The following is a 71602-nucleotide window of genomic DNA, read 5'->3' as shown; positions in this document are numbered from 1 at the left end:
GTGTAGTAAACTTCTTATAATCATCTCTTTGTTCATGTATTTTACTTACAGTGTTAATTTAATGCTTTATATATTGGAACTTAAATTTTCGAAGAGGATTGATAAAGTTGTGTCATTTAGAATTATTCAAAAGTAGTAAAAGACACCTGGAAATGGCGGTGCACACCTTTAATCCTGGCACTCAGGAGGCAGAAGCAGGCAGATAATTCTCTGTGAGTTCAAGGACAGCCTGGTTTACAAAGAGTTGCAGGACAGCCAGGGCTACATAGTGAGACACTTTCTCAAAACAAACAAACGTAGTAAAGGAAATATTGGAAGCAAGAATTAGTTCTTTGCTGTTTAAGTTTGACTTCCATAAATTCCAGTGAGGTACTGTTCTCGTTTCCTAATTACAACGAAGGATAGGCAACAAGTTTTTGTTTGTGTTTTTGTTAACTACAGAAAAGCTGTGTTTAATAGTAGTGATTAGCCCACTCTGGCAGTGACACTAGCATGGCGTCCAAGCATCACTTAAACATGGCTCTCATGTCAGCCTCTGTTGTGGCCAAACCATCTGGTGTGACCGCAGTACCAATAAACTTGGCTATTGCATCAGAGTTCCAGGAGACAAAACTGGTCTGAAACTCGGCCTGACCACTTGGCTAGGCGAGCTGCTGCCTATACTCTACTAGGCTGGAGGCGGACACAGGCCTAATTTGATCCCTGCACAGGATCAGTTAGAGAAATGAGAACCTTGGTGCGAGTTTTCAACCTCCTAACAAATTGTACAAAGCTGCCACCTGGTGGCCTGAAGTGGTCCTACCAGTACTGGAATTAAAGGGATACAGTTAAAAATCTTGGTGAGTGTGTGTGTGTGTGTGTGTGTGTGTGTGTGTGTGTGTGTGTAGGTGAATTCATGCACACACAAACAAGATGTGGATGTCAAATGCCTTACCCTATCATCTATATTATTTTAGGAGATAGAGACTTTCCTTGAATCTGGGGCCCACCAATTGGCTAGACCAGCTAGCCAGCAAGCTCTTGGGATTTCCTGTCTTTACCTCCAGTGCTGGGATTACACATGTGCACTGCTATTCTTAGCTTTTTTTTTTTTGGTTCTTTTTTTCGGAGCTGGGGACCGAACCCAGGGCCTTGCGCTTCCTAGGCAAGCGCTCTATCACTGAGCTAAATCCCCAACCCCTATTCTTAGCTTTTTAAGACATTTATTTGATGTGTCTTGGTGTTTTGCCTGCATGTGTGAGTGTTGGATTTCTTGGAACTGGAGACTGGTACTTTAATCCGTTGATCTCATAGGATGCAGGGGTTATTTCAATGTTCTCATATCTATTGAGACTTGCTTTATGACTGAGTATGTGGTCAATTTTGGAGAAAGTTCCATTATGATGCTTAGAAGAAGGTCTATTCTTTTGTGTTTGGGTGAAATAGTCTATAGCTATGTGTTAGGATCATTTGGTTGATAAGGTCTGTTAGCTCCAATATTTCTATGCTTAGATTTTGGCTAGATGACCTATCTGTTGGTAGAGTGGGGGTATTGAAGTTTCCCAATATCAATGTGTGAGGGTCAATGTGTGACTTCAGGTTTACTATTTTTTTTTAATAAACATGGGTGCTCTTGTATTTGAGGAATAGATATTAAGAACTGAAAAGTCTTGCGGGTAGATTTTTCCTTTAATAAGTATGAAGTGTTCTTTTCTGTGTCTTTTGATTAATTTTGTTTTGAGATCTATGTTGTTCAATATTAGAAAGGCTACAGCTTGCTTCTTTGGTCCATTTGCTTTGAAAATTTTTTTAACTCTCTACTCTGAGATAATGTCTATCTTTGATTTTGATATATATTCTTGTATGAAGCAGAAAGATAGATCCTGTTTTTGCATCGATTGTTTGTGTTTTTATTAGGGAATTGGGTCCACTAATTGAGAGATATCAGTGACCAATGATTGTTAATTCCTGCTTTTGTTTTTGTTGTTGGTGGATGTGTTTGTGAGTGTATCAGTGTGTGCTTCCCTTATTTTGGATTTGCTGGTGTGAGATTATTTATTTTCTGTGTTTTCATGGGTATAGTTAACCTCCTTGGGTTGGAGTTTCCCTTCTAGTAGCTTCTGTAGGGCTGGACTTGGGATTGATATTGTTTAAATTTGAACTTATCATGGAATATCTTGCATCTGTAGTTTCTTAGAGTCTGCAAGACATCTGTCTAGCTCTTCTGGCTTTTAGAGTCACCACTGAGGTACCAAGTGTCGTTCTAATAGTTCTGCCTTTATATGTTACTTGCTCTTTTTCCCATGAAGCTTTAAATATTCTTTTTCTGTATGTTTAGTGTTTTGATTATTATGTAGCAGGGACACTTCCTTTTCTGGGCTACTCTATTTGGTATTTTGTATGCTTCTTGCACCTTGATAGGCACCTCGATCTTTAGGTTAAGTAATTTTTCTTCTATGATTTTGTTGATAATATTTTCTGTGCCTTAGACCTGGATTTTCCCCCCTTTCTCTATTCCTATTAGATTAGGTCTTTTCATAGTGTTCCAGATTTTCTGGATGTTTTGTGCTAAGATTAGTTTAGATTCTTTGACCCAAGTACCTATCTCTCCTGAGATACTCTCTTCTATATCTTTGATTCTGTTGGTGACAATTGCATCTAAGGTTTCTTTTCCATTTCCTAATTTTTTAAGAAAGATCAATTTGTTATGTATACAGCATTCTGCCTTCATGCTTGCCTGCAGGCCAGAAGAATATAAATGATTGTGAGCCACTGTGTGGTTGCTGGGGATTGAACTCGGGACCTCTAGAAGAACAGTCAGCACTCTTAATAGGCCCCATTTTCTAAATTTTTAATTACTAGATTTCTCTCGCTTTGGGTTTTATTGCTTCTATTTCCACTTCCAGATCTTGAACCATTTTACTCATTTCCTCCCACTATTTATTAGCGTTTTCAAATTTTTCTTTAAGGATTTATTTATCTCCTCTTTAAGAACCTCTGTCATATTTATGAGGGTTATTTTGAGGTCTTTATTTTGTGCTTTAACTATGTTGCAATATCAGAGCCTACTGTCGTAGGACTGCTGGACCCTAATGTAGACACATTGTCCTGGCTGTTCTTGGTTGTGTTTTTATGCTGGCATCTAGGCATCTGGGTTTGGGATGATTGCAATTCTAGGTGCTGATATCTGGTCTTTGTTGGGTGGACATTTTATTCCTTTTGTTGTTGTTGTTGTTGTTGTTGTTGTTGTTGTTGTTGTTGCTGTTGCCCTCTTTAATATTTAGGAGAGTGTGGTTGGTGTAGGTTTTCTAGTAGAAAATTCTCCTGGGATCTGTGTGGCTATTGACTGTTTGTAAGATGTGTTTCTAGGTACAAGATGCGGACACTTGGGAATGGGGATGAACTAGAAGGGGGAACTGAGGGGAGTCAATAGGAGGGAGGAAAACAGAGTGTTCCACCAATATCTGCTTAGTCTCTTAGAAAATGGGTTTGAGGGGTTGGGGATTTAGCTCAGTGGTAGAGCGCTTGCCTAGCAAGCGCACAAGCGCAAGGCCCTGGGTTCGGTCCCCAGCTCCGGAAAAAAAAAAAAAAGAAAAAAAAAAAGAAAATGGGTTTGAGAAAGAGGAGAGGCCACAGCAGGTGGTCTACCTCAGAGCTCCGGATGAGACTGAGGCATTAGATAAGGAGGAATGGATCAGGAAGTAAGATTTGTAGTTAGTGTACTGGCTTTCCTGGTTGTTGTGTGATTCCTTTTATAACCACTGAAGGATAGTCCCAGGCACACTGGTAATTGCTCTGGTAGCTTACACATAGATATGGGTAAGTGCCAGTACTCGGCAAACTAAGGTCTCCTGATTTTGAGTTGTTGGGAATGTCATTTATCAGGCATGGGTTGGAGGGGTCACACTAGAATGAGATTGTGACAAGTTTATTCCAAGCAATCATACTTTTTTATATTTTTGTCAGAAACAGAATTCAATGGGGGTTGCCACAATCAATACACTTACAGTTGCTAGGATACATACAATGACATTTGTAAGTGTTACAGGATATACAAGATTAATATCTAAGACCAATTGTCCTGTCAAAGTAGCGTATGTTTTGTTGACTTCTAGGGAACACCGAGAAACAGAAGCAGCCTGAATGCCTCACTGTCTGTGGGACTCTAACCTGAAACGTCTATGATGCATGCCTCTAAAGGCAGCTAGGCCAGGCCAACTCCATGATTCCCTGCAGTTTCCCACTTTTTATTTTTTTAATTTCAGAGTTTGCAAATCATTCTTCAAAATACATATGGAGTAGCAAATTAATCTTTTTTAAATTTTTATTTATTTATTTTTACACTCCAGATTTTATTCCCCTCCCTGTCCACCCCGCCCCCACTGTTCCACAACCCATACCTCCTCCCCACCCCCTAGTCTCCACAAAGATGTCCCTACCCACCCTACCAGACTTCTAAACTTCCCGGGGCCTCCTGTCTCTTGAGGGTCAGGTGCATCTTCTGTGACTGAACCCAGACCCAGGAGTCCTCTGCTGTATATGTGTTGGGGGCCTCATCTCAGCTGGTGTCTGCTGCCTGGTTGGTAGCTCAGTGTCTGAGAGATCTTGGGGGTCCCGGTTAATTTAGACTGTTGGTCCTCCAACAGGGTCACCCTCCTCCTCAGCTTCCACCAGCTTTCCCTAGTTCAACCACAGGGGTCAGCAGCTTCTGTTAATTGGTCAGGTGCACATAATCTGCATCTGACTCTTTCAGCTGCTTGTTGGGTTTTTGGAGGGCAGTCATGATAGGTCCCTTTTTGTGAATGCCCCATAGCCTCAGTAATGGTGTCAGACCTTGGGACCTCCCCTTGAGCTGGGTCACACTTTGGGCCTGTCGCTGGACCTTCTTTTCCTCAGGCTCTTCTCCATTTCCATCCCTTCAATTCTTTCAGACAGGAACAATTATGGGTCAGGGTTTTGACTGTGGGATAGCAACCCCATCCCTCACTTGATGCCCTGTCTTTCTGTTGGAGGTGGGCTCAACAAGTTCCCTCTCCCCACTGTAGGGCCTTTCATCTAGGGTTCCCCCTTTGAGTCCTGAGAATCTCTCACTTCCCAGGTCTCTGGTACATTCTAGAGCGTCCTCCCAACCTCCTTCTTCCCAAGGTCACTGTTTCCATTCATTCTGCAAGCCCTCGGTGCTTCAGTCCTTTTCTTCCACCCAATACCAGATCATGTTCCTCTCTCCCCCAACTCCCGTCCCCTTTCCCTCCCCTGTTCCTCCCTCCCTCCCCGTTGTGGTTGCTTTCTTCTCCCTCCCAAGTGGGACTGAGGCATCCTTACTTGGGCCCTTTGACTTGTTGAATTTTTTGAGTTCTGTGGACTGTATCTTGGGTATTCTGTACTTTTTTTTTTGGCTAATATCCATTTATTAGTGTGAACATACCGTGCATGTCCTTTTGGGTCTGAGTTACCTTACTCAGGATGATATTTTCTAGTTCCATCCATTTGCCTGAGAAAACTCAAGATGTCCTTGTTCTTAATAGCTGAGTAGTATTCCATTGTGTAAATGAACCACACTTTCTGTATCCATTCCTCTGTTGAAGGGCATCTGGGTTCTTTCCAGCTTCTGGCTATCACAAATAAAGAAGCTATGAGCATAGTGGAACACGTGCCCCTGTGGCATGGTGGGGCATCATTTCGGTAAATTCCCAAGAGTGGTATTGCTGGGTATTCAGGTAGGTCTATTTCCAATTTTCTGAGGAACCTCCAAATTGATTTCCAGAGTGGTTGTATCAGTTTGCAATCCTACCAACAATGGAGGAGTGTTCCTCTTTCTCCATATCCTCACCAATATGTGTTGTCATATAAGGTTTTGATCTTTGCCATACTGACTGGTTTAAGGTGGAATCTCAGGGTTGTTTTGATTTGTATTTCTCTGATCAGTAAGGACTTTGAACATTTCTTTAGGTGCTTCTCAGCCATTCGAGATTCCTCTGTTGTGAATTCTTGGTTTAGTTCTATACTCCATTCTTTGATTGGGTTGTTTGGTTTTTTGGTGGTTAGCTTCTTGAGTTCTTTATATATTTTGGATATTAGTCCTCTATAGGATGTGGGGTTAGTGAAGATTTTTTCCCCAATCTGTAGAATGCTGACTTGTCTTATTGACTATGTCCTTTTCCTTATAGATGCTTTCCAGTTTCATGAGGTCCCATTTATCAATTCTTGATCTTAAAGTGTGAGCCATTGGAGTTCTGTTTAGGAAATTGACCCCTGTGCCAATGAGTTCAAGACTCTTTTCCACTTTCTCTTCTATTAGATTCAATGTATCTGGTTTTATGTTGAGGTCCTTGATCCACTTGGACTTGAGCTTTGTGTATGGTGACAAATATGTGTCTATTTTTATTTTTCTACATACAGTCAGTTAGACCAGCACCATTTATTGAAGATACTTTCTTTTTTCCATTGTATATTTTTGGATTCTTTGTCAAAGATCAAGACCTGATTTTATTTCTGGGTCTTCAATTCTATTCCATTGATCAATCCGTCTGTCTCTGTACCAATACCATGCCGTTTTTATCACTATTGCTCTGTAGTAGAGCTTGAGGTCAGGGATGATGATTCCCCCAGCTGTCCTTTTATTGTTAAGAATTGTTTTTGCTATTCTGGGTTTTTTGCCTTTCCAGATGAGTTTGAGAATTGCTCTTTCCATGTCTTTGAAAAATTGTGTTGGGATTTTGATGGGGGATTGCATTGAATCTGTAGATTGCCTTTGGTAGAATGTCATTTTTACTAGGTTAAGTATGCTAGTCCATGAGCATGAGATATCGCTCTATTTTTGTGATTGACTTCGATTTCTTAATTGAGAGACTTGAAGTTATTGTTGCACAGATCTTTCACTTGTTTGGTTAGCTACCCCAAGATATTTTATATTATTTGTGATTATTGTGAAGGGAGCTGTTTCCCTAATTTTTTTCTGAGCCAGTTTATCATTTATATAAAGGAAGGCTACTGATTTATTTGAGTTAATTTTATATCCGACCACTTTGCTGAAATTGTTTATCAGCTGGAGAAATTCTCTGGTAGAATTTTTGGCGTCACTTATGTATACTATCATATATATCATCTGCAAATAGTGATTCCTTTAATTCTTCCTTGCCAATTTGTATCCCCTTGATCTCTTTTTGTTGTCTTATTGTTCTAGCTAGCACTACGAGTACTATTATTGAACAGATACTGTGAGAGTGGGCATCCTTGTCTTGTCCCTGATTTTAGTGGGATTGCTTCAAGTATCTCTCCATTTAATTTGATATTGGCTGTTGGTTTGCAGTAAATTGCTTTTATTATGTTTAGGTATGGGCCTTGAACTCCTGATCTCTCCAATACTTTTAACATGAAGGGGTGTTATATTTTGTCAAATGCTTTTTATGCATCTAAGGAGATGATCATGTGATTTTTTTTTTGTCTTTGAGTTTGTTTATATGGTGGATTACATTAATGGATTTTCATATATTGAACCAACCTTGCATCCCTGGGATAAAGCCTATTTGATCATGGTGAATGATGGTTTTGATGTGTTCTTGGATTCGGTTTGCAAGAATTTTATTGAATATTTTTTGCATTGATATTCATAAGCGAGCTTGGTCTGAAGTTCTCCTTTTTGGTAGGGTCCTCATGTACTTTAGGTATCAGAGTAATTGTGGCTTCATAGAATGAATTAGGTAGTGCTCCTTCTGTTTCTGTTTTATGGAATAGTTTGAGGAATATTGGTATCAGGTCTTCTTTGAAGATCTGGTAGAATTCTAAACTAGATTCATCTGGTTTTGAGCTTTCTTTTTTCTTTTTGGTTGGGAGGTTTTCAACGATTTTTTCTATTTATGGGCCTGTTTAGAAGGTTTATCTGCTCTTGATTTAACTTTGATATGTGGTATCTGTCTAGAAAACCATCCGTTTCATCTAGATTTCCCAGTTTTGTTGAGGATAGGCTTTTGTAGTAGGACCTGATGGTTTTTTGAATTTCCTCTATTTCTGTTTTTATGTCTCCCTTTTCATTTCTGATTTTGTTAATTTGGATACTGCCTCTGGGCCCTTTAGTTAGTTTGCCTAGGGGTTTTTCTATCTTGTTGATTCTCTCAAAGAACCAGCTTTTGGTTTTGCTGATTCTTTGTATTGTTCTATTTGTTTCTATTTGGTTGATTTCAGCTCTGTGTTTGACTATTTTCCTGCTGTTGACTATTTGTTTCTTTTTGTTCTAGAGCTCTCAGGTGAGCTGTTAAGTTGCTAGTGTAAAGTCTTTCCAATTTCTTTGCCAGGGCACTTTAGTGCTATGAATTTTCCTCTTAGCACTGCTTTCATTGTGTTCCACAAGTTTGGGTATGATGTGTCAACATTTTCATTAAATTCTAGAAAGACTTTAATTTTTTTCTTTTTTTTTTCTCCCTGACCAAATTTTCATTGAGTAGAGTGTTGTTCAGTTTCCACATGTATGTGGGTTCTCTATTGCTTTTGCTGTTATTGAAGACCAGCTTTAGACTAGGGTGGTCTAAATAGGATGCATGGGATTATCTTCTTGTATCAGTTGAGGGTTGTTTTGTGAGATTTTGGAGAAGATACCATGAGATGCTGAAAAGAAGGTGTATTATTTTGTTTTAGGGTGAAATAGTCTGTAAATATCTGTTAAATTCATTTGGTTCATAACCTCTATTAGTTTCACTGTATCTGTGTTTAGTTTCTATTTCAATGATCTATCCATTTGTGAGAGTGGGGTGTTGAAGTCTCTCATTATTGTGGGGTACAATGTGTGTTTTGAGCTTTAGTAAAGTTTCTTTTATGAGTGTGAGTACCCTTGCATTTGGGGCAAAGGTGTTCAGAATTGAGACTTTCTCTTGGTAGATTTTCCCTTTGATGAATATGAAGTGTCCTTCCTCATCACTCTTGATAACTTTTGCTTGGAAGACCTTTTTCCGTCCTTTACTCTGAGATAGTGTCTGCCTTTGTTATTGAGGTGTGTTTCATGTATGCAGAAAAATGCTGGATCTTGTTTGCATATCTGTTAGCTTATGTCTTTTTATAGGTGAGTTGAGTTCATTAATATTGAGAGATATTAAAGACAAATGACTGTTGGTTCCTGTTATATTTGTTTTGTAGGTGGCTTTATGTGCTTGTGGTTCTCTCCTTTTGGCTTTGTTGTGAGATGCTTAATATCTTCTCTTTTCTTCAGTAGAGGTATCTTCCTTGTATTGGAGTTTTCCTTCTAGGATCATCTGTAAGGCTTGATTGGGAGATAGATACTATTTGTATTTCATTTTGTCCCAGAATATTTTGGTTTCTCTGTGTATGTTGATTGAGAGTTTTGTTGAGTACAGCAGCCTGGGCTGGCATTTGTGTTCTCTTAGGGTCTGCATGACCTTTGACCAGGCTCTTCTAGCTTTCATAGTCTCTGTTGAGAAGTCTGGTCTAATTCTGGTAGGTCTGCCTTTGTATGTTACTTGGCCCTTTTCCCTTGCAGCTTTTAATATTCCTTTTTTGTTCTGTGCATTTAGTGTTTTGACTATTATGTGATGAGAGGTTTTTCTTTTCTAGTCCCATTTGTTTCCTGTTCTGTAGGCTTCTTGTACCTTTATGGCCATCTCTTTCTTTAGGTTGGGGAAGTTTTCTGCTATGATTTTGTTGAAGACATTTTCAGGTTCTTTGAGATGGTAATCTTCATTCTCCTCTATTCCAATTATTCTTAGAGTTGATCTTTTCATTGTGTCCTAAATTTCCTGTATGTTTTGGGTTAGGAGTTTATTATGTTTTGAATTTTCCTTGACTGTTGTGTCAATCTCTTCTCCAATATTTTCTACACCTGAGGTTTTCTCTTCTATCTCTTGTATTCTCTTGGTGATCTGTAATTCCTGACCTCTTTCCTAGGTTTTCCATTTCCTGGTTTGCCTCCATTTGTGTTTTCTTTATTGTTTCTACTTCTACTTTTAGGTCTTGGACCACTTTATGCAATTCCTTCACCTGTTTGATTGTGCTTTCATGGATTTATTTGTTTCCTCTTTAAGGGGTTCTACCTGTTTACCTGTGTTTTCCTGTATTTCTTTCATTGAGTTATTTATATCCTCCTTAAAGGACTCTCTTTTCTTCATGAGATAGAATTTTAGGTCACACATTTTCAGGTGTGTTGGTGTATTCAGGGCTTGCTGTGGTGAAAGAACTGGGTTCTGAAGATGCCCATGTATATTGGCTTCTGTTGCTTATGGTCTTGCACTTGGCTTTTTTACATCTGGTTATCTTTGGTGTTTGCTGGTCTGGGTGACTCTGTTTGACGTCTGCCTCTTTTGTCCCTGGGTTTCAACAGGTCTCCTGGTAGGCCTGTGGCCCTGGCTGTAGCAGACCTCCTTTGGGGCCTTCCAACTTGAGGGTATTCAGAGTGGCAGAGAAGCTGCAGACTTGTTGTCCTGGCTGTAGTAGATCTCCTGGGAGGCCTTCAGATGGTTGGGTCTTCAGAGGAGCAGTCAAGCTGTTGTCCTGTGAGAAGCTGTTCTCCTGCAGTGGGGGTGGGTTCAATGGATTGTGGTTTCTGTTTCCTTGTGTGCAGCCACCCTCCAGGGAGGCTTTCATTCTTTTGAGTCGGTTGCCCTGTATGCCACAGAGTGCCTGGGAGGTCTTCAGACTATGGTGTCAATTGCCTAGTTGCCCTGTATACAGAGGAACTCCTGGGATACCTCCAAGCTGTGGTGTCCTGGGTGCAGTGAATCTCCTGGGATGTCTCCGGTTGTGGTATCAGATGCCCTGGGTGTAGCAGATCTCCTGAGATGCCTAAGAATGTGGCATCAAATGTTTTGAGTGCAGTGGTTCTTCTGGTATACTTCAAGATATGATGTCAAATGTTCTGCGTGCAGCAGATACTCTGGTAAACCTCAGGTTATAGTGTCTTCTGGGAAGCAGACTAGCTAGCAGTCTGTCCCAGAGGAAAGGACCAGGCAGAAGGGGGTTGGTATTCAGCAGGTGGGGGATTTGGGGAGATGGTGGGTCCCAAAGTCCAGTTGCTGTGGGACTTTGTGGGGGGGAGTTTCTTACCAAATGCTGAGTGTAGTGGATCCTCTGGTATGTCTCAGGATATTGCAAATTAATCTTAAGACTATAATGTTTCCCAGTATAACCGATGTGGTAGTTTGAATAAGCTTGGCTCAGGGAATGGGACTATTTGGAGGAGTGACCTTGTTGGAGTAGGTGTATCACTGTGGGTGTGGCTTTTAAGACCCTCATACTAACTACCTGGAAGTCAGTCTTTTCCTAGCTGCCTTTGGATTTCCAGTCAGTTAGTATGATGGTCTTAAAGCCCATGCCCACAGTGACACACCTAGTCCAACAAGGTCATGCCTCCAAATAATGCCACTACCTGGGCCAAGCATATTCAAACCATCACAGGGTCTTTTGAAGTTGGACTGAATGCATTTTGCATTCTGATATAGCCACAAGCTTATGGGACCCAGAGAATGGAATGTAGTGGTTTGAATAAAAATGGCTTCCATAGGTTCATAGGGTAGTATTGGTGGCACTATTAGGAGGTTTGACCTTGTTGGAGTAGGTATTGCATTGTTGGAGGAGTGTGTCACTGGATGGGCTCTGAGTTCTAAAATGCCCAAGACAGGCCTAGTGAGTGTGACTGTGTCTTCCTGTTTCCTGCTGATCTAGATGTAGAACTCTCAGCATTATGTCTGCCTGCATGCTCCCATGTTTCCCGCCATGATGACAATAGACTAAACCTCTGAACTGTAAGGCAGCCCCAATTACAATTAATTTTTTTCTTTATAAGAGTTGCATTGGTGGTGGTGTCTCTTCACAGCAATAAAACTCTAAAACAAATGTCAATTCCAATTTAGAAATCAGCCACTGTGTCTCCTGTATCACCATCACTTTGTGGGAAATATTAAGGGACAAGGCTAATGAAGAGAACTCTTTATTGTAATAATTTAACTTTTATTCATCAAGATGAACTCTAACTGTGCAACAGTCTAAACTGTATACCAGAGTCCTGTAATACAGAGCAAGTGCTTAGAAAGTTCACATGAAAGATCTGTGAGAATAACCGTGCTGTTGTTCCTCCCAACAGTAAATGACACTTCCCATTTAACAAACGTACTCTGTGATGGGAGTAGTGATCAGAGGTCAAGTCTGAATGAAGTCAAGGTCCCATTCTCACTGGTGGCAAAGCCAGATGTCACTCTCTAACTCAGCCTAGGGAAATATAATCCTATTGGGTTCTGTTTTGTAAAACTTCCTAGCAATATCTCATGGATTTGAGTTGGGCATTCTGACTAACAATTATACCTAATCCCACGAGTTTGACCACTGGGACCTTTATCATTCACTCAGTTGGGGAACATGGGTATTTGGAAGATGTCATGTTACAATTATCAGAGGCTATTTTCCAGAAAGAAGAGGTATTGTAAGTGGCAAACAAACAGACCTTGCCTCTGCATTCAGAAAAGTGGGGGCATTGACCCATGGACAACTCAGATTCCATCCAAATTAAGATATTCAAGCCCAGACCTTGTTGGCTTAAATTCCATCTCTATCCCAAGTAATGGTGGAGACATATTTCTGGAAGATCCATTCATTCTGCATTCCTTACCCATTTTTCTAACTCTGAAAATTCCTTCCTTTAGGCATTCTATGCTTTTCCTCTTTTCCTGAAATAATAGGCTGGCTTTGTTTTATCCCAGTTAGGGAGTCCTTTTCTTCTTCTTCTTCTTTTTTTTTTTTTGGTTCTTTTTTTTTGGAGCTGGGGACCGAACCCAGGGCCTTGCGCTTCCTAGGCAAGCGCTCTACCACTGAGCTAAATCCCCAGCCCCAGGGAGTCCTTTTCTAAGGAAATGTTTCAGTTCAAAGTGACACAAAGTAGTTACCCTGAAGTCTCTAGGCTCTTACTGATTTCCCTTAGTAGGTGCTTATTATAATAAGAGGCTACAATTGTGGGAGATCCTTAATCCTGTTTCCCTGAGCTACACCTGGGATACCAACCAGAGAAATGGGGTCTGCTGAAAATCTGTGACCTGAACGATGGATCTAGAACCTGGAAATATCTCATTGGAGGGTAAACATGGTAAGTACTTCTACCTGGTAAATAAAGCTCTGGGTGTGCCATAGAGGCTTCTAACCCTCACAGTAAGATTAACCATCCAATCCCTTTATATTCACAGCTCAATCCAGAGTACAAGGTGAGATTGGTTTAGGGAGATGGGTTGGCCCAGCAGGCCACACCCTGCAGTTGGATTCATCTATGAAGGTACTCTATTCCTATCTCTCAATACGGGGTATTGTTTTGGGTCAGTGCTGTATATTACAATGGACTTTACCTAGATAAGCAAGTTTATGAGCTCTATGCATGGGTATGCCTGATTGGGAATGGATCTTACAATCTGTTAACCATTCCTGGTCAAGGGGATTTATTTTCTTGATGTTAACATAAGCACAGAGCTGATCATTATGATTCCTAACACAAAAATTCATCAGGGGAGTACTGAAAGGAATGCCTTTTTCTAGGCTCAGGACATGATAAGAGAGCATAATAGAAAGGTCCTCCTTTTGTGCAGGTTCAGGGTACTTCCCATTTCATCTTACTCAGAAAATCCACGCCAGCTACCTTGATGGATGTACAAGTAGACAGGAAGACTAGAAAGACTAGGACCTACCCAGCTTGGCCTTAAAGAAGGTGTCTGCTTGAGGACTTTGACCAGAACCAGATCTCTGGGACTGAATGGGGGACAATCCATCTCTCTCCCTTCAAGGGTTCCCTGTCTAAGCCCTAAAAATGTGTTGGAACTGGCTGATCATGGGAGTTAACCAGTTGGTAGTGCAGTAGGTTTCTTTTTTTTCTTTTATGTTCAGACTTATTCTAATAACAATACATACGCCATCTTGTCACTATGGATGGAATGTAAGTTCAGGTTGGACAGGGGAATTTTACAGTGCACTTAATATTCTGCATATCCAAATATGTGTGTAAATATGTAAAAAACCAGCCCACCACCCACCATTTACCTCTCACTTTCGGTACTTTAATAGCCACCGTTCTTTTTTTTTTTTTTTTTTTTTTTTTATTAACTTGAGTATTTCTTATATACATTTCGAGTGTTATTCCCTTTCCCGGTATCCGGGCAAACATCCGCCTCCCCCCTCCCCTTCCTTATGGGTGTTCCCCTCCCAACCCTCCCCCCATTGCCGCCCTCCCCCCATAGTCTAGTTCACTGGGGGTTCAGTCTTAGCAGGACCCAGGGCTTCCCCTTCCACTGGTGCTCTTACTAGGATATTCATTGCTACCTATGAGGTCAGAGTCCAGGGTCAGTCCGTGTATAGTCTTTAGGTAGTGGCTTAGTCCCTGGAAACTCTGGTTGCTTGACATTGTTGTACATATGGGGTCTCGAGCCCCTTCAAGCTCTTCCAGTTCTTTCTCTGATTCCTTCAACGGGGGTCCTATTCTCAGTTCAGTGGTTTGCTGCTGGCATTCGCCTCTGTATTTGCTGTATTCTGGCTGTGTCTCTCAGGAGCGATCTACATCCGGCTCCTGTCGGCCTGCACTTTTTTGCTTCATCCATCTTTTCTAGTTTGGTGGCTGTATATGTATGGGACACATGTGGGGCAGGCTCTGAATGGGTGTTCCTTCTGTGTCTGTTTTAATCTTTGCCTCCCTATTCCCTGCCAAGGGTATTCTTGTTCCCCCTTTAAAGAAGGAGTGAAGCATTCACATTTTGATCATCCGTCTTGAGTTTCATGTGTTCTAGGCACCTAGGGTAATTCAAGCATTTGGGCTAATAGCCACTTATCAATGAGTGCATACCATGTGTGTTTTTCTGTGATTGGGTTACCTCACTCAGGATGATATTTTCCAGTTCCAACCATTTGCCTACAAATTTCATAAAGTCGTTGTTTTTGATAGCTGAATAATATTCCATTGTGTAGATGTACTACATTTTCTGTATCCATTCCTCTGTTGAAGGGCATCTGGGTTCTTTCCAGCTTCTGGCTATTATAAATAAGGCTGCGATGAACATAGTGGAGCACGTGTCTTTTTTATATGTTGGGGCATCTTTTGGGTATATGCCCAAGAGAGGTATAGCTGGATCCTCAGGGAGTTCAATGTCCAATTTTCTGAGGAACCTCCAGACTGATTTCCAGAATGGTTGTACCAGTCTGCAATCCCACCAACAATGGACGAGTGTTCCTCTTTCTCCGCATCCTCGCCAGCATCTGCTGTCACCTGAGTTTTTGATCTGAGCCATTCTCACTGGTGTGAGGTGAAATCTCAGGGTTGTTTTGATTTGCATTTCCCTTATGACTAAAGATGTTGAACATTTCTTTAGGTGTTTCTCAGCCATTCGGCATTCCTCAGCTGTGAATTCTTTGTTTAGCTCTGAACCCCATTTTTAATAGGGTTATTTGTCTCCCTGTGGTCTAACTTCTTGAGTTCTTTGTATATTTTGGATATAAGGCCTCTATCTGTTGTAGGATTGGTAAAGATCTTTTCCCAATCTGTTGGTTGCCGTTTTGTCCTAACCACAGTGTCCTTTGCCTTACAGAAGCTTTGCAGTTTTATGAGATCCCATAAGCCATTGGTGTTTTGTTCAGGAAATTTTTTCCAGTGCCCATGTGTTCGAGATGTTGCCCTAGTTTTTCTTCTATTAGTTTGAGTGTATCTGGTTTGATGTGGAGGTCCTTGATCCACTTGGACTTAAGCTTTGTACAGAATAGCCACCGTTCTTACAGACAGTGGCCACACTGCCTGCATAAGGCTATGTGTACATTAGGCCCTTTATCCTTGTATTACAACTTACAGTACCTACTTCTGCTGGCATTCAACTCAGTGTACAGCACTTGCTTAGCCTATGTGAGACCCTGCATTTAATGCCCAGCACCACAAAAAAGAAACAAAATACTTCTATTTTAAGATGGTGCTTAAGAATTATCCTATTACAAAGCAGCAAAAATATAACTTTACAATTATAAAAGAGCTAAACCAGAACCCACAATCAGTGTCTAAGTGTGAATCTAATAAACACTGCCTCTCTGCAGCTCTTACCAGCTTTCTGGGTTGTTAAACACGCACACACACACACACACACACACACACACACACACACACACATACTCACACTCCCTCCTACTGAGGTATAGGGGCTTTATAAGCTAGTTATATTTATATTTCACGGGCTCCTTGGAAAGTGTTTTCAGAAACCAACAAACCTTAAAACCTAAAGTTCTGAAGTCAGCCCACAGGCAGACAAAATAAATGAACCAGGACAACCAGGATTCTTTCCTGACACCCTCCCAAAGCATGGCCTATTTTGCACACAGTGTGTGTGCCTGGACTGCCAGCGGCCCTTCTTACAGTGACTTTCACCATAAGGGTGTAAGGAAAACACTGTGACCAACTACTTTCAGGTGACAGATTTCTTCTGTGTTACCCTGACTCCCCTTAGCGACCTAGTTAGTGAATCAGTCACTAACAACTTGGTCAACAGGCAAATCAAGTTGACCAGAAAGTAAACCAATATTCAATACTGTGTTTTGTCTAAACCTATGTTATTTATTGCAGACACTAACATGTAACCTCAATATGAGACATCTAACTAAAGCAAGCACTTCCCAGACCAAGGCAGCAGCTCTTTTTTTTTTTTTTTTTTTGGTTCTTTTTTTTCGGAGCTGGGGACAGAACCCAGGGCCTTGCGCTTCCTAGGTAAGCACTCTACCACTGAGCTAAATCCCCAGCCCTGGCAGCAGCTCTTCTAAGGCTTAAGCTTATCCCAGAATTCCTGATACATGAAATAGCCCATACCAAGAGTCATGCCCCCCACAACAAAGCCCTGGGCTGCTACACGCATGTGGATCAAGCGAATGGACATCTTCGTGTTTCCCCTGCTCTTCAGCTTGTACAGCCCGTATGCAACAATCGCTGTGAAGCCTGCCATTCCGATGGGGACAAACGGTTTCTCCTTAGCTTTCCGAATAAACTTAGACCCCTGACCTTCATCGTATGGAGATAGAGAAAGGTCTGTGTTGGTTGACATTGTGATTTCTTGAAGAGTCTTCGGAGAGGCGACGTCCCTTTCAGTCCAGCCGGCATCTGGCCTCCAACCCGGAGTGCTAGAATACCGGCTTAGCCCGCTGCGGCCACTGCTTGCCCCAGCCAATCAGAAGCCAGCAGCCGTGCAGTAGGTTTCTTGAAGGGAAAGGTTTGGCATACAATACCTCAAAAGAAGTTAGGCTAAAAGCAATAGTTTTGTCCAAGCAATTTGAACCACTTGGATTAACTGAGTGAACTGTGTTTTGAGTAGGCTATTCAGACTGGGGATACCAGGCACAGAAGAGGTTCTGTTGTATCTCTATTGTTCAAGAGACTCCAGGGGGTTGGGGATTTAGCTCAGTGGTAGAGTGCTTGCCTAGCAAGCGCAAAGCCCTGGGTTCGGTCCCCAGCTCCAAGAGAGAGAGAGAGAGAGAGAGAGAGAGAGAGAGAGAGAGAGAGAGAGAGAGAGAGAGACTCCTGTTGCCATTTATTCATGGTTACTCTATATGCTTCTTCGTATTGTGAACCTAAGAATTACTTCATTTAAGTCACACTTTGCCACCTTTACCTTTTCTGTTTGGCAAGGAAAGGCTTCAACTCATCCAGGGAAGGTGTCCACCCATGGGGCTGGAGAACTGGCTCAGAGGTTAAGAACATTGGCCGCTTCTCCAGAGGACCCAGATTCAATTCCCAGCACCCACATGGCAGCTCACAACTCTCTGTAACTCCTGTTTCAGGGGATCTCAACCCTCAAACAGACATACATGCAGACAAAACATCAATGTACATTAAATTTTAAAGAAAGTATTAAATAAAAGACAATGTCCACTCGTATTAGTTGAAGATGGGTTTTAGGTCCCCATGACAAACAGGTAAAATCTATTTGCCAATAGTTCCCTGGGTATTTTCCATGCCTATGCATGCCAGAGAGATAAGTCTTTTTTTAAAAGATTTTATTTAATTTATATAAGCACACTGTAGCTGTCATCAGACACACCAGAAGAAGGCATCAAATCCCATTACAGATGGTTGTGAGCCACCATGTGGTTGCTGGGATTTGAACTCAGGACCTCTGGAAGAGTAGTCAGTGCTCTTAACCTCTAAGCCACCTCTCCAGCTCCATAAGTCTTTTGACTTAACAGATGTAGTCAGCTGGGTCACAGCTTCTGATATTCCTCTCTATATAAACATCCCCTTCCTATGTAACACATTTGATGGAGGGCTTTAACATTTTTCTGATATAGGCACTAACATTGCCATAGACAATCATTTTTGGTGACCCACCATCTGTCAATGAGGGTGCTGGGTGTACCTGGAAGAGAATGGGGAACAAGAGACGCGAAGAAGGACGCCAAGACGAGTCTGATCAAGGCGCCAATTTTGTTTTTTCCCAAGGCTGAATTTAGACCATAGGGGTAACAGAGGGAGGGGGGAAGTATGCAGCATTTACACAGGCCAAGGACACAGTATTCATGTGGTCAGGGAATAGGTTAATGTTGACAGAATGTCAGAAAGGTCACAGGTTTGTCATATCTATTAGTCAGCAAGATGTTGGTTTTTCAGAAAGGTTACAGGTCATCACATTGGGCATCTTGACATCAGATGTATTTCTCAGCAAGGTCAGAACTTTATCATATTATTCTTCATCCTGACCACCAGATTTGTATTAGTCTTCTGCAGCTGGCTGGGGATTTTCCATGAACCCAGTCATACTTAACGCTAACCATAATAATAACATCAATAATGGAGGGTTTCAAGGGTGTCGCTCCCAACAACCATCCATGGTGGTCCAGACTACACCCTTGTCCTTAGGCCTCTTCTCTCTTGGAGAGAGTATAATGGGGCCTTTTCAGAGAGTAGAAGAGAGTTTTCCAACAAAGGCGACATATCCCTTCTATGTGCTGCAGCCTCGAAAGCAGCATCTGCTAGATGCAAGACTATTGGATCTTCTATCAGGTACCCTCGGCAGTGTATGATTGCAATATCTCGGGGAATCAGGACCATGTCTAGCAAGTCTGAGATCTCCTTAGAAGGTTCAATAGGTGTCTATAAGGTGGTCTGTAATCTTGCCTTTTTCTGGAAGGCAGCACGACCATGCAGCCTCCAGTACACATATTTGGAATTTGTATAAGCACTCATTTTCCTTTTCTAAGAGTCAAAGCCCTGTTTAGGATGATAGTCTTCCAGTTTAGCACCAGTGTTAGCTTGGACAGAGTTAGGCTCAGAAACCCCAAATTTGGTTACCACTATATAACTTTTTTAGTTCCATTCTTACAATTGAACATCCATCAGTTAAAAAATAAAGGACATTGGTATTTTTCAAGGGTTAGATTCTAAGAGCAGGTGTTGCACTAAAGATTTTTAGCAAGGTCTCATAACATAAGTGTTCAAGATTTGTCCCATCAGGACAAAGTAGCAGGGTTTGAGAGAGGGGCAGGTCTTTAGTGTCACTTCAGGCCCTTCTAATAGGAGAGCCTGATACCCTGTCACCTGGCTGACTGATGGTCAGAATTGTCCCGTGGAGGTAAGTATTCTCCAACTCTCATGGGAGAACACACGAGTCAGGGCCTTCCCCAGAGTTAATCAGACTCAGGAATGGGAAGTCTGAGGGCTGCATTGCTTACAAGCATTCCATTCTGACTCTTCCTTAACCATGAATGTAGTTCCTTGCTCAGGTATCCCACTGGAAGGATGTCTACTATTGTTTGAGGTAGAATTTTTGGAGAAATGCCTTATTTTCAATTACATAAAGAGCAATTCAGGGTTGAGTCAGTAGCCAGAAAATGTAGTTAGCACATCAGGAGGAAGTTAGGAAGCTTTGACTCAGCCCTCTAGAGACTCCTGGGAATTTGAAGACACATCTCTAACAGAGGTAAAATGGGCCATAGAGAATCTGGAGCATCTAGAATCAGAATAGGAGAATCTATGTAGAAGGGGAAGTGTCCTTGGCCTTTAAAGAAAAGACCTGAGTTTTTGATCTTAGCCATTCTGATTGGTTTAAGGTGGAATCTCAAGATCATTTTGATTTGCATTGCCCTGATGACTAAGAATGTTGAACATTTCTTTAAGTGCTTCTCGGCCATTGTAGATTACTCTGTTGAGAATTTTGTTTAATGTTGTACCCCATTTTTAATTGGGGTATTTATTTTTGGAGTCTAACTTCTTGAGTTCTTTATATATTTTGGATATTAGCTCTCTATCAGATGTAGATTTAGTGAAGTTTTTCCCCCCAATCTGTAGGCTGCCGTTTTGTCCTACTGACAGTGTCCTTTGCCTTACAGAAGGCTTTGTAGTTTCATGAGGCCCCATTTATCAATTGTTGATCTTAAAGCCTGAGCCACTGGAGTCGGTTCAGGAAAATTTCCCCTGGGCTACTGAGTTCGAGGCTATTTCCTACTTTCTTTTCTATTAGATTCAGTGTATTGTTTTATGTTGAGATCTTTGATCCACTTGGACTTGAACTTTGTATAAGGTGATAGATATGGTTCAATTTGCATTCTTCTACATGCAGATCAACAGTTAGACCAGCACCATTTGTTGAAGATGCTTTCATTTTTTTCCACTGTATGGATTGTTTTGGAATACTACTCAGCTATCAAAAGCAATAACTTTATGAAATTCATAGGCAAATGGTTGGAACTGGAAAATATCATCCTGAGTGAGGTAACCCAATCACAGAAAAACACACATGGTATGCACTCATTGATAAGTGGATATTAGCCCAAACGCTCTAATTACCCTAGATGCACAGAACACATGAAACTCAAGAAAGATGATCAAAATGTGGATGCTTCAGTCCTTCTTTAAAAGGGGAACAAGAATACACTCGGGAGGGGATAGGGAGGCAAAGTTTAGAACAGACACAGAAGGAACACCCATTCAGAGCCTGCCCCACATGTGACTGATACATATACAGCCATCCAATTAGACAAGATGGATGACGCAAAGAAGTGCAGACCGACAGGAACCAGATGTAGATCGCTCCTGAGAGACACAGCCAGAATACAGCAAATACATAGGTGAATGCCAGCAGCCAACCACTGTACTGAGAACGGGACCCCCGTTGAAGGATTCAGAAAAAGGACTGAAAGAGCTTGAGGGGGCTTGAGACCCCATATGAACAACAATGTCAACCAACCAGAGCTTCCAGGGACTAAGCCACTACCCAAAGACTATACATGGACTGACCCTGGACTCTGACCTCATAGGTAGCAATGAATAGCCTATTAAGGGCACCAGTGGAAGGGGAAGCCCCTCGTCCTGCCAATACTGAACCCCCAGTGAATGGGATTGTTGGGGGCGGTTATGGGGGAGGATGGGGAAGGGAACACCCATATAGAAGGTGAGGGGGAGGCTTTAGGGGGATGTTGGCCTGGAAACGGGAAAAAGAATAACAATTGTAATGTAAATAAGAAATACCCAATTTACTAAAGATGGAGAAAAAAACTTAAAAAAAACTTAATCAAGTTTTGATGAAAAAAAAATTAGATTCAAGGACTGGAGAGATGGTTCAGTGGTTAAGAGCACTGAATGTTCTTCCGGAAGTCTTGAGTTCATTTACCAGGAACTACATGGTGACTCACAACCGTCTGTATTAGGATCTGTTGCCCTCTTCTGGCGTATCTGAATACAGGAACAGTGTTCTTATATATAATAAGTAAATCTTTAAAACAATTAGATTCAAGACCCTCAGAATTCCATTTGTACTTCAATATTATAATTCAATAATTTTCAATAGTTGGGTGGAGTTCTTGAGAGGTAGAGGATCCAAAATAGAGGAAGAAAAATATAAAAAGCTCAATCTACGGCTGTGTCAATTGTGTGATACATTAATCCCAGAAAATCCTATACCACCATCTAGTGGTCACCTAGTTCAGAATCAAGAAACCAACACAGTTTCACACTATCTCTCTTGTTACTGTCCTCAGAGAGAGCCTTAAATTCCTAGGTGACAAACTTTCCCCAGGGCCATGTCTAATCTGGAAAGTAAAACACCATTGAAAGAGAGAATGTCCCTCTTTCATCTGTGAGGGAAGGCCAGTCTCCATTCATTCAAGGACTTAATCTTTGGTTAAACGTAAGAAAAAGAAAAAAATGCCCTTAACGTTGTTTTTGGACTGTGAGGAGCTTAGTGAGTCAAGAAACCTTTTCTCTTTGAGGACTGGTGAGGCCACAGGAAAAGCTCTTGTATTCACTACTTCTGTGGATAAGCTTTGGGTAACTCTCAATGTGGCTGGGATCAAAATTACTTTCTTTACTGACATGGGAGAGATTATTTCTTCCTTGATGATCTTCTCTTGATCACACAGTTTCTAGGCCTCTTTACTGTTACTAATGGCAAGCTCTAACAAGCTTACTTAACATTGATCTTAACCTGTATGATAAACATCATCTTTGCACTCATTCCTTTTTGAACCTACATAGTTGTTTCTTTGTCCTCTGTCTTATGCTGTTCTATTGCTCTGCAGCGACACCATGACAAAGCAACCTATTAAGAGAAAACATTTAATTGGAGCTGGCTCACAGTTTTAGGGGGCTAGTTCACAATCACCATAGCAGGAAGCAGACAGACATGGCAGTGAAACAGTAGCTGAGAACTTTGCATCCTGATCTTCAGGCAGGAGGTAGAGACTGAGACTGGTGTGCTGTGGGGTTTTTAAACCTCAAAGTCCACCTTCAATGATACACCTCTTTCCACAAGGTCACACTTACTCCAAGGACATACCTTCTAATCCTTCAAAACAGTTCTACTAGCTGAGGACCAAGCCTTCAAACGTACAGACTTATGGGACATTCTTAGGTAATATTTGTCCTTCTCGGGTCTCTGATGAGGTTGAAGACTAGATAGTTATAGTCTCACATATATACTTACGTTGTTTAGAATTTAAGAAAATGTTTTAAGGTCTAAAAAGATGTTTATAGTTTGGTATGTTAATGTTATGATAGAAAATGATTTAGTTATAGAACTTTGAATTCATCAAGATAGGATAGATAGTTGAGTACTTTCTTCAGAGTTGTAAAATGCAAATGGACAAGCTGTTGTGAATATAATTCTTACCTGAGAGTTCTAATAATGTTTTTGTTTATATAGTTTGTGATCTTAGAGAAAAAGCCATTTATCGGACTAAAAGGGGAAGATATTGGGATGACATTTTTGTACACTGTATGGAGGCGTGTCTCTGTTCCCTCCTTACCTGCCTAAAGCATTCTCTGACTGCCTTAGCACACAGTGGTAGTCAATAGCTGAGGCTTTCATGAGTAGATATATGTGTCTGTGTCATTATTCGGAAGCTGGTGGGTCAGAGACAGTCTAGCAATAGATTCATCCATATTATATCCTTTGCCTCTTACTTTCGTTCCATCCCCATCTTCCATGTCCCCGGCACCTTGGTGAAGAGTGTTGATCTAGATGTCCTACCTACGGATGAGCATTTACAGTTGAGTATTTTCAGTGCTTTGGACAGTTATATGTCTCAGCATCAGCCATTATAAACTGAAATAAGAAGCTTCTGTGACTCAGGTTGACAGCTGCACCAATCTATGGATATAAGTACTTAGAAGGCAGTTTGATAGCATGAGAATTTAGAAAACATTAATAGATTCTCTCCTTTGGCTTATGACTTCCCTAGCCATGGGTTTTGATCATATTTACAATACCAGGCATGAATTCCCTCCTGCTGAGACAGCCTCCAATCCAATCAAGAGAGCAGCTGGCTAACCCCCTAGACAGCGTTGCCACCACTGCACCAATGGGTGCATTTTCTAGGGCATACCTCATAAGCAGTGCCATAGGCTGGAGAACAAAGTCTTAAACACATGAGCTTTTAGGGGACATTTTAGATCTAGACTGTAGTATTCTCCATGTATCATATACATATGAAAACCAATTATTTAGATTGAATTTATAATCAAGATGGAAACAGAAAGTAAAGACTTGGAAATTTCTCAGCCTTATCCCATGTAAAGAATAAAGCATGTGTTGAGAGAATAAAACCAGGGCCGTGGCCAAAGGATCTCTTGTTAAGGAGATCAGAATGAATAAAAGAAATGCTTTTCATTATGACAATGGAGAGTGCCACATTTTTTGCAGGTCCAGAGTCCCAGGGCCTTGAGGAAAAAAATGGTTTAAAAGGAATATTCCAGACCACTAGAAAATGGTGGGGAAGCAGGACACCTTCATGTTTTTTGAATTACTGTCCAAGGCTACTTCACGTCTCTATTTAACTACATTGGGTAGCATTCTTTGGCTATTCTACCTGTGGTTTTAAAAGGCCAGAGGGCAGCTTAAACTATTACTCTGGAAGGCATAGGTCATAAACTTTGACAGCATCCATGTGGTTTTCACTCTGCAGGCACACAGCATGCATAAGCTGTTAGGTACTGCACTTTCATCTAGATTTCTGAGAATGTCTTAGAGGCCCATAGGAATCAGGAACAGGACACTATAGGAATAAGACTACTCCAGGAATGAGAACTCCCAGAAGAACAATCCAAGAGGGGATCCTGTATTAAGGCCACTATATAGTGTCCAGATAAAGGACTGGTGGAGTCATGGAAATAGATCCATCTCCAAGAAAACAGAAAAATGAAACAGTATTGGGTATGATATCCCCAAGTCTGTGAGACACGTGGCATAAGGTCTTCATAACTTGAAAACTTGAAGGAGTAAAGCCTCCTGGAGGTGTGGGAATCTAATTCCACTCCCATGTGTTTAAAAGGAAGGCCTGGACTCAAAGCAGATTGCTTTCAAGCCTGAAGAGTGCATTGCATTGCACATAATTGTTTGATTTCACAGGCTCACACGGTAGGAGAATTTGTCTTAATATTGCAACCACAATCCTATGTTAAAGCACTGGTAGGAAAAGGAGAGATTCTAAAGAATGATATTCATGCCTGTCCCTTTGAATATCAGACTGTCACCACTATTTTTAAACTTGTGAAATAATTGTTCTTACCTGGAATGAAATAGTTGGAGTATCTAGAGCTGATCTCTACAGAAAGATACATAAACCTTCCATTCTACATACCTATCAAGGGCACAGACATAAGGAAAAAGATTTCTCTGCCAGACCAGGACTGGGTGAGAGTCTTAAACATCACAAAAAAACCCTTTTATTTTTCAAAATGAAGAATCATTAAGACTCCCATTTTCCTTGGCTAGGACAAATAAAAAAACTGTCTCTGTAATTAAAAAAACTGAAACGAACAGGCCTATATTCTCTTTCACTGAGGAGAGAACTGGGTAACCTACCTTAAACTTGAGTTTACATATTTTCTTTTTCTTTTTTTTATGTCTCTGTGGTCTATTTTAATTTGGAACATTTTATTGAATATTTATTGTTTGCTAATCCTGACAGATGTTCTTTTTTTTTTAAATTAACTTGAGTATTTCTTATTTACATTTCGAATGTTATTCCCTTTCCCGGTTTCCGGGCCTACCCCTTGTTCCATGACTTTCTAGAAATTATAAGACGGTCAAAGGCATGCTGGGAAAGAAATTATTAGGTTTTTTACTCCCCTAGTTTTTGACTAGACTATAAGTAAATCCATTTTCCTTTACCAATTTCTGTTTCACATTAAAAAAAATACAATGAAACCAAGATAGCAGATTAGGTTCTTAAACATTTGGCAAGGACAAGCAAATCAACATAAAAATCTAAAAGAAAGAAGTGAAGATCGTCTTCAGAAAGTACTTGCTTATTCAATGAGTAACTGAAGCTGAGCTACACAGAGATACCATAGTACCACAATCATTTGTTCTGTGAAGCAGAGAAATTAGCTTCTCACAACAGGCTAGGGCAAATATCAGCTTTTTTTTTTTCTGACCAGATAAAGCATTTAAAAAATAGAGTTTAGAAAATAAAATAATGCTTGATTTTAAACTATGCTGTTGTTCCTAGTTCTCTAACTTAAGCAGTCCTAAGGAAGCTGCAAGAGGAAGAATGAGTCTTACAGTAGGTGTTATGATGTCAGACATTCTATAACCTCTGAACTCTGCCTCTAGACTATAAGAGCTGCTGTTGCCTTGGGATTTCTACAACATACTTCTTGCCAGTTGAGTCAGAATGAAGGCTCTACTTTGGCTTTACCATGTTTTGTGCTTTCTTTGCTACTGCCGTGCTGGTAAGTCATAGATAAGTGGACATCCTTATGTATTTTTCTTTCCTTTCTATGTCCAAAGACCATTCTTCTATTCTTTCCATCCCTATTTTACTTATCGCTTTCTGAATTAGTTCAGTCTCCTTCTCCACCTCCTCTCTTTCTTTTCTCTGTCTGCTACATTTATACATCCACTTCCCTTCCTTTCACTTCCTTCTTCTCTTTCCCAGGACTTTCTGCTCCACCTTTTTAATTTCTCTGCGTCAGATGTGACACCTTTGTCTATCTTTCCTTACACAAACCTTGTTTTCATTTAGTTGAAATGTTCAGAGATAAAGAGATGTAGCATCACATTGTTGTCCTGATGGCAATTCATATCTACTCACATAGGAAATCAATCACACATGCAAAAGAAGTTAGGCCACATTGAATATGAACAGGAACTTTCTAGAAGAATCTGAATATATTAACTAAAAACTCAGAAAGATCTTCAGTGTTGAAAATGTTTTTAATGTTATGTTCATCATCCCTATTCCTATCATAATCCCTTTTCAGTGCCCCAAATGTCGAGACTGAGTGCGAGTTCAAGCCCATTGACTGGAAATATGTCACCAATATATAGCTACTTTGATATACCATGGCTGGCATCTATACCTGGAAATTGCCAGGGTATTGTCCTGACTCCATGGCTGATTCTTTCTACAGCTAACTGTCTGAAGAAATTGTGAGTATGGAGGAAAAAGAATGTTATTGTGTCTACTTGGACATGGTTAAGTGAATTTTCCTTTTCAGGACTCAGGCTAGTGAATTATTCCAGAGAAACTGAAGAAGATGCTGATAAGAATCACTTTCTGGTACTCAAATCGTGCAATGGACTTTTTCCTATTACACAACCAACATTGTTTCTGTCATCTCACACTTTATTTTCCTTCTCCCTCAGTCATTCTATTGAATATCCATCATTGTCATGCTGAAAACTAATTTCTGAGCAGTCAGAGAAAAATGAATTCGTAGTTAAATTGTGCCCGTAATCAAGCCTGATGACCTGAGTTTGATTCCTGGAAAGAGAATGAACTCCTGCAAGTTGTTCTGTGGTTTGGGTCTGAAAATCACTGAAGGAAGGCCTCAGACTCAGCTAGCATGCAAAAACTGAAAGCATTTATTCTGCAGAAGCAACTAGCATACTGGGGGTCAACCCTTCTCTAAAATGGTGATCCTAAACAAAGGCACGCAGGCCTTCTTATAGGGAACCAGGGAACACTGTAGAAGGATTAGGTAATCTAAAACTTCCTTGGTGGGTGCTAGGGTGGTCAGGGGTCTGCATTCCTATGTCATGAACATTCAACCATGTGATGAAATAGGGCCCAGTGCAGATGGCTCATCCTGAGTTAAGCTATTTCCCCATTTTTGTGATTATCCCCAGGCTTTTCTTTGGGGGGATCTTTTTTCTGGATTTTATGGTCTATTCCTGAAGCTGGTGCCTTATGGCCTTTTTTAAAAAAAAAAAACCAAAAACAACTCACTCCCGGTCTTTAAAATGGAGAAAAATGAGATTTATATTTGTCCTTTCAGTATATACAGTCATATATAAAAAAATAAATGAATTTATAATACAAAATGAGATTATTTTAAAGGAAAGATACAATCTCTATTTTTAAAGACATGTTAGTCTTTTATCAAAAATAAAGGGAGACCTTTTGTGTCATCTGAAGAAATTGGATTTTATCACAAATGTTTTTTGTTTTTGTTTTTGTTTTTGTTTTTGTTTTTTCGGAACTGGGGACCGAACCCGGGGCCCTGCGCTTGCTAGGCAAGCGCTCTACCACTGAGCTAAATCCCCAACCCCAGATTTTATCACAAATGTAACGAAACAGGAATCTTAGTTTTGGGAATGGCAGTATTACCAAGGTTAAAACCAGAATCTGTTTATAATTATTTAATCTTGTATTAATTTAGTTACAAAATCTTGTTCAGTCTTTTCTCTCTAATGTTATATCATTAACTCCTTTGTCTTCATTCCCTATGGCCACTGTTTTAATTCAGATAATCATGATATTGATTCTGGAATACTTCTATAACTGTTCTTTAGGCTATCATCTATATTCTTTTTGTCTTTTAAGAACTCTTGGAGGGGGGGACCAGGAATGGGAGCAATATTTGGATGTAAATAAATAAAATAATTAAAAATAATACTTTAATTTTTTAGGAATTTGCATAAAATATATTTTGATCATATTACCCCACCTACTCCCAAGTCCACTCCTACTTCTCTACCCATCCAAATTTATGTGCTTTCTCTCTCTTTAAGATTCATGAAGTTTAAAATGTGTTGTTCCATTACTCCTGGGTGTGGGGCTTGTCCCTTGATGTGGTCATCCTAGTACTTAAAAAAAAACCAAGTCTTTTTCCAGCAACTAACAAATGTCAATGGCTCCTCAGCTAGGGGTGAGACTTCATGCCAACCTTTCTCCTTCTATGCTAGGCCTTTGTTTTTTTCTTGGTTTGAGTTCACACAGGTCTTATGCATGCTGTCACAAGACCTGCGTTTCTGAGTTTATATAGGCAAATTTGCTCTTGTACCTGGAAAACACTGTTTCCTTGAACTTATCCACCACCCTGGCTCTTATGATCTTTTTACTTCCTCTTCTGTGAAGATCCCTAGCCCTTGAGATAGAGGTATGAATTAGATGTCATACTAAGTGTTAAGCTTTCTGAAGTCTCTTATTCTCCACATGCTGACCAGTTGTGGGTCTCTGTTAAATGCCATCTTCCACAAGAAGAAGCTTCTCTGATGACAGTTGACACACTGATGTTTGGGTATAGCAATAAGTTATTAGGGGTAGTTTTAATACTATGTCCATTTTAGCAGAATAATTGTCATAGGTTCTTGTGGGTCTCCCTGCCCTCATGGATTGTCAGCTTATTTGGTCCATAAGGGCAAAAGGAGCAGAGATATCAAACAGGGGGTTCAGAAGCCCCGTGAGTACACGTGGTGAGTAAACCACATGGGGACCTACAGTCAGTAGTCAGGGTTTGTTTGCTGAGGCTGTGTGATGGGATGAGATGGCCAGTAGGCAAGCAGGTGGGCAGTTTATGTCTCAGGGTTCCTATTTGGAGTTCCAGATTGGGCTGTATGTGGTCCCAGATTGTTGCAGTGTGAGGTGAGTTGCAGTGTGAGGTGGGTTGTTGTAGGAGGTAGCAGAGACTAATGAGTAGCCAGGCAGGTGAAATGGCTTTGGTTCCTATCTCTGTACTCTATATTCTTTAGTAGCAAATTAACTTCTCATAAAATTGTATGTTGCTACCCATTAAATTTATACATGAATAATAGTTATTTTTTCCATGGAAATTTGTATTTACTTTTACTAAGGGAATACCAAACATTCACAAGTGGAAAGAAAAGTAAAATTAAATCTCATAACTCCTACTGTATTTCAGTAACAATTACCATGCCATTCTTTCCATTGTCCTTCCCCATATAATTTGATTTCAATCCCTTAAATAAGTGGGCTTTTGTTGAAAATAATTTTTATTCAATATATTCCGATCATGGTTTCTCCTCCCAGATTTTTACTTCCCCAATCACCCAACTCCATGCTTTCCTTCTTTCTCTTTTTAGAAAACAAAATGGCAACCCCCCAAAAAGAACAAAAGAAAAGAAACAAAGAAAAAGCACATGAAACACACACACACACACACACACACACACACACACACACCCTACATAAAACACCAAATTGGAAACTGTATAAGAAAAACAATACGAGACAAAAAGTCCAAAAAAATACAATACAACTGTAGTTTTTGTTGGCTGTCTACTGCTGGTGAAACTCCATTGAAGAAAACTAAGTTTTCCTTTGAACAGGTTGTCAGTTGGATAACTTCTTGGTTAGAGATCAGAGGTTGTGTCTACTTTCCTTTCTCAGCACTGGGACTCCATCTGGCTTGAACTTGTGGAGGCCCTATGTATGCCAACACAGTCTCTGTGGGTTTCTGTTTTTACCTTGTTGTATCTGGAAGACACTGTTTCCTTGGTGTGATTCATTGCCGAATCATCCCACCTTTTTTTCCACATAGTTTTCTGACCGCCGAGGGGAGGGGTTTGATGGAAATATACCATTTAAGACTGAGTGTGAACGAAAAGTAGACATGGCCACTCCAAGGTAAGGTTGAGAAGAAGTTTTTATTGTAGATATGAGGGAGAGTGGCATCAGTGGCATCAGGGAGAGTCAGTGGCATCTGGAAGAGTCCAGAGCAGGCAGAAAAAGAAGTAGACTGAACCTGGCCAGTAGACTAAAGTGGGTCATGGGAGGAGAGAGAGGGGGGAGGAGAGAGAGGGAGGAAGAGAAAGGAGCAAAGGAGGACAAAGCAAAGAGAATTGAAAGCCAAGCCCAGAGAGCACAAAATGGCGGTTTTTAAAAAGTAAGAATTAGAAGCTGGGGGAAGGGGAGACCCTGGGCTGGAGGGATTTAGGATGGGAGGCTAGGTGAAAAGATGGTGGGGAGCAATAGGTAGGCACCCCAGGTAGCCTTTTGTTCTGAAGATCTGACATTCCAGCTTTTTTTTTAACATGATAAAGGCAACCTAATCTCTTGTAACTGCGTCTTAGCTGAAATTAGTGAGTCACAGTCAAGGCTGAGAAACCTGGTTGAGGCCAGGAAGGGAGAGAGGAGGATGGAGGGTAACTGTTTTGTCTAATGCCTAGGTCTTATGGGACCATCTGGGGCTAGCCTCTTTGGAGCAGTCTGAGAAGCAGGTTCCTAAGAAACACTTGGAGCTGACACAAAGGAAGCATCTAGTTTACATCCGCTTTCAGCAATTCCAGGGAACGTTGGTTTTGATTTGGAGCAGTTTGAAGTCTGCAGTTCACTGGAAATCTGATGGGACTTGCCAAGTCGAATTCCTGAACTCCCAATTTGAAGCAGCGTAACCTGCTCAAACTCTTAAACTTTTCAAGTCTTAGTATAAAAGTCGCAGAGCAAAAGGGAAAGCAATCTGAAATGTTCCTCATTTTTTCACTTATTATTTAAATCACTTATACATTTAAAACCTTCTTTTTTTAAAAAAATATTTTATTTATTTATTTATTATATATGAGTACACTGTAGCTGTCTTCAGATACACCACAGGAGGGCATCAGATCTCATTACAGATGGTTGTGAGCCACGATGTGGTTGCTGGGATTTGAACTCAGGACCTTAACCTCAGGTTAAGAGCAGTCAGTGCTCAACCACTGAGCCATATCTCCAGCCCCTTAAAACCTTCTTTTACACAGTTTAAATTACTTTCTTACACCCTCACAACTTAAGATTTCACATCCTTAGACCTTTACAACTTGCAATTACATACATAAAATTACCTTTTTAAATCTCCATGATGTAAATAAACTTCAAACCTTTTCTTTCTGCCCATTTACCTTGAGACACATGTTGCTGATTTCTGAGAGCAGTCATTGCAAAACAAATTCCTTTAAATAAAGGAATAGTAAAAAAGTTACATTGCAACCAAATTTGTGAATTTGTTTTTCAATATGAAGTCTGCCAGCAAGATAAAATGAGTCTTCTTTCTCAGCATGAAACCTAGTAGCTCTAGAAAAATGAGACCTGATTTTACATATGAAATGGTTGACCAGGCAGCTGCCACTTGGGGGGTGGGGGTGAGGAGGAGCTGAGTGCCTACTGCTGCAAAACTGATAAAGCTGTAGCTAGCCATCAGATCTGAGAAAGATAAATTGTAGCAGGAAATACCCAATTGTTTTCTGTATCAATTGAAATGGCAGCCACTTCACTACCTGGACAGTTACCCTAGGTTCTCTCATGATCTTGATAGTTTTGTTGTGGGCAGAAGTAGTTGGTGTTTGGCTGTCACACAGCATTCCATTTTCAGCTGCCAAACAAGACATCTTCGGCTTCCTGCTGTCAGACCCAGAATGTCTGAGAGATTTTCCTGTGAAGGAGGAAGTTGCGAAAACTTACCCCAGTGAGGTAGACAGATTAGGGCAGCCAACCTAACAGTGGACAGGGCTCTGGCACTGGGTGAGGCATAGAACAGTTTTTCCAAGTGGTTAGCATTACCATAATCATAAACACATAAACATCTGTGTTTCAGTATCATCTTTGGAGACCTTAGGGCTGCTTCTAGGCATTTCTGTCTATCACAGGAAGCTTTACATAAACACTTCAAATGCCACATTCAGCAGATCTCTGAGGAGTTGAAGACTGTCTATTAAATATTACTTGTTTTTAGTTACTCTTTTTAGGTTTAATCATGAAAACATGTACAAAAGGCTTATGCCTATAAAATGAATTACCATGGTTGTGAGCATAGTTCTGAGCACATTAAAGAATTTGATTATGAAGTGACTGATCACTAACTTACGTGTCTTACCCATATTTAACAGTTTACAAGTTGGTAGCATTTATAAGATTAATATTTTATAGCTTTATCCCTGTTAAAAATTTCAGTTGAAGATTTAATTGAAGATCTGTCAGCATCAAAATAAAACTTTAAACTGTAAGTGCAGTCTAAAGAGAAATAGAACTTTATAAAACATAAATGTAGCCCACATCAAGACTACCTTATAGTTCTGATCCTTTTATAGTGTATCCTTATAGACTATCACAGACTTTGTATGATTCAGGTTGTCTAAATAACTAAATGTTAACAAAGTTAGCAGAAACACAGTGGCTGGACATATCTTCAAGTCAGTTACTGTTAAATTGAGTAGATCTTAGGAGTTAATAAATCTTACTTATCAAACACTTATCAAACATGTTGCTTCTTCAAAATTTCTAAAAGTCTGGTGTTGAACAGTTAGCAAAGATACAAATAGTTAGACATATATCTCTTGGGTTTTTTAGATTTTTAAAATTATTTTTAATTTTTTTTGACATACTTTAAGAGCTTTATTCTACCAAACTGGGGGAAGGAAACCTAAAATAATAAATACATTTCTTGATACATCAGACTTACCAAAGAAAAATCAGTATCAGGTAAGTAAATTTAATATGTAATCACTAGGAAGATCAAAGCAGTAATTTAAATTATCTCAACCACAAAATCAGTTCAGAATGCTACCAGGCTTTCTTATATACATTTCTTTCTTTTTTTTTTTTTATTAACTTGAGTATTTCTTATATACATTTCAAGTGTTATTCCCTTTCCCGGTTTCCGGGCAAACATCCCCCTCCCCCCTCCCCTTCCTTATGGGTGTCCCCCTCCCAACCCTCCCCCCATTGCCGCCCTCCCCCCATAGTCTAGTTCACTGGGGGTTCAGTCTTAGCAGGACCCAGGGCTTCCCCTTCCACTGGTGCTCTTACTAGGATATTCATTGCTACCTATGGGGTCAGAGTCCAGGGTCAGTCCATGTATAGTATTTATGTAGTGGCTTAGTCCCTGGAAGCTCTGGTTGCTTGACATTGTTGTACTTTTGGGGTCTCGAGCCCCTTCAAGCTCTTCCAGTTCTTTCTCTGATTCCTTCAACGGGGGACCTATTCTCAGTTCAGTGGTTTGCTGCTGGCATTCGCCTCTGTATTTGCTGTATTCTGGCTGTGTCTCTCAGGAGCGATCTACATCCGGCTCCTGTCGGTCTGCACTTCTTTGCTTCATCCATCTTGTCCAATTGGGTGGCTGTATATGTATGGGCCACCTGTGGGGCAGGCTCTGAATGGGTGTTCCTTCAGTCTCTGTTTTAATCTTTGCCTCTCCCTTCCCAGCCAAGGGTATTCTTTTTCCTCATTTAAAGAAGGAGTGAAGCATTCACATTTTGATCATCCGTCTTGAGTTTCGTTTGTTCTAGGGATCTAGGGTAATTCAAGCATTTGGGCTAATAGCCACTTATCAATGAGTGCATACCATGTATGTCTTTCTGTGATTGGGTTACCTCACTCAGGATGATATTTTATAGTTCCCTCCATTTGCCTATGAATTTCATAAAGTCATTTTTTTGATAGCTGAGTAATATTCCATTGTGTAGATGTACCACATTTTCTGTATCCATTCCTCTGTTGAAGGGCATCTGGGTTCTTTCCATTTTCTGGCTATTATAAATAAGGCTGCGATGAACATAGTGGAGCACGTGTCTCTTTTATATGTTGAGGCATCTTTTGGGTATATGCCCAAGAGAGGTATAGCTGGATCCTCAGGCAGTTCAACGTCCAATTTTCTGAGGAACCTCCAGACTGATTTCCAGAATGGTTGTACCAGTCTGCAATCCCACCAACAATGGAGGAGTGTTCCTCTTTCTCCACATCCTCGCCAGCATCTGCTGTCACCTGAGTTTTTGATCTTAGCCATTCTCACTGGTGTGAGGTGAAATCTCAGGGTTGTTTTGATTTGCATTTCCCTTATGACTAAAGATGTTGAACATTTCTTTAGGTGTTTCTCAGCCATTCGGCATTCCTCAGCTGTGAATTCTTTGTTTAGCTCTGAACCCCATTTTTAATAGGGTTATTTGTTTCCCTGCGGTCTAACTTCTTGAGTTCTTTGTATATTTTGGATATAAGGCCTCTATCTGTTGTAGGATTGGTAAAGATCTTTTCCCAATCTGTTGGTTGCCGTTTTGTCCTAACCACAGTGTCCTTTGCCTTACAGAAGCTTTGCAGTTTTATGAGATCCCATTTGTCGATTCTTGATCTTAGAGCATAAGCCATTGGTGTTTTGTTCAGGAAATTTTTTCCAGTGCCCATGTGTTCCAGATGCTTCCCTAGTTTTTCTTCTATTAGTTTGAGTGTGTCTGGTTTTATGTGGAGGTCCTTGATCCACTTGGACTTAAGCTTTGTACAGGGTGATAAGGATGGATCGATCTGCATTCTTCTACATGTTGCCCTCCAGTTGAACCAGCACCATTTGCTGAAAATGCTATCTTTTTTCCATTGGATGGTTTTGGCTACTTTGTCAAAAATCAAGTGACCATAGGTGTGTGGGTTCATTTCTGGGTCTTCAATTCTATTCCATTGGTCTATCTGTCTGTCTCTGTACCAATACCATGCAGTTTTTATCACTATTACTCTGTAATACTGCTTGAGTTCAGGGATAGTGATTCCCCCTGAAGTCCTTTTATTGTTGAGGATAGCTTTAGCTATCCTGGGTTTTTTGTTATTCCAGATGAATTTGCAAATTGTTCTGTCTAACTCTTTGAAGAATTGGATTGGTATTTTGATGGGGATTGCATTGAATCTGTAGATTGCTTTTGGTAAAATGGCCATTTTTACTATATTCATCCTGCCAATCCATGAGCATGGGAGATCTTTCCATCTTCTGAGGTCTTCTTCAATTTCCTTCTTCAGTGTCTTGAAGTTCTTATTGTACAGATCTTTTACTTGCTTGGTTAAAGTCACACCGAGGTACTTTATATTATTTGGGTCTATTATGAAGGGTGTCGTTTCCCTAATTTCTTTCTCGGCTTGTTTCTCTTTTGTGTAGAGGAAGGCTACTGATTTATTTGAGTTAATTTTATACCGAGCCACTTTGCTGAAGTTGTTTATCAGCTTTAGTAGTTCTCTGGTGGAACTTTTGGGATCACTTAAATATACTATCATATCATCTGCAAACAGTGATATTTTGACTTCTTCTTTTCCTATCTGTATCCCCTTGACCTCCTTTTGTTGTCTGATTGTTCTGGCTAGAACTTCAAGAACTATATTGAATAAGTAGGGAGAGAGTGGGCAGCCTTGTCTAGTCCCTGATTTTAGTGGGATTGCTTCAAGTTTCTCTCCATTTAGTTCAATGTTAGCAACTGGTTTGCTGTATATGGCTTTTACTATGTTCAGGTATGGGCCTTGAATTCCTATTCTTTCCAGGACTTTTATCATGAAGGGGTGTTGAATTTTGTCGAATGCTTTCTCAGCGTCTAATGAAATGATCATGTGGTTTTGTTCTTTCAGTTTGTTTATATAATGGATCACGTTGATTGTTTTCCGTATATTAAACCATCCCTGCATGCCTGGGATGAAGCCTACTTGATCATGGTGGATGATTGTTTTGATGTGCTCTTGGATTCGGTTTGCCAGAATTTTGTTGAGTATTTTTGTGTCGATATTCATAAGGGAAATTGGTCTGAAGTTCTCTTTCTTTGTTGTGTCTTTGTGTGGTTTAGGTATAAGAGTAATTGTGGCTTCGTAGAAGGTATTCGGTAGTGCTCCATCTGTTTCAATTTTGTGGAATAGTTTGGATAATATTGGTATGAGGTCTTCTATGAAGGCTTGATAGAATTCTGCACTAAACCCGTCTGGACCTGGGCTCTTTTTGGTTGGGAGACCTTTAATGACTGCTTCTATTTCCTTAGGAGTTATGGGGTTGTTTAACTGGTTTATCTGTTCCTGATTTAACTTCGATACCTGGTATCTGTCTAGGAAATTGTCCATTTCCTGAAGATTTTCAAGTTTTGTTGAATATAGGTTTTTATAGTAAGATCTGATGATTTTTTGAATTTCCTCTGAATCTGTAGTTATGTCTCCCCTTTCATTTCTGATTTTGTTAATTTGGACGCACTCTCTGTGTCCTCTCGTTAGTCTGGCTAAGGGTTTATCTATCTTGTTGATTTTCTCAAAGAACCAACTTTTGGTTCTGTTGATTCTTTCTATGGTCCTTTTTGTTTCTACTTGGTTGATTTCAGCTCTGAGTTTGATTATTTCCTGCCTTCTACTCCTCCTGGGTGTATTTGCTTCTTTTTGTTCTAGAGCTTTTAGGTGTGCTGTCAAGCTGCTGACATATGCTCTTTCCTGTTTCTTTCTGCAGGCACTCAGCGCTATGAGTTTTCCTCTTAGCACAGCTTTCATTGTGTCCCATAAGTTTGGGTATGTTGTACCTTCATTTTCATTAAATTCTAAAAACTTTTTAATTTCTTTCTTTATTTCTTCCTTGACCAGGTTATCATTGAGTAGAGCATTGTTCAATTTCCACGTATATGTGGGCATTCTTCCCTTATTGTTATTGAAGACCAGTTTTAGGCCGTGGTGGTCCGATAGCACGCATGGGATTATTTCTATCTTTCTGTACCTGTTGAGGCCCGTTTTTTGACCAATTATATGGTCAATTTTGGAGAAAGTACCATGAGGAGCTGAGAAGAAGGTATATCCTTTTGCTTTAGGATAGAATGTTCTATAAATATCCGTTAAGTCCATTTGGCTCATGACTTCTCTTAGTCTGTCGACATCACTGTTTAATTTCTGTTTCCATGATCTGTCCATTGATGAGAGTGGGGTGTTGAAATCTCCCACTATTATTGTGTGAGGTGCAATGTGTGCTTTGAGCTTTAGTAAGGTTTCTTTTACGTATGTGGGTGCCCTTGTATTTGGGGCATAGATATTTAGGATTGAGAGTTCATCTTGGTGGATTTTTCCTTTGATGAATATGAAGTGTCCTTCCTTATCTTTTTTGATGACTTTTAGTTGGAAATTGATTTTATTTGATATTAGAATGGCTACTCCAGCTTGCTTCTTCTGACCATTTGCTTGGAAAGTTGTTTTCCAGCCTTTCACTCTGAGGTAGTGTCTGTCTTTGTCTCTGAGGTGTGTTTCCTGTAGGCAGCAGAATGCAGGGTCCTCGTTGTGTATCCAGTTTGTTAATCTATGTCTTTTTATTGGGGAGTTGAGGCCATTGATATTGAGAGATATTAAGGAATAGTGATTATTGCTTCCTGTTATATTCATATTTGGATGTGAGGTTATGTTTGTGTGCTTTCATTCTCTTTGTTTTGTTGCCAAGACAATTAGTTTCTTGCTTCTTCTAGAGTATAGCTTGCCTCCTTATGTTGGGCTTTACCATTTATTATCCTTTGTAGTGCTGGATTTGTGGAAAGATATTGTGTAAATTTGGTTTTGTCATGGAATATCTTGGTTTCTCCATCTATGTTAATTGAGAGTTTTGCTGGATACAGTAACCTGGGCTGGCATTTGTGTTCTCTTAGGGTCTGTATAACATCAGTCCAGGATCTTCTGGCCTTCATAGTTTCTGGCGAGAAGTCTGGTGTGATTCTGATAGGTCTCCCTTTATATATGTTACTTGACCTTTTTCCCTTACTGCTTTTAATATTCTTTCTTTATTTTGTGCGTTTGGTGTTTTGACAATTATGTGTCGGGAGGTGTTTCTTTTCTGGTCCAATCTATTTGGAGTTCTGTAGGCTTCTTGTATGTCTATGGGTATCTCTTTTTTTAGGTTAGGGAAGTTTTCTTCTATGATTTTGTTGAAGATATTTACTGGTCCTTTGAGCTGGGAGTCTTCACTCTCTTCTATACCTATTATCCTTAGGTTTGATCTTCTCATTGAGTCCTGGATTTCCTGTATGGTTTTGACCAGTAGCTTTTCCGCTTTACATTATCTTTGACAGTTGAGTCAATGATTTCTATGGAATCTTCTGCTCCTGAGATTGTTTCTTCCATCTCTTGTATTCTGTTGGTGAAGCTTGTATCTACAGCTCCTTGTCTCTTCTTTTGGTTTTCTATATCCAGGGTTGTTTCCATGTGTTCTTTCTTGATTGCTTCTATTTCCATTTTTAATTCCTTCAACTGTTTGATTGTGTTTTCCTGCAATTCTTTCAGGGATTTTTGTGTCTCCTCTCTATGGGCTTCTACTTGTTTATTTATGTTTTCCTGGAATTCTTTCAGGGATTTTTGTGTCTCCTCTCTATGGGCTTCTACTTGTTTATTTATGTTTTCCTGGAATTCTTTCAAGGATTTTTGCAATTCTTTCAGGCATTTTTGCGATTCCTCTCTGTAGGCTTCTACTTGTTCTCTAAGGGAGTTCTTCACGTCTTTCTTGAAGTCCTCCAGCATCATGATCAAAAATGATTTTGGAACTAGATCTTGCTTTTCTGGTGTGTTTGGATATTCCATGTTTGTTTTGATGGGAGAATTGGGCTCCGATGGTGCCATGTAGTCTTGGTTTCTGTTGCTTGGGTTCCTGCGCTTGCCTCTCGCATTAGATTATCTCTAGTGTTACTTTGTTCTGCTATTTCTGACAGTGGCTAGACTGTCCTATAAGCCTGTGTGTCAGGAGTGCTGTAGACCTGTTTTCCTGTTTTCTTTCAGCCGGTTATGGGGACAGAGTGTTCTGCTTTCTGGCATGTGGTTTTTCCTCTCTACAGGTCTTCAGCTGTTCCTGTGGGCCTGTGTCTTGAGTTCACCAGGCAGCTTTCTTGCAGCAGAAAAGTTGGTCTTACCTGTGGTCCCGAGGCTCAAGTTCGCTCGTGAGGTGCTACCCACGGGCTCTCTGCAGCGGCAGCAACCAGGAAGACCTGTGCCGCCGTTTCCGGGAGCTTCAGTGCACCAGGGTTCCAGATGGTCTTTGGCTTTTTCCTCTGGCGTCCGAGATGTGTGTGCAGAGAGCAGTCTCTTCTGGTTTCCCAGGCTTGTCTGCCTCTCTGAAGGTTCAGCTCTCCCTCCCACGGGATTTGGGTGCAGAGAACTGTTTATCCGGTCTGTTTCCTCCTGGTTCTGGTGGTGTCTCAGGCACAGGGGTCCTGCCGCTCCTGGGCCCTCCCCCATGGGAGCCCAGAGGCCTTATACAGTTTCCTCTTGGGCCAGGGATGTGGGTAGGGGTGAGCAGTGTTGGTGGTCTCTTCCGCTCTGCAGCCTCAGGAGTGCCCACCTGACCAGGCGGTTGGGTCTCTCTCTCACAGGGTCTGGGGGCAGAGACCTTATATACATTTCGAGTCATTTTTAATTTTTTAATTAATTTTTATGTATGTAGATACACTGTCTTCAGACACACCAGAAGAGGGCATCAGATCCCATTACAGATGGTTGTGAACCACCATGTGGTTGCTGCGAATTGAACTCAGGACCTCTAGAAGGGCAGCCAGTGCTCTTAACCACTGAGCTATCTCTCCAGCCCTCTTTTTTTTTTAAAGTTAATTTTTTTCCATTTTTATTAACTTGGGTGTTTTTTATTTACATTTCGATTGTTATTCCCTTTCTTGGTTTCCGTGCCAACATCCCCCCTAATCCCTCGCCCTCCCCTTCTTTATGGGTGTTCCCCTCCCCATCCTCCCCACATTACCACCCTCCCCCCAACAATCACGTTCACTGGGGGTTCAGTCTTGGCAGGACCAAGGGCTTCCCCTTCCACTGGTGCTCTTACTAGGGTATTCATTGCTACCTATGAAGTTGGAGCCCAGGGTCAGTCCATGTATAGTCCTTTCTCCAGCCCTCTTAATCAGTTTCTGTTAACCTGAGTTGGCCTTTATAACCTTAGAAATTGATCATACAAAAATCCAACTCCACATTCTAATCCAAAATATTTTAGAGACCTGTTGTTGGCTCGTTGGCCTAAAATGGAGACAATGCTAAGCAGAAGGCTGAATGGGGTAAAGAGGGTTTATGATTGTTGCCTTAGTAGGTTTATAACATGTGATTTTATTAATCAAAATGGTGAAGTTACATTGCATGTACTATTTTTTAAGTAATAAAGATGGCTGCCAGCCACATGGTTGATTCTACCCTGATGAGGTCATCAGACAAGATGGAGGCAAGTCATTTTACTAAACAAGTTGAACCTAATTTACATACATACATACATAGTACATGCATGTATACATACATACATACATGCATGTATACATAATGATATGGTAGATTTTTTTTTAAACAAGAATGGAATCCAAGTAGCACACACATAGATACACACACATATACAGTATAATATAGAACATTATGTCTTTATAGATTTTAATTATCAACTTTTTGTTACAAGTTTAAAGCTGACTTTTTGTTAAAGATTTTATATATTTTTAAAACTTATACTAGGAAACATACAGATCCTAAGATATTTTAAGATATAGTATTAGATTTTTTTTGAGAGCAAAGAACTCATAGAGATAAAGGATTTTCTTTTTTTTCCCAAATTTTTCCCTTTTATTTTTTAAATTTTAATTAAAAAATTATTTACAGGCTAGAGAGATGGCTCAGCGGTTAAGAGCCCCGACTGCTCTTCCAGAGGTCCTGAGTTCAATTCCCAGCAACCACATGGTGGCTCACAACCATCTGTAAAAGATCTGATGCCCTCTTCTGGTGTATCTGAAGAGAGCTACAGTGTACTTATATATAATAAATGAATAAATCTTTTAAAAAATTATTTACATTTGAAATGTTATCCCCTTTCCCAGTTTCCCCTCCAGAAACCTACTATCTCCCATTGCTTCTATGAGGGTACTCCCCGCTTTATCCACTACTCCCTCCCACCTCCCCACCCTGACATTCCCCTATACTAGGGTATTGAGCCTTGACAGGGCCAAGGGTCTCTCCTCTCATTGATGCCCAAAAAGGCCATCATCTTCTGCTACATATGCAACTGGAACCGTAGGTCCACCTTGTGTACTCTTAGGATGGTGGTTTACTCCTAGGAGCTTTGGGTGTGGGGGGGGGTCTGGTTGGTTGGTATTGTTGTTCTTCCTATGGGGTTGCAAACCCCATTCAGCTCCTTCATTCCTTTCTCTAACTCCTCCATTGGGGACCAAATTCTCAGTTCAATGGTTGGTTGCAAGCTTCTGCCTCTGTATTGGTCAGGCTCAGGAGACAGCTATAACAGGCTCCTGTCAGCATCCACCATATTGCCTGGGTTTGGTGGGATGGATTCCTAGGTACGGCAGTCTCTGGTTGGCTTTTCCTTCAGTTTCTGCTCCACTCTTTGTCTCCATATTTCCCCCTGTGAGCATTTTTGTTCCCCCATCTAAGAAGGACTGAAGCATCTGCACTTTGGTCATCCTTCTTGAGCTTCATGTGGTCTGTAAATTGTATCTTGAGTAATTCGAGATTTTGGGCTAATATCTATTTATCAATGAGTGCATACCATGTGTGTTTTTCTGTGACTATGTTACCTGACTCACTATGATATTTTCTAGTTCCATCCATTTGCCTATGAATTTCATAAAGTCATTGTTTTTGATAGCTGAGTAGCTATTGTCCATTGTGTAGATGTACTACATTTTCTGTATCCATTCCTCTGTTGAAGAACATCTGGGATCTTTTCAGCTTCTTGGTATCATAAATAAGGCTGCTCTGAACATAGTGGAGCATGTGTCCTTGTTATATATTGCAGCATCATTTGAGTATATGCTCAGAAGTTGTATAGCTGGGTCCTCAGATATATGTCCAATTTTCTGAGGAACCTCCAGACTGATTTCCAGAGTGGTTGTAGCAGTTTGCAATCTCACCAACAGTGGAGGAGTGTTCCTTTTTCTCCACATCCTCGCCAGCATTTGCTGTCCTCTTAGTTTTTGATCTTAGGCGTTCTGACTGGTGTGAGGTGGACAGGGTTGTTTTGATTTGCATTTCTCTGATGACTAAGGATGTTGAACTTTTCTTTAGGTGTTTTTCTGCCATTCGATATTCCTTAGCTGAGAATGTTTTGTTTAGCTCTGTACCCCATCTTTAATAGGGTTATTTGGCTCGCTGGAGTCTAACTTTGTGAGTTCTATATATTTCAAATATATAGAGAGTGCACAGCCTTGTCCTGTTTCTGATTTTGGTGGGAATGCCTTGAGTTTCCCTCCATTTAATTTGGTGTGGGCTATAGATTCGCTATAAATTTGCCTTTATTATGTTAATATATGAATCCTTTGTAACCCTTGTCTCTCTAGGATTTTTATCATGAAGGAATGTTGACTTTTGTCAAAGGCCTTTTCTGCTTTTAGTGAAATGAAATGATCATGTGTTTTTTTTGTATTTCAGCCTGTTTATGCACTGGGTTACATTTATCAACTTATGTATGTTAAGCAATCTCTAATGTCTTGGATGAAGCTGACTTAGTCATGGTGGATGTTTTTTGATTTTTTTTTAAATTAATGCTTGCCAGTATTTTATTGAGTATTTTTGTATCTATATTCAAAAGGGACATTGGAGGCTGGAGAGATGATTCAGTGGTTAAGAGCACTGACTGCTCTTCCAGAGGTCCCAAGTTCAAATCCCAGCAACCACATGGTGGCTCACAACCGTCTTTAATGGGATCCGATGCCCTCTTCTGGTGTGTCTGAAGACAGATACAGGTGTACTCATGCATAAAATAAATGAATAAATTCTTAAAAAAGGGGGGGAAATTGGTCTGAAATTCTCTTTCTTTGTTGAGTCTTTTTTTTTTAAAGATTTATTTATTTAATTTATGTATACAAGTACACACCAGTTCCCATAGATGGTTGTGAGCCACCATGTGGTTGCTGGGAATTGAACTCAGGACCTTTGGAAGAGCAGTCGGTGCTCTTAACCGCTGAGCCATCTCTCCAGCCCCTTTGTTGAGTCTTTATGTGGCTTGGGTATCAGGGTAGTTATGATCTCATAAAAAGAATAGGCAATGTTCCTTATGTTTCTATTTTGCAGAATAATAGAATCCTGTGCTGAAGCCAACTGGCCCTGGAACTTTTTTTTTGGGGGGGGGTAGGAGACTTTCAATTATTGCTTCTATTTCACTGGGGGTTTTGGATCTGGTTAAATTGATTTTCTATTCTAACTTTGTTACGTTGTATATTAAAGAAATATATCCATTTTTCAGGCTTCCCAGTATGGTGGAACTGTGTGTATCCTTATGATTCTCTGGATTTCCTTACTTTCCTTTTGTCTCTAATTTAACAAATTTATATCTCTTCTCTCCTGCTTTTTATTAATTTGTCTAAGAGTTTAATCAACCTTACTGATTTTCTGAAAGAACAAACTCCACGTTTCGTTGATTCTTAGCATTATTCTTTTTTGATTGATAGATGTCAGCTCTGTATTTGAGTATTTTTTTGTCTATACATTTTGGGCATGATATATTCTTTTAGCATTTTTAGGTGTGTGATCAATTTGCTAATATGCGATCTCTAGATTTTTATGTAGGCACTTAGTGCTATGAGCCTGCCTTTTACTACTGCCTTCATCAAATCTGAGGTTAGGCATGTTAGTCTATTTTCATTCTCATTCAGCTATAAAAAGTTTAAAATTTTTCTTCTTGAAATCTGTCTTGACAATTTTTTTATTCAGTAGTGATCTGTTCAGTTGCCATGAGTGTGTATACTTGCTGTTGTTTCTATTATTGATATTAATCTTTAATATGTGGTGGTCAGAGATGACAATTTTAAATCTGTTGAGACTTGCTCTGTGCCCTAGTGTGTGCTCTCATTTTGGAGAAAGTTCTATGAGCTTTATTTAGTGTTTTGGTGAAATGTTCTATAAATGTTAGTTCCATTTGGTTTATAATGTCAGTTAGCTTCAGCATTTTCCTGTTTAGTTTTTGTCTGGATGACTTTTCTATTGGTGAAAGCAGGCTATTGAAGAAATCCACTATCCTTGTGTGAAGGTCAATATGTGATTTTAGCTGAAACAAACTTTTATAAACTTGATTGCCCTTGTTTTTGGTGGATAAATGTTTAGAATTACAATATTCTTTTGGTGTATTTTTTCCCCTTGGTAAGAATGTAGTGTCCTTCCCCATCCCTTCTGATTAGTTTTGTTTTGAAGACTATTTTGTCAGATATTAAAATAAAGACGGATGCTTGTTTCTTGAGTCCATTTATCCTGAAATGATTTCTATCCTAGATATTATGGTGTGTTTCTTTGATGTAGCAGAAGGATCCTGTTTTCTAATCCATTCTGTTAGTCTTTGTGTTTCTATTGGGGAACTGAGTATTGATGTTGAGCGTTATCAGTAAGCAGTGTTTCTTGATTCCCGTTATTTTGTTGTTATGGCGTATGTTTTGCTCCCTTTTGATTTACTGTTCCGGGATTATTTATTCCTTGGGTTTTTTTTTCTTGGTGTGGTTAAGCTCTTCAGACTGAAGTTTTTCTTCTAGCACATTCTGTAGGGTTGTAGTTGTACACAGATATTACTCAAATTTGGCTTTATTATGGAATGCTTTTCTTTCTCCATCTATTATGATTGATGATTTTTCTGGGTACAGTAGTCTAGACTGAAGTCTGTGGTCTCTTAAAGTTTGTAGAACATTTTCAGACCCTTTTAGCTTTTAGATTAAGGAATTGAGTGCTATTCTAATGCGCCTACCTTTATAAGTTACTTGATCATTTTCCCTACCAGCTTTTAGTATTTTTTGTTTTTCTAGACATTTAGTGTTTTGATTATTATGTATCCTGTGCAGTTTCATTTCTATGTGGTGTGCTATATATTCGTCTTTTAAAACTTTTTATTGGTTCTTCGTGAACTTCACATCCCACACCTCAGTTCCATTCACCTCCTTCTCCCGCCTTCCATCCTTGCAACCTCCCCTCAAGAGAATCAAAAGAAACTCATTGTGGAAGCTGTAGCATGTCCCAGTGTGTCCCACAGTATACGCCTTTTGTCTTTGCATGCAAATGTTCATTGCAATGAGTCATGGGTCTGGTCCAAGGCCTCGGGCTTCTGCTGCCCTATCAATACAGGATCCTCACTGGGTCTCTTCTCAGATATCCTGTTGTTTTCCTGTGTCATGGAGATCCTGTCGTTTTGTTTTGTTTTGTTTTGTTTTTTGTTTGTTTGTTTGTTTGTTTTGGAGCTGGGGACCGAACCCAGGGCCTTGCGCTTCCTAGGCAAGTGCTCTACCACCAAGCTAAATCCCCACCCCGATCCTGTCGTTTTGAATCTGTTGAACCAACCCCTTTGTGCACTTTAGCAGTTCATCAATGGGGTAGATTTTGGGATGGTCCAATTCATAGTCACTGGATCTGGGTCGGAGAGAGGTATCTGGGCCAGCTCTCCCACATTCATACCCTAGGGTTGGCTCATCAACAACCTCCCACCCCCACTGCAGCAACTTGGGCCAGCTCTACCCTGTTGCCCAGGCAAAGTGCAGGGCCTGATCTCTAAGTATTGCAGCAGGTGAGGTACATGGCCAGTTCACCCACTCTCATGACTGTGAGGCAGTTCTCCCACCTGCCATAGGTGTTAAGGGACAATCTGCACCACCTCACAGCAGAAAAGTTGCAGGGCCAGCTCTCCCGAGCTCACACCTTTGGGTCCAGTTCACTTTCAGCCCTCATATCCAGGGCCAGCTCCACCGAGCTGCCCAGGCAAAATGCAGGGCCTGCTCTCTTGAGTGCTGCAGCAGGTGAGGGACAGGATCAGCTCTCCGGACCTTAGGGCCACCTCTCCAACCTGTTGTAGGTAGCAAGGGGTGAGGTGTGGGGAGGGCATCTCCCCCTTATCCACACTGCTGAAGGGCATGCAAGTTGCTGGGCCAGTGGTCCTATCCTTAGATCCTTGGAGCCAGCTCATTCACACCCTAATTTGCAACATCAGCTCTACTGTGGTGCCCAGATGAGGTACAGGACCTATTCTCCAGAATTCTGTGGCCATGGAGGAGCAGGGCCAGCTCTTCCCTGCTCATACCTTTGGGGATGGCTCAACTACATAATGTCCACATTCAATGCCAGCTCTACTTGCTCTCCAGGGGATGTGCAGGGCCTGTTCTCTCAACTGCTGAAGTAGGTGAGGGTCAGGGCCAGCTCTCCTGCTCTTATGACCATGGAGTCAGCTTGCATGCCTGCAATAGGTGACTAAGGGTGAGGGGGGCATCTCTCTGAACCCATGTCACTGAACTGTAGAATCCATGTCACTGAACTGCAGAAAAGTGGCAGGGCTTATTTTCCTGAGTACTGCAACTGGCCAGGGATGGGGGTCAGCTCTACTGATATTTTGTCCCCAGGGCTAGATCTTCCACAATGCCCAGGTGAGGATGAGGCTAATTCTATACAACCTTCAGATATCAACATATCCGCAGGTGACAGTGCAGGCCAGGGACATCCACCTGGCCTTTGGTGGTAACAGATGTCTGCTGCTACAGGGCATTCTTCCCTTATTGTTATTGAAGACCAGCTTTAGGCCGTGGTGGTCTGATAGCACGCATGGGATTATTTCTATCTTTCTGTACCTGTTGAGGCTTGTTTTATGACCAATTATATGGTCAGTTTTGGAGAAAGTACCATCAGGTGGTGAGAAGAATGTATATCCTTTTGTTTTAGGATAGAATGTTCTATAAATATCTGTTAAGTCCATTTGGCTCATGACTTCTCTTAGTCTGTCTATGTTTCTGTTTAATTTCTGTTTCCATGATCTGTCCATTGATGAGAGTGGGGTGTTGAAATCTCCTACTATTATTGTGTGAGGTGCAATGTGTGTTCTGAGCTTTAGTAAGGTTTCTTTTATGTATGTAGGTGCCCTTGTATTTGGGGCATAGATATTTAGGATTGAGAGTTCATCTTGGTGGATTTTTCCTTTGATGAATATGAAGTGTCCTTCCTTATCTTTTTTGATGACTTTTAGTTGGAAATTGATTTTATTTGATATTAGAATGGCTACTCCAGCTTGCTTCTTCTGACCATTTGCTTGGAAAGTTGTTTTCCAGCCTTTCACTCTGAGGTAGTGTCTGTCTTTGTCTCTGAGGTGTGTTTCCTGTAGGCAGCAGAATGCAGGGTCCTCATTGCGTATCCAGTTTGTTAATCTATGTCTTTTTATTGGGGAGTTGAGGCCATTGATATTGAGAGATATTAAGGAATAGTGATTATTTCTTCCTGTTATATTCATATTTGGATATGAGGTTATGTTTGTGTGCTTTTCTTCTCTTTGTTTTGTTGCCAAGATGATTAGTTTCTTGCTTCTTCTAGGGTATAGCTTGCCTCCTTATGTTGGGCTTTACCATTTATTATCCTTTGTAGTGCTGGATTTGTAGAAAGATATTGTGTAAATTTGGTTTTGTCATGGAATATCTTGGTTTCTCCATTTATGTTAATTGAGAGTTTTGCAGGATACAGTAACCTGGGCTGGCATTTGTGTTCTCTTAGGGTCTGTATAACATCTGTCCAGGATCTTCTGGCTTTCATAGTTTCTGGCGAAAAGTCTGGTGTTATTCTGATAGGTCTGCCTTTATATGTTACTTGACCTTTTTCCCTTACTGCTTTTAATATTCTTTCTTTGTTTTGTGCATTTGTTGTTTTGACTATTATGTGACCGGAGGTGTTTCTTTTCTGGTCCAATCTATTTGGAGTTCTGTAGGCTTCTTGTATGCCTATGGGTATCTCTTTTTTTAGGTTAGGGAAGTTTTCTTCTATGATTTTGTTGAAGATATTTACTGGTCCTTTGAGCTGGGAGTCTTCACTCTCTTCTATACCTATTATCCTTAGGTTTGATCTTCTCATTGAGTCCTGGATTTCCTGTATGTTTTTGACCAGTAGCTTTTTCCGCTTTACATTATCTTTGACAGTTGTGTTGATGATTTTTGTGGAATCTTCTGCTCCTGTGATTCTCTCTTCCATCTCTTCTATTCTGTTGGTAAAGCTCGTATCTACAGCTCCTTGTCTCTTCTTTTGGTTTTTCTATATCCAGGGTTGTTTCCGTGTGTTCTTTCTTGATTGCTTCTATTTCCATTTTTAATTCCTTCAACTGTTTGATTGTGTTTTCCTGGAATTCTTTCAGGGATTTTTGTGACTCCTCTCTATGGGCTTCTACTTGTTTATTTATGTTTTCCTGGAATTCTTTCAGGGATTTTTGCGATTCCTCTCTGTAGGCTTCTACTTGTTTATTAATATTTTCCTGTGTTTCTCTAAGGGATTTCTTCACGTCTTTCTTGAAGTCCTCCAGCATCATGATCAAATATGATTTTGAAACTATATCTTGCTTTTCTGGTGTGTTTGGATATTCCGTGTTTGCTTTGGTGGGAGAATTGGGCTCCGATGATGCCATGTAGTCTTGGTTTCTGTTGCTTGGGTTCCTGGGCTTGCCTCTCGCCATCAGATTATCTCTAGTGTTACTTAGTTCTGCTATTTCTGACAGTGGCTAGACTGTCCTATAAGCTCCTGTGTCATGAGTGCTGTCGACCTGTTTTCCTGTTTTCTTTCAGCCAGTTATGGGGACAGAGTGTTCTGCTTTTGGGCATGTAGTTTTTCCTATCTACAGGTCTTCAGCTGTTCCTGTGGGCCTGTGTCTTGATTTCACCAGGCAGGTCGCTTGCAGCAGAAAAGTTGGTCTTACCTGTGGTCCCGAGGCTCAAGTTTGCTCGTGGGGTGTTGCTTATGAGCTCTCCGCGGCGGTAGCCACCAGGAAGATCTGTGCCGCCGTTTCCGGGAGCTTCTGTGCACCAGGGTTCCAGATGGCGTTTGGTGTTTTCCTCTGGAATCAGTAATGTGTGCAGAGTGCAGTCTCTTCTGGTTTCCCAGGCGTGTCTGCCTCTCTTTAGGTTTAGCCCTCCCTCCCTCGGGATTTGGGTGCAGAGAACTGTTTATCCGTTCGGTCCCTTCAGGTTCCGGTGGTGTCTCAGACGCAGCGGATTTCCTGCTCCTGTGCCCTTATCCAAGGGAACCCAGAGGCCGTATACAGTTTCCTCTTGGGCCAGGTATGTGGGCAGGGGTGGGCAGTGTTGGTGGTCTCTTCCACTCTGCAGCCTCAGGAGTGCCCACCTGTCCAGGCGGTGAGGTCTCTCTCTCACGGGGTTTGGGAGCAGAGAGCTGCTGTGGGCAGGGATCCACAGGTTTGGGACTCCCGCTAAATACCGGAAGTGTCTGGTCCTAGAGGAATTTTGCCTCTGTGTGTTCTGAGTTCACCAGGCAGGTCGCTTGCAGCAGGACCTGTGGTCCCGAGGCTCAAGTTTGCTCGTGGGGTGTTGCTTATGAGCTTTCCGTGGCGGCCACAACCAGGAAGATCTGCTGATTTCCTAAGTTTTTCATTTCCAGTTTTATCTTAGTTTGGTTTTTCTTAGTGATTCTGTTTCTGCCGTCATGTCTTGAACTATTCTCATTAGTTTGTTCTACTGTTTATGTTTTCACAGACTTCATTAAGGGATTTATTAATAGTTTCTTTATGGTTCTTGAATATAGTCACAATTGCTATTTTGAAGAACTATTTTGTGATTCAGCTATATTGCATTTCTCACGGCTTATTTTAGTAGGGTTGTTGCTGTGTTCTGGTGGAAGCAAGCATATTTTCTTGGTTGTTAATGTTTGTGCTTTTGTGCTGATGTCTAGGCATCTGCTGTTGGGTTGATTGAGGTGATTATTTTGTTGCTATCTGGCCTTGTCTTTGTTAGTGGATGTTCTATTCCTTGGTTTCTGTTGTCTTATTTTTTCCTTCGTTTGTTTGTTTCTTTCTTTCTTTTTGACAGTCTAGAGTTTTTATTCAGTGGGTTTCTGAGTCTAGAAGAGAGTGTTGGGCATCTTGGTGGTGAAGTGTGGCTTGTGCTGCCACCATAATATATATGCAGTGAGGCAATGGGAATTTGTCTTCTTTCTTTCTTTCTTTCTTTCTTTCTTTCTTTCTTTCTTTCTTCCTTCCTTCCTTCCTTCCTTTCTTTCTTTCTTTCTTTCTTTCTTTCTTTCTTTCTTTCTTTCTTTCTTTCTTTCTTCCTTTTTGACAGTCTAGAGTTTTTATTCAGTGGGTCCCTGAGTCTAGAAGAGGGTGTTGGGCCTCTTGGTGGTGAAGCATGGCTTGTGCTGGCACCATAACATGCAATGCAGCAATGGGCATTTGATCATGGAGTCGTGGAATCTCCTTGACAGCCTCCCAGGGGCACCTGCCAGCTGCAATCTCTTCCACCTTCGTGATCTAGATGGAGTGCACGCAAGCATGGATTCAGGCTCTCATGTCATGGTAGCAATGTGTGCCTGTGCCAGCAGTGGTCCTGTCCTGGTACTCTCAGTACATGTTGTGTGTACCACTGAGGCAATTGTAGAGCAGCCAGATGCCAGAGGTCTTCATAGGCGGGACAGGGGTGACTTCTCAAACACCCACCTGCAGTACACATTCTCCTTGGATGATTTCTTCATCCTTTTCAGCTGTGACATGGAGTGCCAGGTGTGGGGCTGGGCGACCACATGGTTGGGTGCAAAGATGCACATTTGGTATAGTGGCAGTGCCTGGCATTTTGGGGTTGGCAAGAAGCACCCACACTCCCAAATTGTGTCTGACACCTTCATGGAGGTGTGTCCTTTTTCACTGCCACTCACAAAATGCCTCTTGTCCTTTCTTAATCTTAGTAAAAGTGTGGTAGCTGTGAGTTTCATGGTAGAGAGTGATTTTTCATGTCAATTGATGGTAGACAGGTGTAGAGGTGGGTTAAGAGGAAATGCTTAAAGGGGCTTCAGGAAAGAGCTAAAAGGATCTTGTTGGGCTGGAGAGATAGCTCAGAGGTTAAGAGCACTGGCTGTTCTTCCAGACATCCTGAGTTCAATTCCCAGCAACTACATGGTGGCTCACAACCATCTGTAATGGGATCTGATGCCCTCTTCTGGTGTGTCTGAAGACAGCTACAGTGTACTCACATACACAAAATAAAATTAAATCTTAAGAAAAGAAAGCAATTATTTTTTTTTAAAAAGGAATCTATCTAACTGAGAGTCAAGTTCCCTGGTAATTGCAGTGTGGTGGGAAGATGGGATTTTACAAGTCAGCTGCAGTAGGACAAATAATAATCTGAAGAAACAGGTGAATGTTCTAGGGGGACTATGGGTCTGAACTATGAGCTGGAATCTGCAGTCAATAAAGTTGAGGTAGGAGAAGAGACACTTGTAAGCAAGTTGTTACCAGGCGCAGAATGAGAATGGAGAGATCCTAATGGAGGGCATGAACATCAGAGTGAAACACTTATCTGAGTCCCTGCCAGTTTCAAGCCCTGCAGGCCCTGCATAGAAAATGTTTTGAGGTATGGTGGGGCGTTAACATAAAGGAATGAAGATGGGATACAAGGAAGGGATGGTGGAGAGGGACCATGGGAAGGAGGAAATCTATGTTCACAGCAAGGTTTGGTGGAGTCTCCAGGGAATAAAGATAGGACTGGAAGACAGGCCCCTGCAAGCATGTAGCTATAGGACTCAAGTAGCTATAAGATGGGAAAGATTTTAACAGAAAATAGGAAAAGAGTGAAAAGCATCTACCTGCATCCAATACCAGAGTGTTCACAGCAGGATCCGGGTAAAACGACTTTCTGTGTATCCGTGGCTGACAGAAGGCCAGGCTCAAAGCAAGTTCTGTGGAGTCCTCAGGTATTGAAGGTAGGATGGGAGGAGAGGCACATCAAAACAGTCTGTTACTGGGTTGGGGATAAGACTGGAGAGATTGTCCTGGAAGACAGAAAGGAGAGTAGAGAGTGCCTACCTGAGTCCTAGACTGTTGTGGACACTTGGGATCTGGGCTTATTTTTCAATTTGGAGAATGCTTCATCTGAAATGGAAATTTATGGAATTTATTAAGATCCAGGTATAAAAAGCAAGTTTTTGAGAATCAAATATTTGTTGTTGAAGCAGTGTAACTACAAAGGAACCGAAGGCCAATAGAAGGCCTTAGATAATAAATGAAGAACTGGGTTGTTTTATAACTTTGAATTTGACCTATGCTGTCAAAAATGCCTTTTATAAGATATTATATGGATGATTCTTTATTATCATCAATTAGATTATTGCACATCCTTCTCTTATCCTAGGAAACCGTTATACCTGGACATTTCAGGAGTAAATGACCCAGAAAGCATTCCACATGGCCAAAGAATCTGCCTCCACCCCAAGTTTAATCCCAAAGATGAAAATGATCCAGTGGAAGCAGATATTGGCTTGATCATTCTTGAAGAGCCTATTTACGGGGATGAAATACCACTATCTCAGTTCACTAATATATCCTTGAAGAGCTGTTCTAAGTGCCAATACAAAAGCTGTTATGTGTATGAATATCAGAGTAAGTAAAAGGAGTCAAGTTACATTATTTTGTGATATCGGCTTTAGGAATATTACTCATTTTCTAAAGAAATTCAATCTCTAAAGAGGGGAAAATAATCTAGAAAAAGTAGTGGAGGTCATTACTTATGTCCACATCACATCAATCCGTTAGATGATAAACTGAAGCATGAGAAAGGAAAGGGCTATGCCTGGATTTAAGTCTCAACTCTTGTTACAGAACTCTCTCTGTACCCAGGTATTTTAACTATTTCTTGTTGCTTTGATGAAAGATCTAACAGAGATGATTTAAGACAGGATAGATTTATTTTGGCTCATAGTTTCAGAAAGTTCCATATTTGGCTGCTTGTCTCTGTGTACTGAGAGAACACTATTGCAGTTGAAGTGTGTGGTAGAGACTGCTTTTCACTTCTTGGTGGTCAGGCAGTAGAGAGAAGGGAGGAGTATAGGAGAGAGCAAGAGTAAGATATTGGCACAAGAGTATGTCCCCAGTTAACTACTTCTTCAACTAGGGTACACTTTATACCTTTATATCTCAATACTGTCATATAATATCCATCAAATGATTAATTCATTGTTTTGTTCAGAGTGGTCATGAGCTAGATGTTTGGAAATGCTATAAGACATGTCCAGAGGTGAGCTTTACTTAGGTGCACCAAGGTGTTTCTTAATCCGATCAAATTTATAATCAAGACTAACCATCATGCCGGCTAGTAGTAGTGAATACCTTTAGTTTCAACACTCAGGAGGCAAAGGCAGGTGGAGCTATGTGAGTTCCAGGCAAGCAGGGTCTACAGAATAAGTTCAAATATAGCCAGAGCCACACACAGAGAAACCTTGTCTTGAAAAAAAAAAAAACCAAAACAACAGACTAAGCGTCACAACAGTAGTTCAAGGTGTGAATGGTTCAGAAAGTACAAGATAAGGAGATATATAAAGAGAGAAGAGAAAGGAAGGAGGAAAGAACAGGAAGGGATGAAAGGGAAAGAAGACTGTCTTGGGAAGATTCTGTGATTGAATTGAGAGTGGTGACAAACCAAAGTCTGTGATATAGTGCCTTCCATCTCAGCACCATCCTTTACATATGCCTTTAGGTAGCAAGAAGCTCGGAACCACCAGAGTAAAGAAGATAGATGTGCAGCTTCTAGATTTCTCAACATGCCACCACCAGCATTCCTATCTAGAGAAGACTGTGGGCTTGTGTATTCAGAGTCAACCACGGGAAGACTGCTGGGTAATCATATACCAGAATAATATTAAGAACAAGAAGGAAATGTAAAAATGTACAATTATATAAATAGCAATTAAATATTAGGTAACAGAATATAAGGAAGTTGGTGTCAGGAAAATATGTGAATCTGGGAAGTTTCATTGGATATTTGAGTGGCATAGAGTTTACACAAAGAAAGGCTTTAGAAACAAATGAGAAATACAAAAAAGAATCAGTGGACACAAATACATTTTATCTTTCTTTAAAAAATTATTAGAGCCTCTCTGTAGGTTATAATAAACACTGTACTCAACCTTAGCTGTGGGGAGATTTAGAAGACATAGATACAACTCATTCCACCTATTCATGTAGAAAAGCTGTAGAAATTAAGCCTTATGCAAGAAACATTTTAGGTACTTAAATATCTTGACAATTTGAAATCACACACACAAATTAATATTGAAAGACTTCAAGAAAAGCAGTAATTTGAACTGTGGAAATCCTGACTGAATTACTGTAGCATATGACCAGCCTTGAGTGCTAAGTCTTGAGAGATGAGAAACACTTAAGTAAACAAGAATGAATGGAACACCGTTCGAAACCCTGTTACAAGTTGAGATGAGGGAGTAACACTGTAGAGTTACTAACTATATAGTTAGTAGCTATGTGTCATAGAGGATCATCACCAGGCATGAGACAAATACCAGTACTGTTTCTGGAAACATATTAACCATGAGGACTCATGTTAGTTTCTAGAAACATACTGTTGCAAAAGGAATTTCAGCAAGCACTGGCTGTTTATTGGGTGAGATAGAAAAGAATCAGCTGAGATCATTCCTTAGAATGGCAGTCTAATGGTGGAGCTAAAGGTGCCAGAGTGGATACAGACATCAAAGGATTTACAGTAGTATGGAGGTGTTAGAAAAATCATTTGTGGTACCAGCACCCAAAGCTCACCCTCTTGTACAGAAGGCAAAGTGTAGTAACCCCATAGGACGAATAAGTACAGAAGATATCTGCACAGTATGAAATTGGCACTGAAGGAAGATTAATTTAAGATGTGTTGAAGTTAATGTTTCAACTACTATTTAAAGATAAGTAGCCATTTACCAAGTAGGATAAGAAGTATGAAATGATATGACGATGCTCAGGTAAAAAGGAAGCAGAGTAAGACAAGCCTGAGAAATGTAGAAATAGCTCGGTTTGAGGGGAAAAGTGCTGTTTAGATTACTTATGAACTAGGAGAGAAATAAGAGAGCAGTAATCTTGGGGCGGATTCTGCAGGTGTTATTACCTTATAACATGAACGTGCTGTATTAGTTAGAGAATGGGGAGACATGCAAAATTTTGACAAGAGAAATTATATGACAAAATTTATATTCTGTTCTATACTCATAGTTGGTCTGAAAATGCTCTAAAATGGAAGTCCTGTTGGTGAAATGTGAAACAACAATTTACAACTAACCTTATCTGAACTAGGGTAATGACAATGATGATAGGGCAGTTCATGTTCTCATAAGTTTATATATTTTTGAGAGGTGATCAATAATAAGTAAATAACAGAAGTGACATTAACTATTTTGAGTAAAATACACCAGGATAATAAACATAGAGCAGGGCTTATTATAACCTGGAACTCTGAAAGTATTGGACTCCAAAGACAGTGTTAGCCTAAAATACCTGCACTACAAGATAGAAGTAAGGGTTTTCATCTATATGACTCCACTCAATACAACTAGGCAATGAGAGGAGGCATTTTTAAAAAGAAATAATAAAAGTGTTTGAATGGAATTTTGGGAGAACTGATGAAGCAAGTCATTTGAATGTCAGAGCAGTACTACAAGTGTAGTGCATAGGAAAGGCCAATACTTAGATTTCGATGTGTAAATATGTCTGGAATATTGAAATAACAGAAAGGCAAGCTAGGTGGCTACAGTATCTTAGCCAGCAGCAGCAGTAGGTGGCATCAAGGTAGCAATAAACGTTTCTAAGGCCTTATAAGCTATTATGACAACTACTCTTCTAACATTTTTAAGACTTGAAAGCACTAATTGGAGAGTTTTTAAGCAGAAATCTGTATTTATTGATCATTCTTAGATTTCAAGAGGATAAATTTGGATGCTGTGTTAAGATCCTATGTGAGAAGGACAAGAAGTATGCCTTTTCATAAAGACACTATATTTCCTAACAACAATAAAAGCATCCCTAGATAGGAAAGTTATTTAATAACTAAAATGCATTTTGGGAAATTACAGTATCAGAATCATTGTTGAGAGACTGGTAACAGAATGTGGAGGAAAGAGAGGCACTAAGAATGATTTCAAGTTTTTTTTTTAATTTTCATTTTTTACTCACTGTACATCCTGATTACAGTCCCCCCCACCTCCCTTCATCCCAGCTCTACCCTTATAACTCCCTCCCCCATTGCCCCTTCCCTTCTCCTCAGAGAATGGGAGCCTCCCTTGAGTATCACTCCTCAAGTTATTATTTTTTTTAAGTTATTTTTTTTAAGTTGAACTTTTGTAGTGGTGCTGTGATTGTCACTAGGCAAATAAAGCAAAAGGAAGATTTCATAGGAAGATCAGTGGTTCTTTTAGGTTTTAACATTAAGTTTGATATAACTTTTAGAAATACAAGTTCAGTGCTGATAAAGTGGCTGATTGTAAGAGTTTGAAAATTTATAATTAGTACTGACACATTCTATATTCTCTTATCATATGTTTCAACTGTATATGCCCATGTCTTGCATTGGTAATTTTTGGGAGCTGTGTGATAATATTATTTGAATTTTCTCCTCTCCCTCACATAGTATAAAGATTGTTTACACAGTAGACTGTATAAGTGACATATATTTCTTGGTTTCCTCATTCAGATACAGCAAGCCAGTCCTGTTCTATGTCTCCTAAAGAACCACTGGGAACTAGTGGGCCTCATACATAGGACTTCAAAGATATGTCAAAATCCCACAGTCATCATTAGAACAACTCCTTACTTTACCTGGATAAAACGATTCATCAAGGCATCTAAGAAGCTACTGAATCCTACTTCCTCTTTACACTGTAGGACATTGTATGAAAATGAGCATGTTCCCCAAATCAGGCATAGCCATAATTATATCCCAACTCTGGTCTCCCAGAATTCCTCCTTGGGGGTTTTACAAAGAAACTTAAGTACTTCTCCACAAACCAAACATATCACCAATGTACCAAAAATCTTTAATTTTAGTGATGCAAATTATTTTGCTGATAGCCATAGATTGTTCCTTGATAAAAGCCAGACCCCACAAACTGTCAAGTCATTGCCTGTTGCTGTACTTCCAAAAAATTCTGGACAGAATTTAATTCAGTATCATGAGGATACCGCTCCACATAATACAAATAATTTAAGTAAATCTCCATTATCTCAGCTTATTTCTGACACAGCTATATCATATACTCCTCCTAAGACTGATGGTTTTAAACCCTGTGTTTCTGCAGCATATAATACTGGTGAGTCTTTTGATAAAATGATGGCAGATATAATTAAACAATCAAATCCATCAGAAGATGATGGAGTGGAGTCTGCGAATTTCCATGAGGGTAGTATGACAGAAAATACTACTGATTTAGATAAGCACAGGAATCTTTGGAGGATGATGTCAAATGGACCTCAGGATCAATATGCAACTAAGTCCAACTTACAACCAAATTTCTCTTTATCTGAAGGAGAGGAATCCTGGAGACTCTTTACTTCAGGTTCAGCTGCTAACAAAATAGACCTGCCCATGGAACCTCTATTACAAAATGATATGTATGATATGCCTCCTTTTGAAAGTGGGGTTCCCAAGCCAGGTGGTATAATTGAAATCTGGAATTCTCCTGAATACTATGCTCTAAGTTCTCAAGATCAACCAGTTACTGTTCCAGTAAGAGCTCAAGATCATCCTGTAAGTGATGCTAATAGAGTCCAGATTCTACCAATGGACAGCATAGGTATGCCCTTGACTCCTAAATTGGCTACCTATGAATCGATTAATCTTGAGGCTAAAAGCCCTCCATACCCAAATTAGCACAGTACAATGCCATCACAAGGCCAGTCTTCATTTATGGCCATGATGCAGCCTATAGTTGAAACTGAATTCCAACTAAAAGCTGAATCTGAGAGAGTTAGACACCTAGATTAATCTTAGCCTAAAGTATCTCTAAGGTGAAGTAGACATAGTAGGAATTCTTGTCTGTATCAAAGCTCACATATTACTGAGACAAATTACCTTTAGTCCCTTGGAACAACTTATGGCCTCATCTCATTTGAAATGCCGTTTGTTCTTATAGAATATTATGTACACACTTATCTCTTTTCAAAAAGTTAAAATAAAAACAAATTGAAAAGCAAATAGCTTTCCTGCTAATTAGATTTTGTTTTGTTCTGTATTTTGTATGTTTTAAGAGGATTCTTTTTACACATGGATCAATTTGATGTTTTTTTTGAAAGCTTTCATGTTGAAAATTATTTCAGGATAATTGAAGAATCACACAGTTTAAAACCACCACCAGGGGTGGGAAAGGTGGTTAAGCATTTAAGAGCACTGATGGCTCTTCCAGAGGTCCTGAGTTCAATTCCCAGCAATCACATGGTGGCTCACAACCATCTGTAATGGGATCTGTTGCCCTCTTCTGGCATGCAGGTGTACATGCAGATAGAGCACTTCACATACATAAAAAAATCATAAAAATTCATACAAAAAGTTAGTTGTGTTACATTTTTCCTAATTTGTAAAATTTTTGAAAAATTATAGCTCAACATCATAATCAGAATGTTTTTTTCCCCATCTTTTTTTTTCCATGTGGAAAGGTTTAATGAGAGAAGAAGAGTAGAAGAGGGGAGAAGTAAAGGCCAGCCATGAGCACGTGGAGGGAAGGGGGATGGGGAGCGGTGAGAGAAGGGACAAAGGAGAAGAGGGTAATAGAGCAGAGAAGAGAGAGAGCTTTTCCCATCTTTATTAAGTTGAGTATTTCTTATTTACATTTCGATTGTTATTCCCTTTCCCTGTTTCCAGGCCAACATACCCCTAGCCCCTCCCCCTCCCCTTCTATATGTGCTTCCCCTCCCCATCCTTCCCCCATTACCACCCTCCCCTCATCAATCATGTTCACTGGGGGTTCAGTCTTGGCAGGACCAAGGGCTTCCCCTTCCACTGGTGCTCTTACTAGGCTATTCATTGCTACCTATGAGGTTGGAGCCCAGGGTCAGTCCATGTATAGTCTTTGGGTAGTGGCTTAGTCCCTGGAAGCTCTGGTTGGTTGACATTGTTGTTCATATGGGGTCTCAAGCCCCTTCAAGCTCTTCCAGTTCTTTCTCTGATTCCTTCAACGGGGGTCCCGTTCTCAGTTCAGTGGTTTATTGATGGCATTCGCCTATGTATTTGCTGTATTCTGGCTGTGTCTCTCAGGAGAGATCTACATCCAGTTCCTGTCGGCCTGCACTTCTTTGCTTCATCCATCTTGTCTAATTGGTTGGCTGTATATGTATGGGCCACATGTGGGACAGGCTCTGAATGGGTGTTCCTTCTGTGTCTGTTTTAATCTTTGCCTCCCTATTCCCTGCCAAGGGTATTCTTGTTCCCCTTTTAAAGAAGGAGTGAAGCATCCGCATTTTGATCATCTGTCTTGAGTTTCATGTGTTCTGTGCATCTAGGGTAATTCAACCATTTGAGCTAATAGCCACTTATCAATGAGTGCATACCGTGTGTGTTTTTCTGTGATTGGGTTACCTCGCACAGGATGATATTTTCCAGTTCCCTCCATTTGCCTATGAATTTCATAAATTGTTTTTGATAGCTGAGTAATATTTCATTGTGTAGATGTACCACATTTTCTGTATCCATTCCTCTATTGAAGGGCATCTGGGTTCTTCCCAGCTTCTGGCTATTATAAATAAGGCTGCGATGAACATAGCGGAGCATGTGTCTTTTTTATATGTTGGGGTATCTTTTGGGTATATGCCCAAGAGTGCTATAGCTGGGTCCTCAGGTAGTTCAATGCCCAATTTTCTGAGGAACCTCCAGACTGCATAATCAGAATGTTAACATAGATACAACTCATCCATTTTATTTATAATTCTTATGTTTTATTTGTACTCATTTGCTCTGGTTGCTTGGCATTGTTGTTCATATGGGGTCTCGAGCCCCTTCAAGCTCTTCCAGTTCTTTCTCTGATTCCTTCAACGGGGGTCCTATAATCAGTTCAGTGGTTTGCTGCTGGCATTCGCCTATGTATTTGCTATATTCTGGCTGTGTCTCTCAGGAGAGATCTACATCCGGTTCCTGTCAGCCTGCACTTCTTTGCTTCATCCAACTTATATAATTGGGTGGCTGTATATGTATGGGCCACATGTGGGGCAGGCTCTGAATGGGTGTTCCTTCTGCCTCTGTTCTAAACTTTTCCTCCCTATCCCCTTCCGAGTGTATAAAAGTGCTTTGCCTTTTAAAGCAGGAGTGAAGCATCCGCTTTTGGTCATCCTTCTTGAGTTTCATTCTGGCAGATGGTCTGGCCTCTGATTGAGCAGAGGAGTAGAAAGAGAGGTGAAGATAAACAGGATGTCTACCTGCTTCCATGGAAGGAGCTGCTCTTGGATTAGCATGGAATGGCTACTGTTTTGGGGGGCTGGAATAAAGCACTGAATGGGAGGAAAGAGATTAGAAGAGGAGTATCTGTGGAATCTGCAGCAGATGGGTATGGGGGAGGGCAGGGAAATCTGCATCCGGTATTTTGCTGCAGAGCAGGGGTGGAGAGGTGGGGGGATGGGGTGGGGGAGGGTGGTGTTTGTTCCTGCCAAGGCTCAACCCCCCCAGTGTAGGGGAATGTCAGGGCGGGGAAGTGGAGAGGGGTGGGTGGGTGGGGGAACACTCTCATAGAAGAAGGGGGATGGGATGGGATAGGGGTTTATGGACAGGAATCGGGTAAAGGGGGTAACATTTGAAATATAAATAAAAAATATCGAATAAAAAAGAATTAAATTAACAGAAAGTTCCTAAACAGTGGCCCATAAATGATACCATCCATGAGGAAATTTTCAGCAGCTTAGGGTGCAATGAAAAAATAAAAATGAAGGTAAATGAAATAAATTTATTTTTGTTAAAAAAAAGACTGTTGGACTGGGTCTAGAAGAACAGGAGAGCTGATGGTCTACACTCAGCCTACTTGATTCCTTTGCAGGAGTTGAGATATGGAGCTTTTTTTTTTTTTAAAAGATTTATTTATTTATTTATTTTTTTTCGGAGCTGGGGACCGAACCCAGGGCCTTACGCTTCCTAGGTAAGCGCTCTACCACTGAGCTAAATCCCCAGCCCCCTTATTTATTTATTTTATGTGAGTACACTGTCACTGTCTTCAGAGACACCAGAAGAGAGAATTGGATCCATTACAGATGGTTGTGAGTCACCATGTGGTTGCTGGGAATTGAACTCAGGAACTCTGGAAGAGCAGTCGGTGCTCTTACCCATTGAGCCATCCCTCCAGCCCCGATATGGAGCTTTTAAATGATAATTTCAACAAAAAGATATGATGAAGTGCACTTAACAGCTGTAAAACATAGCTTTTTTCTTTTCACAGAAATGGAAAATTGATCCAAAAATTTATAGAGGATTGTAAAAACTTTGAACAGTCAAATATTGTGATAAAAATAAAGCTAGGGTATTTATACTTCTGGATTTTACTACTTACTATAAAATTACTACAATCAAGATAAAGTAACTTGCCCCCCCCCCCCCCCCCCACACACACACACACACTCACACACACAAATGTACCATATTAAATAGTTTAGGAAATCATGACACACATGGTAAGAGAGTCTAAATCACTTTCAGGAGTAGCTCAGAAGTGTTATTATGTGGCCATCTTGGAGTTCCTAATGTGTGATTCTGTCATGTTTTGGATCTCAAATGTGTCTCAGAGGTCCACTTGGTTCTGATCCAGTTTGTGTTACCTTGGAAAGTGTTGGAACTTTTTAGAGGTCAGACTCAGTGTAAGGAAATGAGGCCTTGGATATATGCAGTTGAAAGAGATATTGGGATCCCAATCTCTTTGGATCTTCCTCTTTGGTCCTTAGTTGCCAAATGGTGAATTCCTTTCCTCTACTTAATGAATATGTCACCATGATTTTACTGTGACCTCTGTGGGTCCAAAGCAATTGGAGCAGATGACTACAGAATGAACCTTATAAAACCATCAACCAAAATAAACCTTTCCTCCTCATAAGTTTTCTCAGAGTCAACGATAAGTTGACCAGGGAAACTCCCCTCACACATGAAATTCATCTTTATAGTTTTTCATTAACATTTTTTCATGCATTGGAGTTTTCCCTGCATGTATGTCTGTATGAAGGTGTCAGATCCCCTGGAACTGCAGTTACAGACAGTTGTAAGCTGCCATGTGGGTGCTTGGAATTGAAGCTAGGTCCTCTGGAAAAGTAGGCAGTACTCTTAACTGCTGAGCCATCTCTACAGCTTCTCATTAACAAATTAACAATGTTTAATTGTGGCAAAAATGCAATATAGAAAATAAACAGACGACCACAATTTATTATCTTGCAGTACTGAACCTTCACACTCACTGACAACTCCCCTGTCTTCCATTTACTGTCTAGCAATGACCATTCTATTTTCTGTTTCTATGAGTTTGATTACTTCTCATAAGTTAAATCATATCATATTAGTGTTAGTTTTCTTGAGATTGGTTGTTTCACTTTGTATAAAATGTTCAAATTTCATTCATGGTAGAATAGGATTTCCTTCATTTTGGAAGCTAAATTATATTTCATTGACTGTTTAATACTACATTTTGGGGCTGGAGAGATGGCTCAGCGGTTAAGAGCACTGACTGCTCTTCCAGAGGTCCTGAGTTCAATTCCCAGCAACCACATGTGGGCCCCCAACCCTCTGTAATGGGATCTGATGCCCTCTTCTGGTGTGTTTGTGGATGGCTATAGTGTACTCATAAAAATAAATCTTTAAAAAATACTACATTTTGTTATTCCACTATCATATTTAGATTATTTCCAAATGTGGAGAATTGTGAATGAACATGGGCATGCACAGATCTCTTTAAAATCCTGCCTTTGGTTCATTTGGTTATCTATGTATGTTGGGGGTTTGTCTGGTGTTGCTATGTATTCAAATGTTAAATACTGTCCTCCAAATCTGGTTGCCACTAACAAGCAGATCTCACATAGACCAAATGTAAATTTTGCTTATCTTATTCTCTAACTGGTTAAATACATACGGCTACAGCCAATTACCAGGGAGAATAGAGGTAGGCAGGGCTTCAGTTATCTGGGTGGGAGTCACAGTTAGGAACTATGAAGAGAAAGAGTAGAAGAAAGGAGAGAGGAGAAGGAGGGAGAAGATGGAGAAGACACAAGTCCTTCATTAGACCTGTTGGACAAAGAGCACGTGGCCTAGTGGAATTACCCGATGAGGAAAGACTAATAGAGCAGAAATAACCCCAGGGTGATTCAACCAGCAAATATTTGGGGAGTATAGTTGGGCAATTAACAGTATAGCATATCGTATTAGGGTTCTCTAGAGTCACAGAACTTACGGAATGTCTTTCTATATTAAGGGAATTTATTGGTCTTAAGTCCAACCCAACAGTGGGAAGTCCAAGAATCTAGTGGTTTCTCAGTTTTACAAGGGTTGGTGTCTCAGCTGATCTTCTATATAAGCTGGAATCCTGAAGATGTAGGTTCCAACAGATGTACCGTCAAGTGCTAGTTTTCCTCAAGTCGCATGGGTTTGGGACTATGGCAAAAATACATGCTGATTTGGCACTCATGATTCTGGGGATCATAGTGTAAGCTAAAAACTCAGCTGTGCCTCCCAAACCAAACCGAATAGCACATCAAGTGGCAGACTCGGAACTCCAGCCTGGGATCTTTCCAAATGCTGCTCTACGCTGTTTTGGAGATGCAGCTTCATCTCATGGATGCTAAAATACCCAGCTGTGTAATGAAGAAGGCAAAGTCCTGCTACTCAGAGAGCAGAGAGCAAGGCTGCATGCCTCTTGCAATAAAAGTTTATAGAGAACAACATCGATTAAGATGTCACCCTTAAACAATTGGTTTTCTTCAGCATCGGCTCCACAGGAATACTGGAATTGCTTGGTCTAGCACATGATACATACACGATGGCTTAAAATATGCTTGTACACTAAATAGAAGAGGATTTAAACAAAGCTATATATAGAAAGGGATATTGATTCAATTTTTATAAAGAACAGAGGGATATAAGTATATTTATCTATGGAAGGGAGAAATACAAGGAAATTGATATAAATGTTTTTTTCCATTACCTGAAGGCTTTCTTTATTCTTTTTTTCTCTTTTTTTCTTTATTAACTTGAGTATTTCTTATTTACATTTCGATTGTTATTCCCTTTCCCGGTTTCCGGGCCAACATCCCCCTAACCCCTCCCCCTCCCCTTCTTTATGGGTGTTCCCCTCCCCATCCTCCCCCAATTACTGACCTCCCCGCAACAATCACATTCACTGGGGGTTCAGTCTTGGCAGGACCAAGGGCTTCCCCTTCCACTGGTGCTCTTGCTAAGCTATTCATTGCTACCTATGAGGTCAGAGTCCAGGGTCAGTCCATGTATAGTCTTTAGGTAATGGCTTAGTCCCTGGAAGCTCTGGTTGGTTGGCACTGTTGTTCATATGGGATCTCGAGCCCCTTCAAGCTCTTCCAGTCCTTTCTCTGATTCCTTCAATGGGGGTCCCGTTCCTCAGTTCAGTGGTTTGCTGCTGGCATTCGCCTATGTATTTGCTGTATTCTGGCTGTGTCTCAGGAGAGATCTACATCCGGTTCCTGTCAGCCTGCACTTCTTTGCTTCATCCATCCTGTCTAATTGGGTGGCTGTATATGTATGGGCCACATGTGGGGCAGGCTCTGAATGGGTGTTCCTTCTGTGTCTGTTTCAATCTTTGCCTCCCTATTCCCTGCCAAGGGTATTCTTGTTCCCCTTTTAAAGAAGGAGTGAAGCATCCGCATTTTGATCATCTGTCTTGAGTTTCATGTATTCTGTGCATCTAGGGTAATTCAACCATTTGAGCTAATAGCCACTTATCAATGAGTGCATACCATGTGTGTTTTTCTGTGATTGGGTTACCTCACTCAGGATGATATTTTATAGTTCCCTCCATTTGCCTATGAATTTCATAAAGTCATTTTTTTGATAGCTGAGTAATATTCCATTGTGTAGATGTACCACATTTTCTGTATCCATTCCTCTGTTGAAGGGCATCTGGGTTCTTTCCGGCTTCTGGCTATTATAAATAAGGCTGCTATGAACATAGTGGAGCACGTGTCTCTTTTATATGTTGAGGCATCTTTTGGGTATATGCCCAAGAGAGGTATAGCTAGATCCTCAGGCAGTTCAATGTCCAATTTTCTGAGGAACCTCCAGACTGATTTCCAGAATGGTTGCACCACAGACTGGACTTTTAAATGTAACTCATACCTAAAAATTTTATATAATTGTTTCTTAATTGTTTCTTCTGCATGTTGTTAATTGTTGTTATTCGTGATGTAATATATTTTATTTTATTCTCTGGCTATCTTTAGTCTTTTTTTTTTAATCCAGTCATTATCCCCCTCCCAGTCTGCCCTCAGACAGTTTCTCATTTTATTCCTCCTCCTTCTCTGACCCCCATCTCTAAGAGGGTGTACCTCCCATCCACCCCTCCCCACTGTGCAAGGCCTCCCCACTCCCTGGAGTTTCAAGTCTTTTCAGGCTTAGGTGCATCTTCTCTCACTGAGGCCAGACCAGGCAATCCTCTACTGTCTATATGTCCGGGTCCTTGGACCAGCTACTGTATGCTGCCTGATTGGTGGCTCAGTGTATGAGAGATGTTGGGATTCAATATAGTTGAGACTGATGGCCTTCCTATGAAGTGACCCTCTTCCTCAACTTCTCACAACCTTTCCCTACTTCAATCACAGGAGTCCCCAACTGCAGTTCATTGGGTGGGTGCTGGTATCAGTGTCTGTCTCAGTTAGCTGCTTGTTGGGCCTCTCGGAGGGCAGCCGTGCTAGGCTACTGTCTGTAAGGACACAATAGCATCGGTAATAGTGTCATATCTTGGAGCCTCTCTTGAGTTGGATCTCAATTTGTGCTAGTCACTGGACCTCCTTTCCCCCAGTCTCTTCTCCATTTTTGTCTCTGCAGTTCTTTTAGACAGGAACAATTCTGGGGCAGACTTTTTGATTGTGGGATGACAACCCCATCCCTCCACGTGATGCCCTGTCTTTCTACTGGAGGTGGCCTCTACAAGTTGCCTCTCTCCACTGCTGGGCATTTCATCTAAGGTTCCTCCCTTTGAGTCCTGAGAGTCTCTCATCTTCTAGGTCTCTGGTACATTCGGGAGGGTCCTCCCAACCTCCTACCTCCCTGTTGCTTGTTTCCATTCATTCTGCTAGATCTCAGGGATTCACTCCTGTCCCCCCAACCCAGTTCCTGATCATGTTCCCCTTTTCCTCCCCCCTTCCCTATCCCACCTAGGTCCCTGCCTCCTTCCCCTACCTGCCCCCTCCTGCTTGCTTTCTTCTCCCTCCCAAGTGGAATTGAAGCATCCTCACTTTGGACCCTTCAGCTTGTTAACATTCTTGAGTCCTGTGGGTTGTGTCCTGGGTATTTTGTACTTTTTTGGATAATATCTGCTTCTTAGTGAGTGCATACCATGCATGCCCTTTTGTGTCTGAGCTATCTAGTTCCATCCTTTTGCCTGCACAACTCAGGATGTTCTTAATAACTGAGTAGTACTCCATTGTGTAAATGAACCACATTCTCTGTATCCATTCTTCTGTTGTAGGTTGTCTCCAGCTTCTGGCTATCACAAGGCCACTATGAACATAGTGGAGCATGTGCCCTTGTGGCATGGTGGGGCATCTTTGGGTATATGACCAAGAGTAGTATAGGTGGGTCTAAGAAATCAAGTAAGTAAATAAACTATGTATAGAATTGCAAAAGTATTATAATAGCCAAAGTTATTTTGAAAAAGAAATGATGACAAACTTGTAATTTACAGTAAAAGTTAATTCGAGATTTGGGTAATCAAGGCAGCATGATGTAAGGACAAGCATGGGCAGATTGATGAAACAGAAAGTCTAGAATTCCTTACATCTATGCGTCTAGTGAGTTTGAAGATTTCTGGGCTAATCGAGGGCAAAAGAAACAAATACAAGTTTTTTGTAGCTAAGTCAAGGCTGATAAGACAACATACACAAATTAGCTCAGAGAGAGATCCATCAACCTACATCGAAGACCTAACAGTATAAATATTTAAGAACAAAACAGGAGGAAATCTTTGATACTTTAGATTACATAGATTTCTTATGACAATAAACATGATTCACTAAAATAATAAAAGCTGGGAAGATGCCTCAGGCAGGCAGTAAAGTGCTTGCTACTCAAACAGGAGGCCCTATGTTCAGATCTCCAGTCATTTGCATGAAAGTCAGTGGCTGTAGTACTTTGGGGAAAGAGACAGCAGAATCCTTGGAGCATGCTGGCCAGCCAGTCTAGCTGAATCAGAGAGCTCTAGGTTCAGTGAGAGACCTTTGCTCAAAAACTAAGTAGAGAGTAATAGAGGAAGACATCTGATGTCTATGTCTGATCTCCATATACATATGCATGCATGTATACTTGGGCATATACTCATATATACACAAAAATGATAAAGGTGAATCCTTTCAAAAACACTATTTTATTGGGCACTAGAAGATCTGTAGCATACTGATAGAAATTATCAGCATTTTTTTCTCCATTGATCCATCAGTGAATATGGGCTATTTCCAAAGTTGAAAGTGTTTACATGTATCTTTATCTGTATACATGTAACACGTGTGTCTGATGTATGCAGAGGTCAGAAGAAAAAGGCAGGTGTGATCCATCATGTGGTTGTTGAGAACCAAACCTAGTACTCCTAGAAGAGCAGCATGTGCTCATACCTGTTAAGCTAATGTACAGGTGCTGCCGTGGACATGGGTGTGCAAACATCTGAGACTGCTTTCAAGTTTTTCAACATATATCCAGAAGTGGAATTGATTAATCACACAGTAATCATGTTTAATGTTTTGAGGTATTGCCACACTGGTTTCCATGGTCTTTACTCTCACCTCTGCTTGCTATTTTCTTTAAGCTATCCCAATGGGGATGAAATTGTATCTAGTTAGGATTTTAACTTATGTTTATATAATTAATGATGCTGGTCATCTTTAAAACAATTTTTGAAAATCTTATTTATTATTGGATGGATGTCATCAAGGTGAGTTCTAAGGAGGCATGTCTGGAGGTGTGGGTTTAGGAATCAGTTTGCCAGGTTTATGCAACAAGCACCTTCACCCACTGAGGTATGTTACTGCCCCCTACCTAGAGGAGACTTTAATTTACTGCATAGTCTTCTATTGTACGAATATGCTATCGGATATTTAAACACCTCTTTAATGCTGATATTTGTATTACTCCCAATAAAGTTCAAAATGTCAAGCAAATTCTGCAATTTTTTAAAACCAAATAGTACTTTATATTTGGCTTTTCTTTGTAAAATTCCTTAATGGCTTTTATTTCATTTTGTTTGTTTTTGTTTTCTAAGACAAAGTCTCATATAGTCCAAACTAACTTAGGACTGTTATATATGCGCAGGCTAACCTGAACTTCTGATTTTCCTTCCCAGGGCTATGATTACAGGCTATAACAATATCACAAAAGGAAAAATGGAAAGACAGTTTAGGACTGGGGTATTATCCTATATGCTCACTGTTCACACAGATGGCTTTTCTACAACAGGCTTCAACACACGCACACCCACCCACCCACCCACCCACACACACACACACATACACAGAGAGAGAGAGAGAGAGAGAGAGAGAGAGAGAGAGAGAGAGAGAGAGAGCGCCAACGTTTCACTTATACTCATCTGTCATCTTGTCATCTTTTCCTCATCAGGAATATTATGAGAATTTTGCAATTTAAAATCATACAGTCTGTGAAGAATACAGAAACTAGGGCACAGCATATTTAAACCACTGTCAGTTACATCAGCCAAAGGCCACCGATGCTTATTTTTAAACCTCAAAGGATCTCTTTGTGGGCTCCTCCACCACCCTCCTCTTCCCCAGAGCCTCAGGTTTTAACCAAACCCATAGATTAAAGATGGCCATTGTTTGCATTCCTTGTTGCTATTTCCATATAGCTCTTTTGAAATTATGAGCGTATAGTATCAGTTGAAAACTGAATGAATGATACTGCATTTCTGCAGAATTTTACAGGGTATAGGGTAGAAGATGAGCCATAGGTGGACGAATCAGCCATATTAGAGAACCTGGGAAGGCAAGTGGAGTAGAAAACTTGATTCATCTACTAATTTACTGGCTCAGGGTTTGTCAATCACTACAGCCTGGCAAATGAGATTGGAGAAGAGACCTGGGAGGGAAGGGGTGACGCAGCAAGCTGCATACACTGGAAAAAAAAAGGGGCAGGAGACAACTGCGTAATCATACTGCGGCACCAGTTCCTCCATACCCCCGCCCCCGAGTGGCTGGAGCAGCTGCTTGCAGAGGTCTGCCCACTGCGGCTCTCTGCAGTCTCTAGCCTGTTCCTTCAGGGCCTAAAGGCAGCTCCGAGTCTCCGCCCAGACAGCCGGGTTTCAATTCTGCTATCCCTGCTTCAGCACCGCCTTTTATCCCCACTGCTTGCCGCCTGTCAGCACTCCAGCAGTCCAGACGCTGCTGCTTCTTGGTCCATCTCCGCCCGATCATCGCGCATCTGCTATATTGGTGAGTCTTCCTGCGGAGGTCAGGTCTCCTGATCTGCAGGCTTAGCCACCATAATAAGTGCAGGCGATCTTCAAACAATGGCTGAGTCGGCCGAGCATAAGGAACTGTCTGACTCCAACCAAGAGGAGCTTGGTAGCCAGGTAATGGCGGAGGGGCCTGGGGGAAGTCAGGACTGCAGTGAAGGTGTCTCCACTGAGCCCGGAGATGGCGGGCAACAGGGTGAAGAAACCGTGGCTGCTGGAGTCGAGGAGGAGGGAAAAGGTGAAGAAGCTGCTGCAGGGTCTGGGGAAGATGCAGGCAAACGCGGAGGTGCTGCTGAGGACTCAGACTCAGACCGTCCAAAAGGACTTATCGGTTATCTTTTAGATACCGACTTTGTTGAAAGTCTCCCAGTGAAAGTTAAGTACCGAGTGCTGGCTCTTAAAAAGCTTCAAACAAGAGCTGCCCATTTGGAATCCAAATTCCTGAGGGAATTTCATGACATTGAAAGGAAGTTTGCTGAAATGTATCAACCCTTACTAGAAAAAAGACGACAGATCATCAATGCAGTCTATGAACCCACAGAAGAGGAATGTGAGTATAAATCAGACTGTGAGGACTATTTTGAAGAGGAGATGGATGAGGAGGAAGAGACTAACGGCAATGAGGAGGGCATGGTGCATGAATATGTGGATGAAGATGATGGTTATGAGGACTGTTATTATGATTATGATGACGAAGAAGAAGAGGAGGAGGAGGAAGATGAGAGCGCTGGGGCCACTGGAGGAGAAGCGGTTAACGAAGAGGATCCTAAGGGAATTCCTGATTTTTGGCTGACTGTTTTAAAAAATGTTGAAGCACTCACTCCTATGATTAAGAAGTATGATGAGCCTATTCTGAAGCTGCTGACAGATATTAAAGTGAAGCTTTCGGATCCTGGTGAGCCTCTCAGCTTTACACTCGAATTTCACTTCAAGCCCAATGAATATTTTAAAAATGAGCTGTTGACAAAGACTTATGTGCTGAAGTCAAAGCTTGCATGCTACGATCCCCACCCTTATAGGGGAACTGCCATCGAGTATGCCACTGGCTGCCACATAGAATGGAACGAAGGGAAGAATGTCACTTTGAGAACCATCAAGAAGAAACAGAGACATCGCGTCTGGGGAACTGTCCGAACCGTGACTGAAGATTTTCCCAAGGACTCTTTCTTCAATTTCTTCTCTCCTCATGGGATCAGCTTAAATGGAGGGGATGAAAATGATGATTTTTTACTTGGTCATAATTTGCGTACTTACATAATTCCAAGATCGGTGTTATTTTTCTCAGGAGATGCCCTTGAATCTCAGCAGGAGGGTGTAGTTAGGGAAGTTAATGATGAAATTTATGACAAAATTATTTATGATGATTGGATGGCTGCAATTGAGGAGGTTAAAGCCTGTTGCAAAAATCTTGAGGCATTAGTAGAAGATATTGATCGTTAAAGCAGAGTAGATGCTTCTGAAATTAACTGCCCTGTGTGCAGTTCCTGAAGACACAAGCAGTTAATAGTGTCTCGTGTTCTGCATTTTTTCCTGTCATGCCAGTTTAAAAATTCAAATACTAATTAATCTGACCTTGCATTGTAGTGGTATGATGTTTTCAAGACATGTAGACTGTGATAAATGATTAAAGGCATTAATATAGTGTGTAGTATAATTCTTCTGAAGTCCTTGTGCCATGTATCTACTAATCTGTGGCTGTGAATATTATTAGAAGTGCTAACTGAAATTATTTGTTTGCAAAGAAAATATTGGAAACCTAAGAGTGCTTTGCTATTTTTCCCTTATTTTCTTAGTGCTTTAGTCAATGGACTTAATTATTTTTGTGCCTGCTTCATTTTGCAGT

At 40.7% G+C, this 71602-nt stretch overlaps 3 protein-coding genes and 1 pseudogene across 3 annotated transcripts in view; 2 read left to right on the top strand and 2 right to left on the bottom strand.

The window, feature by feature from the left end:
- Nucleotides 1-16733: 16733 nt before the first annotated feature.
- Nucleotides 16734-17149, bottom strand: Higd1al1 (HIG1 hypoxia inducible domain family, member 1A like 1). The gene has a single exon (XM_039100358.2). It carries the CDS (start codon nucleotides 17013-17015, stop codon nucleotides 16734-16736), a length of 282 nt encoding a protein of 93 aa, XP_038956286.1. The 5' UTR covers nucleotides 17016-17149.
- Nucleotides 17150-25977: 8828 nt separating this feature from the next.
- On the top strand, nucleotides 25978-58301 carry 4930519F16Rikl (RIKEN cDNA 4930519F16 gene like). The gene is made up of 5 exons (XM_002730271.7): nucleotides 25978-26134; nucleotides 26666-26834; nucleotides 52473-52720; nucleotides 53814-53953; nucleotides 56802-58301. Exons 1-5 carry the CDS (start codon nucleotides 26077-26079, stop codon nucleotides 57975-57977), a joined length of 1791 nt encoding a protein of 596 aa, XP_002730317.2. The 5' UTR covers nucleotides 25978-26076; the 3' UTR covers nucleotides 57978-58301.
- On the bottom strand, nucleotides 50443-51057 carry LOC103690866 (60S ribosomal protein L18a pseudogene; annotated as a pseudogene).
- An 11254-nt stretch (nucleotides 58302-69555) lies between the features above and the next one.
- Nap1l2 (nucleosome assembly protein 1-like 2) overlaps nucleotides 69556-71602 on the top strand; it is a 2399-nt gene continuing 352 nt past the window's right edge. Inside the window, exon 1 of the mRNA NM_001024789.1 lies at nucleotides 69556-71602. This exon is cut by the window's right edge and continues 352 nt beyond it. Within this exon, the coding sequence (NP_001019960.1) occupies nucleotides 69814-71199 (1386 nt within the window). The 5' untranslated portion in view covers nucleotides 69556-69813 and the 3' untranslated portion in view covers nucleotides 71200-71602.

The sequence above is a fragment of the Rattus norvegicus genome, chromosome X (genome assembly GCF_036323735.1).
Source record: "Rattus norvegicus strain BN/NHsdMcwi chromosome X, GRCr8, whole genome shotgun sequence".
Classification (NCBI taxonomy): Eukaryota; Metazoa; Chordata; class Mammalia; order Rodentia; family Muridae; genus Rattus; species Rattus norvegicus.
This window is presented reverse-complemented; position numbering and strand designations above follow the sequence as displayed.

Bases quoted from the DNA above. Each gene is read 5' to 3' on its own strand.
- Higd1al1 (XM_039100358.2), bottom strand. From the start codon at position 17,015: ATGTCAACCAACACAGACCTTTCTCTATCTCCATACGATGAAGGTCAG.
- 4930519F16Rikl (XM_002730271.7), top strand. From the start codon at position 26,077: ATGAAGGCTCTACTTTGGCTTTACCATGTTTTGTGCTTTCTTTGCTAC. The intron at 26,135-26,665 runs GTAAGTCATAGA...ATCCCTTTTCAG, and splicing joins TCTTTGCTACTGCCGTGCTG to TGCCCCAAATGTCGAGACTG. The intron at 52,721-53,813 runs GTAAGTAAAAGG...ATATGCCTTTAG, and splicing joins TTATGTGTATGAATATCAGA to GTAGCAAGAAGCTCGGAACC.